The sequence below is a fragment of the Cupressus sempervirens genome, chromosome 10, assembly GCF_028749045.1.
Source record: "Cupressus sempervirens isolate cs-2001-9-10 chromosome 10, ASM2874904v1, whole genome shotgun sequence".
NCBI classification, from domain to species: domain Eukaryota; kingdom Viridiplantae; phylum Streptophyta; class Pinopsida; order Cupressales; family Cupressaceae; genus Cupressus; species Cupressus sempervirens.
The window spans coordinates 173,289,300-173,361,388 of NC_143127.1; the positions used below are offsets into that span (position 1 = coordinate 173,289,300).

General features: G+C 36.8%; 3 protein-coding genes across 5 annotated transcripts; 1 reads left to right on the top strand and 2 right to left on the bottom strand.

The window, feature by feature from the left end:
* The first annotated feature begins 6,489 nt into the window (after positions 1 to 6,489).
* On the top strand, positions 6,490 to 44,662 carry LOC149533184 (histone H3-like centromeric protein CENH3). Of its 3 annotated transcripts, none has more exons than XM_089803767.1 (7): positions 6,490 to 6,753; positions 13,815 to 13,987; positions 18,468 to 18,537; positions 43,059 to 43,097; positions 43,185 to 43,354; positions 43,752 to 44,070; positions 44,220 to 44,662. In XM_089803767.1, the coding sequence occupies exons 1-7, from the start codon at positions 6,685 to 6,687 to the stop codon at positions 44,298 to 44,300; spliced, it is 921 nt and encodes a 306-aa protein (XP_089659893.1). In that variant the 5' UTR covers positions 6,490 to 6,684; the 3' UTR covers positions 44,301 to 44,662. The 3 variants fall into 3 exon arrangements, with proteins under 3 accessions (XP_089659893.1, XP_089659892.1, XP_089659894.1); XM_089803766.1 differs by having other exon boundaries at positions 6,491 to 6,753; positions 43,182 to 43,354; XM_089803768.1 differs by lacking the exons at positions 43,059 to 43,097; positions 43,185 to 43,354; positions 43,752 to 44,070; positions 44,220 to 44,662 and adding an exon at positions 37,665 to 38,276 and having other exon boundaries at positions 6,605 to 6,753; positions 18,468 to 18,533.
* Positions 24,716 to 29,540, bottom strand: LOC149533185 (uncharacterized). Its single transcript, XM_089803239.1, has 4 exons — positions 29,503 to 29,540; positions 25,620 to 25,715; positions 25,403 to 25,564; positions 24,716 to 25,268 (listed from the first exon to the last, which is right to left on the bottom strand). The coding sequence occupies exons 1-4, from the start codon at positions 29,538 to 29,540 to the stop codon at positions 24,716 to 24,718; spliced, it is 849 nt and encodes a 282-aa protein (XP_089659365.1).
* Positions 29,804 to 36,864, bottom strand: LOC149533186 (uncharacterized). Its single transcript, XM_089803241.1, has 5 exons — positions 36,724 to 36,864; positions 35,498 to 35,556; positions 30,708 to 30,803; positions 30,491 to 30,652; positions 29,804 to 30,428 (listed from the first exon to the last, which is right to left on the bottom strand). The coding sequence occupies exons 1-5, from the start codon at positions 36,862 to 36,864 to the stop codon at positions 29,804 to 29,806; spliced, it is 1,083 nt and encodes a 360-aa protein (XP_089659367.1).
* Positions 44,663 to 72,089: the final 27,427 nt, after the last annotated feature.

Here is a 72,089-nt window from a genome sequence, read left to right on the forward strand (position 1 = left end):
AGATAAAGCAAAGATTAATAAAAAGTTAATATGGAGTTAAGGCTTGTGAGTAAGGAGTCCTCTCAGGTGAACGCACAATTAGTGCCCCGATTTGAGGAGAAAACTCTTTATCACAACTTTGGGGTTCATTTTTGAGGGACCGCGAATTTTGGAGACACGAATTTTGGGAGACGAATTTTGGAAGCGAATTTCAGAAGGAGAATTCTAAGAAAGATTTTCAGAGGAAAGTTATTGAAGAGTAGCGAATTCTCTCATAGTTTTTTGGGGATTTCATATTAGCATCAGGATTAGGTAGGGTCTTGTGCTTTGATTGTTGATTAATTTTGCAGTTATTCTTTCCTATCTTCTTCGTGACTGTGCATCTGATTGTTTGTATTTCATTGCAACGAATCTTTCAATCTTGTAAACTGGAATTCAGGCATGCATGTTATTTTCATCTGGTTCTGGGAGATTAAAATATCATTACAATCTTCCCTCAATAGAATCTAAATTTGGTAATTAAATCGAGAGTTGGGTTGAATTAAAATGGGATTGAGAAATTTAAATTTGGAAAAAGATTTGATTTTGGAAATGAAATCCTAGATCGAAAATTCGAATGGTTCAACTTATTTTTCCTATCAGATTAAAATTTCAATTATTTATAAAAATAAATAAAATAAATATATCTAAAATTATTGATAAGGGAGAAATTTTTTTTCTTTGTAATGAATTTTATAAAAAATTAAATTATGTATATATTATCATGTATTTGAAGGGGCTTTTGAAAAGGTTAAATAAAATATAATTGTAAAACAAATTGTAATAATAAAAAAAGTTTATACATTAAAAATAATAATAATAATAATAAAAAATATATACACACACACACACACACACACACACACACACACACACACACACACAAACCCACCCCACGTTACCTTTTTATTGCCGCCAATTTGCATGATTTGTATTGGCGCAGTGTACCCGCAACATAAAAAGAGGCCGCACGACCCATATAAGGCTGACGGCATTATAAATATATATCTAAACAATGTTCTTTATAAAAAGGGTTGTATAAATTTATATCTTTTATTAATATTTTGAATTAAAGCAAGATACGTTAAAGCTTCTTACAAACTTTTATTAATATTTTGAATTAAAGTAAGACACGTTAAAGTTTCTTATAAACCTTTATTAATATTTTAATTAAAGTAATTTGTTAATAGTTTTATATATTTTTAAATTATTATTTTAAAGTATAAAGTTTATTAATAATTAATTAATTTATTTATTGATACTTATTTAATAAATTTAATAATTATTAAATATGATTAATTAATGATTAACATATACTATTTAGTAAAGAATTTTGTTAATAAATATTGAATATTAATTAATTATTAATTATTAAATTATTAATAATTATTAATTTAGAAAGGAAAATGGATATTGGAACTAATTGGAATTAATGATAAAGTCATGAATATTATATTGATTATTTGAAAATTTGATTATTAATGAAATTGAGATTATTTTTATTTAATAATCAATTATTATTATTATTATTATTATTATTATTTAATAAATGATTATTAATAATTTTAAGTCATGATGCAATTTTTTTCATTATAAGAACGAGATAGGGTTTAATTGTACGGGTTAATTGAGGAACTCATAATGACACTGGGAACTTAAACTTTATTGTTCTACTCAACTTTGTATTTTCAAATCAAACCAACTGAGCGACTTTGATGTTTTCTACGTACTGTCTATGTTTTTGGATTTTTTTGGGGTTGATTAGATGTTGACTAGTTTAGGTTGTTACCAAAGGCTTGTGGGGGTTATGTGATTGTGATGATATGATGATTTGTTTTCGATCTTTCTAAACCAAACCATAGTGATGTGTGATATGCTCTATGATGGATGTATTTATTGGTTGCTATTGCTTTCCAATTTTCTTGTGTGAAACTGAAGTGTATGTATATGAGATACCTGACTTAACCATTTTTGAGTCATCGATCAGTTATATTTGATTTTCTTTCCAGTCGCTTTGAGAGGACTGAGGTGTTTTGAGTGATTTGTTCTTGATGATGTCATGTTTTGACATGTTTTAACTTGACCATTTTGGAGTCTTCGATCAGTATTGTGATTTATTAGTGGGATACTTTTTGGTTGCTCGTTGGAGAACCGTTGGATATTGTGATTTATCATTGATGCCTTCAGTTGTTGATAGAGAACTATTGTGATCATTATGACTATTATTTGATGCTTTCCAGTTGCTTGTGGAGAACTGATGTGATTATTGTGGCTTATCTTTTGATGCTTTCTAGTCACTTGTATAGGGCTGAGGTGATTTTGTGATTTGTGATTTCATGAGCCTAGGATAGGTTATCTATATGTAGTGTTTGTAAGTGGCTTGCAATGGGGGTCGAGGCCCTAAGTGGCTGCCAGGGCAACTCATTGTAAGTTGTTTTAATAAGTGATAACATTTACACTAAATGAGAATAAAATGAACCTAACAAGATTAATTGTATGTTCTTGCCCATGCCTCAAGTGCTAGTACATACTAGGATGGGAGTAGAGAGAATGCTTGGTTATGAGCTTGCAGTCCATAGTATGCCTCATCAGTATGAGAGGATACTAGTGGCTGCAGGGATTACTAGGGACCTGAGATTCCTAAGGGATTTCTTGGGTAACTCCAAACATGATTCGTGCGATGACACTTGCTCGCTTATATAATAGATTCCTACGTGTCTTTGTGGTGCCTCTAGGTCTAGATGTAGATCTATGTGTTGGAACCTTTGAGTTAGTATACCTTTAGGATTTCCTGGACTTAGAGAGTATTTGTGTTATATGATTTGATATCCTGTTTGGGACTTGAGACTATCTCCTCAGCGCGGTGGGAGTGGACCATTTAGGTTCCACGTGGTTGGGTGGTAGTGCTTTTTCACTCTTACCATTTGAGATCCGTTTGTTGCTATCATGGCTAGAGCTTCTTGGTATGCTTGTTTATCATGTATAGATGATGTTGTTTACTATGCTTTATTCTAGTATGTTAGATTTCTTTATGCATATGTTGTAGCATGTTTTAGGTGTGATATCCCTATTACTATAGTATCGACGATCTTATCGGTGACTTGGGATGTTACGCGTGGGGGATGGCTAGGGCCCACGATGGTCTAATGACATCGCTATTGACGGTTGAGAGGAACCACACATTTAGTTAGTTGTGTTTTATGATGTTATATCTTTATGATGGATAGATGTATCATGTATGTTATTAGTTTCATTTACTTTATTGCACTTGTATCATGGATTCAATGAGGGTAATGCATCTTTATTTTTACATATGTATATTCTTTTAAGCCTTTCATACCCTGTGACATGTACAGTGGATGATTGAGCATTCCAGATTTCATTTGCCAAGAGGCATTCAGAAAAAATGTATAATATGGACTTTGGACTTTTCCTTATTCTTTCATGTGGATGTGGTAGTTGATAGACTTAGAATTAATTAAATTTAAATGTGACTCAACGTCTTGGGATCCTTAAGGAATGTAACCTGTTATGTATGTTTGTTGATGATTACATGTTATTGCTTCCGCTACTATGTGTTTGATGTGTACGTTATAATTTCTTGTTTTAAAAATAAAATAAAATGTTTAGCAAACTTAGTAAAAACTTTAGGTTAATTCTTTTGGATCCCTTGGTGGGGTGTTACAATCCCAAGCCTGCGAATGTAGAATTCCTTTGCAGAAAACAAAGATAATGCTATGCAAGCAGAAAACAAAAGTGATTGTATGAAGCAGATGGTCACAAAGCTATAAAATATATTAGAGGTACTATGTATAAGGGTTTACCCAGTTAGTGTCTAGATTTGCTTTTCTTTTGAATTCTGAAAAATATAAAACATTGTTTTGTGTATTCTATTAATATACCTTTAAACACAAATAAATAGCTCTCAAAATCTATTCTAGTCATGATTCTTCTTTAATACTTGACATGAAATTTCATAGTTTTGTAGATTGAAAATATACTTGTGCCGTAATACACTAATGAACTTATTTTGCATAGACTTCTTCCTTTCTAATGCAACAACTGCTAGTTTTTTGCTCCCTTGATTAAAAATTCTCTGTCATTTTGTGAATGTCAAATTCTTATGGTTTTCTTTATTTTCCATAAAATTGCTTATTTAAACTTATCAATTTGAAGATCAGTTGTATAACTTAAAAGGAGGGATTTGTATTGGTACATGTCATACATGCAAGCTTCCAAAATAAATAAGGCATTTATAGGTAATAATGCATTATATGTTTCATTACTAATTTTCATATTGTAAGTTAATAATAAAATATCATGAGTATGTTAAGATTGGAGAATGTGTTATCCTGTACAAATTTATTTTTAAAATGCTTTTGCTACTTTACATTATTCATTTATTTTATGCCATTTCTATAGTTCCTAAATTATAGTTCTATCAATTTATTTATGGAAGATTTTTGGTGCTTTATTTCTTATTCTTTTTTTCCTAATCCATCTATATTTTGGTTTTTTGTATCAGAGACAATAGACTCTAATATTTTTCTTAGTTGACAACTGGAAAAAGGTCTCCTTTCTCCAGTGTTGAAAAGGCCATCTGTAGATCAACAACAATCCTCTTTCCCTTGGTGCTGAATTTAGGCGCTCTCTTCTTTCTTTTCCCTATCATGGTTCACCCAGGTCATCTTCAAAATCACATGTATATACCATAATGTAGTTTCATCTTTCTTTATTAGTTTATGATTTTTATTTATTTATTCATACTTTAATATCAATTCCAGTATGTTTGTCAAGGAAATGCATTGATTTCAGACAGAAAATGCATTTAATCATGTCTACATCTTTTTAATGTTCATTGCCTCATTGAAAGGCATAAACTATAGGAACATTGTTCTGTGTATAGTTTAATCAAACATAGAAAACAATGTACATGCATTTTCTATGTTTCTATATTTCACACATGTTACATGGTATTCTAAAGTTTTGATAGTAGTAGGCCATACACCTTGGAATGTGGAGCTTCCCATCATGTAACGAGCTTGGTCTTTTTTTTTTTTAGTTTGGTCCTTGTAATTTCAAAGATCTTGGATACACGTACAATTTTCCGCATTTAGCATATATAGATACAAATGAATTCACTACTGAAACAATCACATATTCATGAATTAGCTCACCTTGTTCGAAATCTTCTACAATAGCAAAAGTTGAGTTAAGACTGGCAATAGTAATTGCATTGGATTTGAAATGTGTAAGAAGCATTCAAGTGCAAAAACTAAGAAAATGTAATAATAAATAATTATAGTACTAATTGTAATTGACCAAAAAATACAATTGCATGTACATTGTTTTCTATGTCTGATTAAAGATTCTATTTATGTTTATAAATAATTTCTTTTTAAATATAATTACATTTTTTTTTGCATTATTAGACAATTAATTATTGATTTAATAGGCTTTGTCAAATTCAACAAATTCTTAATTTAATCTTTGACATCAAATTCAGACTTACATGATGGGGGATGGTTTCAAGAATAAGTTCAAGCTTTCATTCTTAATTGTTTTCAAGCATGATAGGTAATTGATTTCAAACTACAACTTCTCAATTCAGACATTTATCCCTACCCTTTGCCAAATCAATTTTAAAGCTTTGATCCTAACTAGAATCAATATTAAAAAAAGTGTCTTAGTTATATATTGTTAATGATAAAATATTAAATAAAAAATTACCTTGTTAATTTTGACAAATTAATTTTTTAACAAGAATGTAAAACCAACACCTCTCATAGAATTTGGTGATTTCTCTTTGGTTTATGTACATGTGTGCCAACATGATACGTTAAAAAATTATATACATGAAAAATCCTTTAAGAAGAATGAAAAAGTGAACATGCTTATGTTGTAAGAAGAGGTAGTAAGCATTGAAAGCCAAATTGTAGATTGTCAAATCTATACTGACATCAGATTCTTAGAACTTATAAAAGTAGATTTGATATAGTACATCATCACAAACATTTGACATTCTATTTCAAGTTTGCAATCAAATGTACAACTTCACTCAACTCTTACCTCAAATCCATGACACTAAAGGCAAGAACTTTGACGCTTGCGCCCCTTGTTAAAAACAAAATCAACTTCGACATTTCCCATTATTCCATCCAAATATCCCTACAATGAAGATCCTCCATATAGATCTTATGAAAGCTTAGATTTATGAAAATGATAGCTAGACCTCTGTGTTTGGTAGTGGTAGATTCTCATGTAACTAAGATTTTCATTTTTGAAAAATAATTTAAAAGTCATTTAGTAAAAACATAAAAACCACAAAATGTTTTGGGCAAATGATCTGCAAAGACTTGTTAGACTTTTGAGCAGGGCCACAATATGGTAGTTGGTGTTTGGGCAGAAAAAAACACCCCAAAACCCACTATAGTCGATGAGCTTTTTTCACAACACAAAGAACGCGAAAATGTCGGAGACAGCAAAGCGGAAAATCTCCGATGGCCGTGAATATGATTTGAAATGCCACCTTCCCGGACGTCACATGGCCGTGAATATGATTTGAAATGCCACCTTCCCGGACGTCACATGGCCGTCAAAATTGACGAGGCAAACGCGTCCCTTTAAACGGTAAGTACCAGAGCTTTTAAAAGTTTCGTTCGATATATGCCTGTCTGGTGTGCGTTGGATTGTTACTGTACGGCGTTTGCCGCACCTTTGGAGGACGACAACAAGGTATGTGTTAGAGTGCTAAGATGGGACTGTTGATGATGTCTCTTCTGATCTTTGTTGCGTTTGATTTCATGGGTTCTTGAAGTTTTAGGAGCAGTGATGATGTTTGCAGAATTTTGAGGGTGTCTGAATGTTATTTTGCAGGAAATTTGTTCACCTGAATTTATATCAATATAATCTTAACTGTTTCCCTGTTCTCCATGCTCGAATTAGAATTTTCGACGAAGAATAGTCGGGTTTGGGTTTTAGGGCTTCTGTTATGTATTCGTTTTGTGGTTATGTGATTTGTAGTAAGAAGTTTGAGTTTTGTCAAGTAAAACTGTACACTGTAACTGTTGAATAGTGAAGGCCAACATACACATGTTTTTTTTTACCCTCCATTATATTTTGTCTCTTCAGCTGATCATTAGTGATCTATATATGCTGATGACATGTATTGTAAACATATTCATTTTCTCATTAATATAATTCCTCTGCTCTCTATATATGCTGATGACATGTATTGTAAACATATTCATTTTCTCATTAATATAATTCCTCTGCTCTCAGTGTGGACGTAGCCACGATTTGTGGTGAACCACGATAAATTTTGTGTTTGTGTTTTTGCTGTTCTGTATTTTCTTTTCGCATTCTTAGTTAATTGACAATTGGTATTAGAGCTGTAATTGATTTCGGTGACCAAATTCCGAAGTCATGGAAGAAACAAGAGTGCAAAAATTCTCGGGGAAGAATTTCAGTTTGTGGAAGGTACAGATGCGATCACTTTTGATCAAGCATGATCTTGCAATAGCAATTGAAGGCAAAGCAAAGAAGCCTACCGCCATGTCAGATGAAGACTGGACTAAAACTGATAAGAAGGCAATGGCAGAGATTTTTCTTTCATTATCTGCGTATGTGTTGTTCAACGTGAACAATGAAACATCAACAAAAACTGTATGGGACAAACTTCATAGTATGTATCAGACGACATCTGCTGCAAATAAATTTTTATCATGAAGAAGCTTTACAAGTTAAAGATGAAGGACGGTACAGCGATGTCGAATCACATAAATGAGTTGAATACTCTTTTATGTCAAGCACACTCCATCGGTATGCCTCAAGATGACGAAAATAAGGCGTTCATCTTATTATGTTCGTTACCAGATAGTTGGGATGGTGTGGTCATAGCGATTAGCACTTCCGTAATCGGCAAAAACAAGCTGGTCTACGATGAGGTAGCCTCTACATTGCTTAGTGAAGACATGAGGAGAACTAATAAAGAGTCTTCATCCAGCGAAGCGCTAACAATGGTTAGTACGGAAAATAGAGGAAGAACTCAACATAGAGGCAGAAATAATAACAACAACCAAAGGTCACAATCAGCTAGAAGGTCGCAGTCCCGAGGTAGACAAAACGGTTGTTGGTTTTGTGGAAAGGCTGGTCATGTTAAAAAGGACTGCAGAAAATATAAAAGAACTCAAGAAAAAGTTTTGGATAGCGGAGCAAACATCATTCATGATCCTGGTGATGGTGTTTTGGTTCTTACAACAAGTGACACAACTTCGAATTCATGGGTAATTGACTCCGGGGCTTCATTTCATGCATCTTCTTGCAGCGAAGCCTTCACAAACTACAAGGAAGGTAAATTTGGGAATGTTTATTTGGGTGATAACAAGGCTTGTGAAATCGTAGGAAAGGGGGATATTTTGTTATCAATTAAAGGAGGCGCTCAATTATTGCTTCAAGATGTTAGGTATGTTCCCAATTTAAAAAGAAATTTGATTTCCGTTAGTCAGTTATATGCTCAAGGTTTTCTTACACTCCTTACGGACACATGGAAAATTACCAAGGGTTCCATGATTATTGCTAAAAGGGATAAAGTTGGCAATCTGTATGTTGTAGAGACTAATGATGAGGTGGGAGCTGTGATGACTGTTGTGGACAGCGATGCCGCACTTTGGCATCAAAGATTAGGCCACATGAGCAAGAAGGGGTTAGAGGTTATGCTTAATAGTGAGTAACTTCTGGGTCTCCAATCAGTAGATTTAGAATTCTGTGAACATTGTCTTCATGGGAAAAAAAAACGTGTTAGTTTTTTGAAGCATGGTCATGACAAGAAGACGACACCATTTTATTTGGTGCACTCGGATGTCTTCGGTCCAACAGAGGTAACCTCTCATGGAGGCGCAAATTTCTTTGTTTCCTTTCTTGATGATTGTACTAGAAACGTTTGGGTTTATATGATGTCTAGAAAGTCTGAAGTTTTCTCCAAATTAAAAATTTTTAAAGCTCTTGTTGAAAATCAGAGCGGGCACAAAATTAAATGTTTAAAATTAGATAATGGAGGTGAATTTTGTTCCTTGGAGTTTGATAACTTTTGTGCAGATCATGGTATTCGACGGGTGAAAGTTGTGCCATTCACCCCTCAAGAAAATGGGACAGTGGAAAGACTAAATCGAACTATACTTGAGAAAGTTCGATGTATGCAATCTAATGCCGGTTTAGGCAAAGAATTCTGGGCGAAGGCTTGCAATACAGTAGTATACTTGATTAATTGAAGTCCTTCATCTCGTTTGGACTTTGGAATTCCGGAGGAGGAATGGTTGGGTAGAAGGATTTCCTACTCACATCTTCAAGTGTATGGGTGTCAAGCATTTGTTCATGTTTCTAAAGAAAAAAGGAGCAAGTTGGATTCAAAATCACAAGAATGTATCTTCTTGGGCTATGGTGAAGATCAGTATGGTTTTCGATTATGGGATCCTATTGCAAAGAAGATTCTACGGAGTTGAGATGTGGTATTTAATGAGATGAAGTTTCCGGCTCTTCAATCAGCGCCATAGGAAAGAGTAGTTGAAGATTTTATTCCTATGCCTTTATTTAATGAGAATACTTCTTCATTGAACTCACAGTCACAGTCTCAGCCCATCATTTCCACTCCTAACTCTGTTCTGGCACCAAATCTTGCTCTATCCTCATTCTCTGCTTTGAGCATGGATTTTTATCATGGGCAGCCTAATGAAGAGCTATTTGAACATACCTCACAAACCAGAGATTCCAATGCACAGGATGTTCAGGTATACCCAAACAATGAACACTTTGATAGCTCTGTTGGTCGGCTCAATCAAAGGCAGCATTTAGAGACAAGTCATGGAGTCTGTGGTGGTTTTAAAGCTTTAGCTCACGGCAGGGATAAAGAGGGTGCCGTTCAAAGGGTCGACGACCCTAGTTTTGGTTATGACGACCACCAGGGACATGGTAACATAGACTCACGGCCCCCTCGGCCCCCTCCATGCAATCTTCAATCAGCGCTTTCTCCTCCGCCAGTTTCAACTCACGATATTGACCCAGGCCACGGTAGTGAGCAGAATGTCTGCGGGTTTGGGGGTCTCTCACCCACGCAACAGTTGAAACAAAATCCTACAGGTAAAGAACAAGGAGTCGACAGGGAATGTAGCATTGGCTTCAATGGTCAGCATAAAGCACGGGCTCCTCCACACGTCTCAGGTTCCGGTCCATTTAGTCTTCACCAATCTGTGACAGAGCACCAAATAGTCACAGAGCATGAGGGAAGGGGAATCTCTGCACACGATGGCCAAGCTCGGGCAATAGAGCCTGTTGAATATGCAGGCCACCAATGTCTGCTTTCTTCTAGGCAGCCTCCCTCTTACATACCTGATGAATCCCATCGTATTGCGAGTTCCATTTCTTGCAACAGACTTCATCAGTCTGAGGGTCACGACATGTAGAATAATCATAATTTGTTTGAAGGTGTTGATGGACTGTTGCCAAGCGCTCCAGTCAACTCTACTTCACCATTGGGAATGGGAAGTCAAAATAACCACACCTCTGGGGATGGAAAGATGGTTTCAAAAGCTTCTGTAGCTATGCTTTTGCCGCCTCACACCTCTGGTTTTTCTGCTCACATCCTAGATCGTGATATTGGGAATTCCTCTCCCTTGGCAGTAGCAAATAAGAGAAGAATCTCAGTCATAGGCTCCCCATTTGAACTGGTCCATCCTGCAAATAACTCTAGTCAAGATAAAATAAAGGATTCTATGATTGAATTGAGGAGGTCTACAAGGCAGAGAAAAATGCCTGCAAAGTATTCGGATTATGAGCTATATTCCGAGGAGGCAGAGCCTGAGATATTAATCTCTGATCAAGTAGAGCCGGCTAATTTTCAAGATGCTTGTAGAAGTACTGATAAAAATTAGTGGATGATTGCGATGGAAGAAGAGATGAACTCTCTTAAAACAAATAAAACATGGGACTTAGTTCCACTTCCACCCAACCGGAAAGCTCTGAAAAACCGTTGGGTATATAAGGTGAAAGAAGATGGCGGACGAAAGAGGTACTGTGCTCGACTTGTTGTCAAAGGATATGCTCAGAAAAAGGGCTTAGATTTTGAAGAGATTTTCTCACCTATTGTTCGAATGACTACAATTCGGGCAGTTTTGGGATTGGTAGCCATTTGGGATCTTGAGCTCGAACAGCTTGATGTTAAGACCGCTTTTCTACATGGCGACATTAATGAAGAATTGTACATGGAACAGCCTGAATCTATTGTTGGCTGAAGCGGAGTTTGTATGGGCTCAAGCAAGCTCCAAGACAATGGTATATTAAATTTGATCGGTTCATGGCTGAACATAACTTCACTCGATGCAAATCAGATCCTTGTGTCTACTATAAAAGACTTCCTAGTGGTGAGTTTGTTATTCTTTTACTTTATGTTGATGACATGCTAGTTGCTAGTACTTCTCCTCAAATAATCAGCAAGCTAAAGAAAGAGTTAGCTTCTCGGTTTGCCATGAAAGATTTAGGGGCGGCCAAAAAGATTCTTGGGATGACTATGACTAGAGATAGACAGAAAAAGGTGTTGACTTTGTCACAAAAATCAGACATTGACAAAGTTGTAGAGCTGTTTGGCATGGCTGAAGCTAAACACGTTCCTATTCCTCTTGCTCCTCATTTCTGTCTAAGTTCTGAATTGTGTCCCAAAACACAAGATGAGAAGGATTTTATGAATAATGTTCCTTATAAATCAGCGGTTGGTAGCTTAATGTACGCTATGGTTTCTACACGTCCGACATTGCTCATGTGGTGGGAGTAGTTAGTAGATACATGAGCAATCTCGGGAAACTTCATTGGGAAGCAATGAAATGGATATTGCGGTATCTCAAGGGTACTTCTGATTATGCATTGTGTTTTGGTAGAAATCATGCTCAGCTGCAAGGATTCGGTGACTTAGATCTTGCCAGAGATCGAGAAAAGTGCAGGTCTACTACTGGTTATGCTTTCACATTTTTCGGGGCTGCCATTAGTTGGGCCTCAAGACTGCAACATTGTGTTCCACTTTCTTTTGCTGAAGCTGAATACTTGGCTCTTTCCGAAGGGGCTATAGAGATGATTTGGTTGCAACACTTATGCAGTGATTTACATTGGCAACAAGATGATTATGTTTTATTTTTAGATAGTCAGAGTGCAATTTTTATGGTTCACAATCATTCCTCTCAGCGACGCTCCAAACATATTGACAAGCATGCTCACTATGTTCGCTATGTGGTGGCAGAAGGAAAACTAAAGGTTGCCAAAATTGATACCAAGATCAATCCGGAGGACATGTTGACGAAGGTTGTTGCCAAGGAGAAGTTCGAATGTGTCAGGACTTCTCTTGGCCTTGTTAAAAAGAAGTAAGTCAGCATGTAGAGCAGGGGAATGGATGATCAACTAGTGTATTTGTTGTCTTCAGATGGGAGATTTTTGAATAGTGAAGGCCAACAAACACATGTTTTATTTTTCCCTCCATTATATTTTGTCTCTTCAGCTGATCATTAGTGATCTATATATGCTGATGACATGTATTGTAAACATATTTGTTTTCTCATTAATATAATTCCTCTGCTCTCAGTGTGGACGTAGCCACGATTTGTGGTGAACCACGATAAACTCTGTGTTTGTGTTTTTGCTGTTCTGTAATTTCTTTTCGCATTCTTAGTTAATTTACAGTAACGAGCTCCAGGGACGCCTTTTTGTTGTGTTAAGCATTTTTATTGCTTTAGAGTAACTACTGTCAAAATTGGAGTTTTTAATGACAGTCGATTTCAACTATTACGTACAAGCTCAGCATAGAGACTAAGCCGTAGAGAGAGGGACCTATTTTTTGGACATTGAAATGATTTGGAGTTAACTTTATGGGGTATTGTGAAGACTCTATATTGGAAAAATCGAGAGAAGAAGAAAGTTTTATGACTGATAACAAGATGCCTGTGACTAAATTGATAAGTGATGTCCTGCAAAACCATGATGTGGGTTTATCTGTGGGCTATATTGATTTTTTAAAGTATGGCAATAGCTTTAATGTATTTCATTGTGATTTTTACTCGCAACTAAAATGATTGTCAGAGTTACTTCCTGCAAATGCTTTTATTCTTTTTCATTAGAATTTTTGTCTGCAAGGAAAATGACTGAAGTTTTAAAGGCATTAGATCCACGGAAGTTACTTCCTCAATGGTCTCGTTTAGAGCTTTATGCCTGCTTTTTGGGCTCCCGTTTTAAGATAATTTCCAATGTAAATGCTAAACAAATCACAAGAGTTTCTTAACAAAGTGGCATATCCTTGTTCAGGGCTTCGTTTTGCCATACTAGCTTACTATTTCTATTTCTTAAGACTGAATCAACAAATCAGATAATCAATGATTTTAACTGAATGCCAATACCTTTATACTGAGTATAGAGGTTTGCATCTGAACATATACTGTATTGGACAAAGCAGTTGGCAGTTTCCTTGATATAGATTTACATGGGTTCTATTGAAGGAATTTTATAGATTCAAACCTCTTTGACTCTTATTTATGATAGTTCAGGTCAAATAGAGTTATTTCAAGTCATATTGAGAGTCGTTTTCCTGGCAGCTGCTCTCCTTAACATAATAAATGCATTTTGGATTGCTTCTGGTAGACTCATATTTACTCAAAAATTCCATGAAACTTGTTCCATTTGGCGAATAAGCAAAATTTTAAGCCATCTAAAATTTATATATCAAATAATCAGTTGACAAGATATTTATATTTTTCCTCGATGAACAGGGAAATCAGATACAATCCTTCATCATCTTCACCTACATCAGGAGTTTGTCTCTGGTGGCTTACGGCTTAATGCTTCATCTGCCTGCATCTCAGCTTACTAGGTTTCTGATTCTGTTTAGCAGTCACAATAAAGATGCCAGGTGCACAGAATTCAAACTGCTGATCTCTAGCTGGTGAGAATTTAGCTGCTGCTGATTGGTGTACCGGCTGCAACTTTGTTAGTATGTTATTTTAACTAAAGTGACATTTTCTCCTTTTGTTGACTCAAAACTTTGATGGCACTTATTGTTAAGTTTTATGGATCTCTGATAAATAAAACAATTACAATAAATATGAGAACAGTAGATACTCTTATTTGAATAACAGTAGTGCTGAGTATTCCTTCAATTAACGGTGATTTGTATATTGCTTGAGATCAGTATTTTCTTTCTTGCAGATCGTTGATAATATGGATTGTATGCCAAATATTCTCATGCTCCTGCAGATTAGACTTGATAAGAAATATCCTGAACAAATATTGATAATACTTTACTAGCAGATCGCTGGGTCTGAGATGCCATAGATAGATGTCTTCCCTCAGTGATCTGCTCTCCCTAAGTATGTAGACGGAGGGTCATGACCCCCGTAGAGTCATGACTATGTGGCCTTTGGCCATGTAGAGTCATGCCTCTACGGTGGCATGACTTAACAAACTGTTAGTTAAGGTAACCTCAATATAAGCAGTGCTCCGATAACAAATGCAGTAAGAACATGCCGATTCAAATAGGGACTGCCGATAGGCATTGTTAGCCTCCTGATAATTGCATTGTGACTGAGTTAATCCAAACACACACACACACACACATAAAATAAATGTTACAGCAATTTATCTGAGAAACCAAAAACACAGATTTATATATGAATCAGATGTGCATCATTACTTCTACTGATGCTATACATTAACACTCCCTCTTAGCAAGGGAGAAGTAATACACAAATGAAAAATCTGATCACATTGTTTGAACTTAACACTCAAAAACAGTGACTAGTCAGATAAAGATTTTCAAGTTATAAATACTATCATAAAGCATGTTATGATCTCTAATTGTCCGAAACAATATCTAGAATAATAATGAAAATGTTATCTATGATCTCTAATTGCCCAAAGCAATATCTAGAGATGTCCATAGTAATGACATGAAAATTTGTTACTCATGATCTCTAATTGCCCCAAGCAATGTCTAGAGATGTCCATGATAATAACATGAAAATTTGTTACTCATGATCTCTAATTGCCCAAAGCAATGTCTAGAGATGTCCATGATAACAGGCCTATCATTTACAAGATCGTCATCTTGTAAATAATTGCCTTTGGAATAAATATGTCCATGAAAGATCGTCACCTTTCATTACATATCTGATGCAACTAAACAACAATAGAAGCATAAACTCACATGAATTAAAATTTTAATTAAATATTCAATATTACAAGTTATTCATACCAAGTTTTTCTCTGAAGTATTTCAACTTCACTTTAGCAAGAGGTTTGGTAAAGATATCAGCTGTTTGCTCATTAGTACATATATACTCTAGTTGAATGATTCCTCAATTCAGCATATCTCGAATGTAGTGGTAAGGAATTTCAATATGTTTGGAGCGATTGTGGAAAATTGGATTGGTTGAAAGCTTGATGCAACTTTGATTATCATAGTGAATCACAATGGGCTTTAAGGGTCTTTTGAACAAATTTGTTAACAATTTCCGTAACCATACCGCTTCTCTAGCACCCAAAGAAGATGCATGTATTCTACTTCGGTGGAACTTAATGCAACTGAAGTCTGTTTTCTGCTGGACCAAGAAACCATGCCAAATCCTAGGCTGAAGCAATAACCAGAAGTACTCTTGCATTCAATAGGACTGCTTATCGAATTAGAATCTGAATATCCATGAAGTTCGATGTTGATTTTATCATATTTGATACCTATTCCAATAGTACCCTTTAGATATCTCAAAATGTATTTAGTTGCATGTAGATTTATCTTCTTTGGTGCACACATAAACTGACTCAAGGTGTTAGTGGCATACCATATATCAGGACGAGTATTAACCAAATACATTAAAGATCCTATAATCTGCCTGTAGTAGGTAGAATTTGTAGGTTCTGATTTGATCATATCATCCTTTAACTTGTGTAGATTTACTTCCATAGGAGGAGCCGCTGGTTTACATTCCATCATTCCAAATTTTGTTAAAATGTCAACTTTATATTTTCCTTGATTCAAAAGAACGTAGTTATCCTATTGCCAGATTTCTAATCCAAGAAAATAGTGAAGTAGACCTAAGTCTTTCATTTCAAACTCTGCCTTGAGTTTTTGTTTGCATTTTTTTATGAGATGTTCCTCACCTATTAGCAACAAATCATCAACATATAGCACAAGAATAATCATGTCATCACCACTATTTTGAAGTATAAGTTGGGATCTGCTTCATTTTTGGAGTATCCTAACTTCATTAGATAGTTGTCTATCCTTTCATACCACACTCTAGGAGCTTGTTTGAGACTATAAAGTGCTTTCTTTAATTTACAAACACGAGTTTTGCTGTCATGAGTATTGAATCCTTCTAGTTGCTCGATATAGATGACTTCTTCAATCTTGCCATTAAGGAATGCTATTTTGACATCCATTTGGTGAACCTTCCATCCCTTGGATGCTGCAATAGCCAAGATGGTTCTAATTGAAGTATATCTAGGAATTGAAGCAAATGTTTCTTCATAATCAATGCCTTCTTTTTGTGAGAAACTCTGTGCTACAAACTTGGCTTTGTATTTTTCAATGCTGCCATCAGATGCATATTTAATTTTAAACAACCATTTGGAAGAAACAACTGATTTGTTCTTAGGTCATGGTACAACATCCCATACATCATTTTTTAATATAGAGTTATATTATTCAATTATTGCTTCTTTCCAAGACTGATTTGAAAGTGCTTCTTTAACACTAGAAGGTTCTGTTTTTATAAGTTCAGTTAACAATGCAACATAACATGATTGACTTCTTGTTCTTTTGCTCTCTCGCATCACTTCATTAGGTTCAACTTGATTTTCTTCTATCATTTTCCTAGCCCAAAGTGGCCTCTTTTTATTATTGACATTTTCAAAATCTTCATGATTAGACATAGTGGAAGAAGATGGTGCAATATCATTCTCCCTCTCAATTTCTGCTTGTTGATTTTCATCTACTTCGGGAATTAATTCTGTAATGGATTCATCACTGTTTCTAGAAATATTAAAGGCAATATCTTCTTCAAATTTAACATCTCTGCTAATCTCAATTGTTCTTTGACCTGGAATGAAGACCTCGTATACTTTTGTAGTCTCACTATATCCAATAAATATCCCCTTTTTCTCGGAAGGTTCTAGTTTAGTTCTTTTCTATTTAGGAATGTGGATATAAACTGGACATTCAAATATTCTTAGATGGCTTAGATCAGGTTTAATGCTAGTGAATACTTCTTCTAGGGTGGTCTCTAATACTGAGTGTGGACATCTGTTTTGAATGTAAACTGCAGTATTAGATGCTTCAACCCAAAAGAAAGTATAAAGGTTTTGATCGTGCATCATTGCTATGGCAGATTCCACAATTGATCTATTTTTACGTTCAACAATTCCATTCTTTTGAGGATTATAAGGTACATAAAACTCCCTCTTAATCTCAACAGCAATGCACATTTTTTTAAAAATATCAGAGATGTATTCACCTCCATTGTCTGACCTTAGTGTTTTAATTTTCTGTCCTGATTGATTTTCAACTAAGGCTTTGAACTCTTTGAATTTTGATAAAACTTCAGTTGATTCTTTCTGTTTCAGAAAATAGATCCAAGTTCTTCTAGAGTAATCATCTATGAAAATTATATAGAAGAAGCACCAATTAAGAGAAGGTACAGACTTAGGACCGCAAAGATCAGTATGGATTAGTTCAAGAATGGATTTAGATTTGTAAATACTTTTAGGAAATTATTGTTTAGAATTTTTACCTAAAGCACATCCTTTGCAAATACTTAAATGAGTAGTTTTAAGGCTAGGTAAACCTTTACAATTTTTCCTATAGATGACAATGAACGATAGTGAAGGTGACCTAGCCTCCTATGCCAAATTTCGGTGGAATTTGAACTTTCATGACTAAGAGCTAGATTTTGATTATTACAAAGTTTATAAAGACTTCCATCTCTAAATCCGATGGAAATGGCTGTCTTAATATTAGAGTTCTTGGGCCGAGATAGAACTTTGTCCTCTTGAAATGTGATTCTAAATCCTTGATCAACAACACTAGAAATAGAGACTAGGTTTTTTTTTATTCTTGGTACATATAAAACATTTTTGAGTTGTAGTGTAATTCCTGAATTTAGTTGTATTGAACAGGAACCAATTCCTTTAATAGGATGAGTAGAGTTATCTCCAATTGTGACTTCTTCTGAAGCTTGTTCAGAGAAAGTTTCATTTGTCTTTAAAACCGGTGATGTGCCGAGATGCTCCACTGTTTATGATCCAAGTGTTGTGGTTAGAGTTTAATTCACTCGAAAGAGCTAAGTAAAAAGCGTAGTTTTCTCTTTCTTCTTTCTCTACACCCTCTCCTTTGATTTTAGCTAAGGCTACTTGAATTTTCTTCTTTTCAGGGCAGAAGCTATGGGAGTGACCAATTTTGTCACATTTAAAACATTCAACTTTGGACTAATCACGTTGTATGTATGATTTGTTAGATTCCCTTTTGTTGTATTTGAATTTTCTTTTCTTGTTTGATTTCACATGGAGTGCTTGAATTTGTCCCTCTTGATTTTTACTTAGTCCTCTTGAGACTAATCTAGATTGTTCTTGTGTGCATTCATTCTTTAATAAATCAAATTTTGGGAGTTCGGGTCGAGAACTTAAACCTCGGATAAATGTTTCCCATGATAAAGGAAGACCTCTTAGAGCGATCATGCCGAGTTCTTTGTCATCAACTCGATTTTCCATAGTTGCAAGTTGATATTTTAGTTCAGAAATCCTTAGAAAATATGAAGTTATATATTCTCCATTTTTTATCTTTATATATAGTAGATCTTGCTTTAGAGTTAATAATCTACTAATATTGTTGATTTCAAATGTTTCTTGAATACTAGAGAACATCTCAAAGACAGACTAGATACGGATGGTAGAATATGATCTTTTACAGAATTTATTATGATTTTCATTGCTTTATTATTATATCTTTTCCATGTTACCTTTTCTGACTCATTTTTAGGCATGGATATGTTTGATTCAATATATTCCTCTAACTCCATTTCTCTTAGTATTACCATTACTCTAATTTTCCATGAAGAGAAATTAGATGCACCCTCAAGCCTATCTTCTAGTCTCACATGATTCACCATTTTAATGATTAAAATTTAGCCCCTTTTCTTTTAAAATTTGAGATTTTAGATTTTATTCTGAGTAATGGTTTTTCTTATCAGAATGACTCTGATACCATGTTAAGTTTTATGGATCTTTGATAGATAAAACAATTACAATAAATATGAGAACAGTAGATACTCTTACTTGAATAACAGTAGTGCTGACTGCTGAGTATTCCTTCAATTAATGGTGATTTGCATATTGCTTGAGATCAGTATTTTCTTTCTTGCAGATCGCTGATAATATGGATTGTATGCCAAATCTTCTAATGCTCCTGCAGATTAGACTTGATAAGAAATATCCTGAACAAATATTAATAATACTTTACTAGCAGATCGCTGGGTCTGAGATGCCGTAGATAGATGTCTTCCCTCGGCGATCTGCTCTCCCATAAGTATATAGATGGAGGGTCATGACCCCTGTAGAGTTATGACTCTAGGGTGGCATGACTTAACTGTTAGTTAAGGTAACCTCAATATAAGCAGTGCTCTGATAACAAATCCAGTAAGAACATGCTGATTCAAATAGGGACTGCCGATAGGCATTGTTAGTCTCCCGATAATTGCATTGTGATTGAGTTAATCCAAACACACACACACATATATAAAATAAATGTTAACAGCAATTTATCCGAGAAACCAAAAACACAGATTTATATATGAATCAGATGTGCATCATTAGTTCTACTGATGCTATACATTAACACTTATTATAATTGTGGCACAACTTGGTAATTAAAGTGACACTTTCACTCTCTGTGGAATCAAACTTTGATGGCGCCTATTATAATTGTGGTAAAACACGGTCTTTAAGTCAAGAAAATTGCAATGGTATGTGGAGTTGCGTCCCCTGCCCTGGAAGCAGGCAACCCCATCCCCAAGTCATTTCGGGGATGATGGGATGTCAATGGGACATCACCTTGTTGACCCATTGACTGGGAACTCACAGGAAATGGGGGAGATGTCCCTATGCTGTTCAAGGATACCTAATTGTCCTGATGCGTCCCTGTGGCTGGGAGTACTGTAATTGTTGTGCCATTTTTTATATTATTGATTTATAAGTTGTCTGATTTTGGACTGTTGTTATCAATTATATATAGTCACAGGTTTAAGATATTTGCCTTGTATCATGTTGTTTGTAAAGGATTTAGCCATTAGAACTACTAAAAATGATTTCACCAGCTGCCATACTACTGTTTTGAATGAGGTTTTACATGATTTATGACTGCTGCAACTTCATATCTGCTTGCATACAATTTGATTTGCGCAAGTTGAGTAAGGGTTTCCGCCTACAGTAGAGTTGTACAATCATTTGGAACTCAAGGAAGTTATTATATTTCTCGATTAGAAGTTTTATGTTCTTTTGCTCATATGGTATGGTGTACTATAAACATGGTGGTAGGTTCATAAGATAGCCTTTAGCATTGCAAGAGGTTGTGTATTTCCTCAAGTCTTGGAGAGAGAACAGAATTTGCTTACAAGTCAATAAGAAGCATAATATGATTTGGTTGAATTCCTTTATTAATCTAATTCAATTGTTGAAGGGTAAAATCATAGTTCTCCTCACTTGCCTCCATAAGGTTTGTATTCATTTTGTTGATAAGCTAATTAATCCTACACACTTATTTGTTATTTCCCCAGAATCAGTCAATTTTTTTTTTCAAATAGATGATTATCATTAAGTTTCAACCACTGCATAAAAATTAAAAAATGTTGCGGAAAATGCTCTAATATTTATTTACATATTGATATTGTTGTTATCAAGTTATTGGCATCTCTTTCGCCCCCCCCCCCCTCTCATTAATTAATATATTTCAAAAAAAAAAAAAAAAAAAAAAAAAAATATATATATATATATATCTGTTCCCTGCTATCCCCTACAAATGGCCCTCAGACTGTCTTTCTCGGTATACATCCCCTGCTGCCCCCTTGTCCGCATCCCCAAAACACTGTGGACCATTGGTATAGTGAGATTGCTTTCCTGGCAATAGCCATTCTCACTATAATAACTCTATTTGGGTTGCCTCTCAAGGATTCAAAGTTTCAAGAAAATTCCATAAATAGATTCAGATATGTCAAATAAGTGATGAGAGAATTCTGGAAGCATCTTTATAGTGAGGAAATTTAACCTTAAGTTAACTGAAAAGACAATCCCACACCTCTAAGACAACTTTATTGTGGCTACTGTTTGTTAAAATTTTGAGTAGAATCATATATGTAATAGGCATTAAATAAGGTATTCTATTCAACCTAACCAACTCTGGGTAATAACCTCCACCTGACATAAATTTCTCAAAATAATTACTTGAATGTAGTTGCACATCTGTTTTCGAATGTTTAAAATTCCTTAAATCTGAAACACATACTCACCTTAAGCACCAATCTAAACACCCAGATATGAAAACAGTTTAGAATGATAGATAAGGTACTTACTAGGAAAGAATGTAGCACGACACTTGGTATATTAACAATTGAATATTCTTTAAAATTCAGTCTTGTACCTAGCAACATCTTCATCCCTATATAATAATATGGACAAAACAAATGTTAGGAGGTGCATGGGGTTGAATGAGGAATTGGTTCACCATTAGTTTGGGCTTTTGGTTGAATAGTTGCCTTGCTTGATAAGGCTAAGAAAGAATGCATGTTTATGTCAAGCATCTTGTAAAAAATATTATAAGAGATAGGCTAACCATTGTTCTAGACTTTTGGTGTAGTGGCTTGCTTTTTAAGGCTAGAAACAATGTATGTTTGTGTCGACCATCTCAGAAAAAAATATTATAAGGAGTTCATGCATGAGTCATTTCCTATTGTGATTCATGTTGAGCACTTTGTCCATGATCAACCTTGTTAAAAATTGCTCGAGGAAAAGTAATCTTGAGAAGGGTGGATTGGCCCGCCATTAATACATGTTTGCAGCTAATAGATCAAATCTACTATAAAGGTGGCTTGCAAAAGGAGGTTCAATTGATTCTATAAATTTTTTTAATTAGAATTAAATTCAAACTTATCATGATTGGCAGCGAGTATGTGAAGGGTTGCAACTCTTTCAAACGGTACCAGTGGTGATGAAGAGTTATGACCCCTTCACATGTGAGATATAAAAGGAAGCTCATTTTATTTTGAAGAGAAACACCAATCAATAATTAATCATCAATTTAGAAAATATAAAGTGGATTACAAGAGAACACTACGGTCAAAGAGAACAAAACCCCTTAAGGTTAATTTTGGGAGATTCAAGGGTGAAAACTATTATTTCTCATTATCAAGTTTTGGATGAAAACTTGACTCCAAGGAGAAATTATGAGCTTTAAAGATGAAAGATGTTATTGAGTTGTTTTGACCCTCCTGGCACTTGTGTTTGTTCCTTTATTGGTTCCCCTTTGGGTTCTCCCAGGGTCCCCTCTTGGGCAGCTTGGGTTTACCATGAGCTTTCTATGAAGGAACCATAGGGAACTCTGGGTGCTTGGGAGGGATCTTGGGCAAACTAGGGATGTGTTGGTTCCCAAAACCGCAGATTGGAAATCCAAGAGCCTACCACTTCTCCGATAGGACTTCTCAATCAGTTCTGGCCAAGGAACGGGAATACTTCTCGATTCTTTTGCACTTCAAGCTCCGCTACACCTAGGTGGGCAAACCTTCACCTCAAATGTTGACTATGTGGTTTAAGGCTTTTCCTATAGCGAATTTAAACTTTGGGAGTTCTTCGGTTGACAAAGTCCTCAAACTCAATCAAAATGAAAATGGATGCTAGATAATAGTTGAATGTTTTGTATAAGGTTTTAAATAATTGATTTGATGATTGTAGGAAGGAAATTATAGATTTTCTGACTTCAATAAAAAGACCAGTGCCTCTGCTCATTTGGGCAATAGAGTCAACTTCAATGAATTATCACGTACAACTTCATAATGTTTTACACCCTTTATTGCCAACAATTAAATAATCAAGATGCGACAAATCAATTATTACACAATCTTTAAATTAGTCCAGATTGAATTTTAACTCCTCTGGGAGACAAATTGGACACAGATACAAAACAATTAAATATTTCATAGTATTTGTGATGATTGAATTTAAATGCTAAATGACCTTGTCCACTTATCCGATATTTAAATTTTATACAGAATTCCAAAAAATAATTACAAAGGATGATTGCCTACAGTTTAAATCTCCACACCATTTAAAAATAAACAAGAGACATTTTATTTTATTTTAAAAATAAAATAATGGAATTTATATTACAAAGCCATATTGAGCCCTTATTCCTCACAAAAATATATAAAATATAAAATTCTTCTTATCAATATTTGAATGAATGTTCGTATGTTCTTTTCAAATATATTTCTCACTCCTATTTGTATTTCATAGAGTGACTTTTCAAAGGGTCACTTTTCTTCATAACAAATTTATTCAAATGTTTTTGATTACTGACATAGAAGGATTCCTTTGATACTTTTACATCATAGTGGATATTATTTTAATTTACTTTTAATTGAAATGTTTATAGCATTTCTATGTTGACATGTTAATTTGTTATTAATGGCAAGACTTATCAATTTATCTCTGACCTGCGAGGATATGATTTTCTCGATATTATATGGCTCTGTTCTGCATTCCCATCTTTGATGGTATATGGCGTCCTACTTTCTACTGCATAAATGCTCCTGACGGCTTCCGACTTTTCTTTGTTGAAGATCATCGCTATGGAACTTTACGTAATAATATTAACATTTCCCAGTTGTCGTGTTTCGTTTTTCCTTCTCTCTGCACGCTTCATTATCATTGTTAGGGGTATCTTTGGATTTCTTCTTCATATCCGTCATTTAAAGAAGTATTGCGTGTTCCTCCTTTGTCGTCACATATAGATCCCTTGTTTCCATGTTGCTTATCCTCCCAACATTTTAAACTAATCTTCCATTCTTCTTCGTTCTGCTGGACCGGGTGCATATACCATGATTCACTACACTACTTTTTGACTCCCCATGGGTTATCCAGTGAACTCAACAAGTGTTTCATTTTGCTCAATGCTCTTATTCTTTCACTTTGACAACTTTGAAGTTTATTTAGAAGACCTTGATGTTCTCACAAACAACTGTAGCAACGTCCACAAACACATAGCCCCAAATGATAGCAGGATAGCAAGATTTGCTCTAATGTTGATCAAGGAGGTATTTTCCAGAATTTTGTTGTCTTCATCATTATCCAACAAATAACAAACAGACTCAACTTCTTTTCCAATAATGAGACTTGAATACGAAGCCACAATTTGACAATATCTTTGTAATATCCCCGACCAAAATACTAAACTTCATGGGTTTGACATTTCGTCAAACAGTATGCATAGGAGGGTATCTCAAATAATAGATGTACAAGCAGTAGATAATAATGCCAATGGTGTCCAGAAAACAAATCAATGTTTCATAATCCAATAATCAACAATGAACCAGACTATATAGGAATAAAAACCTGAGGTTGCCGGCTCCATCAATGATTATGAAGGGCTGTTGTTAGAATATGGTGTCGGCTGAACAGCATATGCAGATAGACCTGGAGGATATGTCGAGTAACCAATTGATAGGGGTGCAGAAGCTGGTGCCTGTGGTACTGACCTATGATATGACATCATACTTGGATACTCAGCTGCATAACCTGTCTGAATTTGTGGAAGTTGATGTGCTTGTGGAGATGCTGTAGGTTGTGGTGTCGGTTTCTCCTTCTGACCCTCGGCTGCAAGTTTTGCATTAACCCCTCTACCATCAATGGTTTTGTTTGGTTCCTTCAGAGCCCGCCTTGCAGCTTCCACAGTCTTAAAAGTCACAAATGCAAATCCCCTGGATTTGTTTGTACTCTTATCATATGCAACTGAACCTTCCTCAATCTCTCCATACTTTGAAAATACTTTCAGCAGTTTGTCAGTAGTTGTGTCATATGAAAGACCACCAATATAAAGCTTCCTCTGTGAGAGATCACCAGTTTGACCAGGACTTGAATTTGCTGCAGCCGCTAAATTGGATATAGTATTCCGACCCTCACATTTCTCAATACTGAGATACCGATCACAGTGAATGCACCCCCAGCGTTTGTGGAACCAAGGTTGCCCTGAATCTGACTGTTGACTGTCTTAACCACTAGTCCAAGGTGAATCGCTTTTGTTTGTAATCCGCAGAATGGCGCTCGCCTAATATCCGGGTCATGGCAAATCGCGCAGTCGTCTTGAACTCCCTTCCTGATCGGGATCTTGTTATTGTCATTAAATTGCTGCCGAAGACAGAGGGTTTCCGGACTGCCAATCTTCTTGCGGTACCACGCTGGTCTTAATGTTATAATGAGGGAGGCCGCCCTGCCGGATGTCAAAGCTCTCACATGCTTTGCAACTGTATTGGATTATTAATCACCTTCGAATCTTCCTCCACGTATACGGAAATGCTGGCTGGGAGGATTGTCTAGGAAACTTGCCTTCTTCCCTATTCTGTCCAATACTGCCACTGATCCTGTGAACCTTGTAAATAGATTATATCTTCGAATCTCAATACTCAAAGTGATCCCCAAAACTCAATCTTCCAAATTTGGCCCTAAGCCACAAATAGTCGCCCTGATGAAATGACTGAATGTCACCTCCAATCTGCAATAATTCAGATGATATTTCACACCCTCAAAATTGCGTACCAATTGAGAGTTATCGTTCTCAATGGCCAACTGTGACAATTGTAGAAACCCTAGGTTCCACAAATGCACCTGTGATTGAATCACAATCTGAAACACAAAGAGAGATAATCAACTACCTTATTCGAATGGAGCCCCGGGGTGCCTATTTATTCTTTTTTCTCCATCCTCTCCAGAGACTTCTAGAACTTTTTTGATCTTATCCCTCAAGTGACTTTATTAAATATTTCCCAAGTCACTTTATTAAATACAAGGTTATCTTTTAATATTATTTATTTAATTAAAATAATTAATTAGTCGTCCTTGGACAACCAGATTAATTAAATTAATTAAATCGAACTGTCACCAAAAAATTGGGGACATGACAGTCCGCCCTTCCTGAAATTGCTTGTCCCCAAGCAATGGCTGAACTATGAACCAATCAGTCTTCCTAGATCCCAAATGTAAATCTGTGTATCATCCCAATCCACATCATACTCCCGTGGAGAAATCATCAATACCAGTAGCTGAGAAACTGTACTCAACATCCAAACAACTGACACTTCTGATGAAATCATCTGAAAACCAACTGTAGATGTCAGTAGAAGAAACCATTCTGCGGAACTCAAGCCAACTGAAACATCAACTCTATCAAAACTCAAGCCCCCGTCAGAATGACACTTGCACCCAATTGCTCTGTAGATATGACAACAGCTATAGGTACCTGAATTACTGCCATCAAATTCAATCTCTGAAAAACTGCTCCGGGTGTATCGATGCTGCAGGCTGAGTAACTTGCAACTACCAATTTTATTTTCAAAATATGGTGCCAATCTATCCCCTAATGGATGATAAGAAACTGGAGCCAATCTACATCTGCGTGAAATAAAATCTTCTATCTCTGTGTCAAAAGAAAAATGATGAGCGTACCCTACCGTATAATGCCGGTAAGAACCTCCAAACTCTGCTGCTGGCTCATCATCACTGAACTGGGAATCAACAGATGGCTCCATTTTCTGACTCCAAGTGACTGTAGGCTGGCTAGGATCCCGTGCATTCTGCTCAACAAACCCTTCCTCGAGATCCTTGTGAGGTAGCATAGTAGAAAGGACCCCTATAATCTTCTCAACCAATCTGCAAATAACACTAGTATCTTGGATGAGAACACCTTCTGTCACCTTATGCGAGTCCAAATGAACACATGCACTATCCAGCAAATACTCCATGAACGGTTTAGTGCAGTAAAAATTATATGAGGAAACATTTACATACTCCCCTTTACACCACATCGGGTCCTCCTGTAAGGGTGGCGTACTCAACTGTACCACACTATCAACTATTTGAGTAGAATCAATCTGGAGACTTGACTCTACTGGTATCCCGAACTCATTAGAACCAGCTACTACCAAATCCTGAATATGTGTGTCAGCCTCAACAATATGCTCCTTAGTAGTAACTGCGGAAGTGTACTTACCATCATCCACCTCAGTAGTCAAATGAACTAGGTCTGGGGCTGGTTTTGACCGCAAATGCTCCAACTCCATGGTCACCTCCTTCAACTGAAACTGCGACTTTTGTAGATCCTGCCGAGTGTCCTCTAAAGCCTCAGTAGTCGCTATGAGCTCTTGGGAAAGCTCACTCACCTCCTCTTCACGATCCAAGAGTGCCTCATATGCTGTACTTCCCCACTCAACCAAGTGATCACGGTCGGCTACCAATCGTAAATAATCCTGCTTCAAAATCCGAACAGCTTCACGCAAGGCATGAATCTCTGCCAAAGAAAAGTAACCACCGCTGGACTCATCTGTCATAGAAGAACCCCAACCAGTAACAGCCAACAACTGACGAGCAGTATCAAAATGCTCACAAGCGATAGCAATGTCTCGCTCACTAACTTTCAACTGGCTAACCACATGATGGCTCTGGCTAGACTGTTTTCTAAAAACTCCTTCTGACACATTGTCTGGAGGAATGTCTCCAAAGATACTGGTCTCTGGATTATTACCATCTATATTTTTCGAATCAACTTTAAAACTCATATCAACATCCAGAGTGTCAAAATCTGTAGTCCTGCTATCAAGCTCTTCTGTTCCTAAAGAAACTGTCAAGGAAGCTGAATCTTCAAAACTGTTCACTTCATTCTCCCGGATGTCATCAAGGTCAAAACGATCCTGGGACTCATCTGTACATGCTTCCAAATATGAAAAACCTTCAACACCTTTCAGCAAGGATGGTCGACTGGAAATATGAACCAAACCCAACAACGGTGCATAAAAACTAATACCAACATCGGATGTTCTGTTGGCACAAGGAAAAACAACACCGTATATTCTGCTAATCAAATCCATGATAGTACTCAAACAATCATGGCTATCATAAAGTGCTAAAGATCTTCGGTTGACTGAATCCCAAATGCTGCTGAAACATTCCCGAATCCATATGCAAGAAACAACTGGTAACTCAAGCAAACTACTTACCTGAGTAATGTGACCAATACCAGCTAACTTCACATACCTGTCTGCCATTGTCCTTGTATCCTGGATGTGAATGCAAGATGAACTCGTAACATTATCAGCTACCACATATGAACATCCTACTGCAGGAAACTGAGTGTCAGACGTACCAGATGAAATTAAGCTTAGCTCCATGCCATGCTCATTCCCATGTTTCTCCCAGTCTAGTAATGCCAAAGTTGCTCGAGTGTCCTCAAGCTCGCAAGAAAGCTTGACAACTTCCTCCTCCTTCCTCCTCAAGGCATCTGAATAATCTTTGGTAAGGCTAAGAAGATAGTCACGGTCTGATAGAAGATGCAAATAGCTCAACTTCGTCATTCCCATTCCTTTACCAATTGCATGTAAGTCACAACAAGAAGAATTTGCCTGAACTCCCTTATGTCTTCCTTGTAACTGAATCATCTGGATGTGCTCTTCTAACATCTCCCGCATCTTGTCATGATGAGATAAAGAAGCCACAATACTATCTTCGCTCACCTTCAGCTGGCTGGACAAATCATGTGAAGTACCACCAATTTCATCCTCATGTGACGAAGCATCTAACTGAGCCTGGTATTCTCTGTCAGCAAAATCATAAATGCTCGATGTCTGCTCATTTCCACCAGGTATCTCATTATCATGAACAATGACATCTTCATCATCATCTGAACTCACTTCGCTGTAATCATTGCTTGTCGGAACCAAACTACCTTGAGTATCTGAGACATCACCCTTGGAAAGCTCGTATTCAACTGTCTCAACTTGAGTGTCAGGTTGACAGTTACTATCCATCAGAGTAATGTCCTTCACCGCTTCTTCCTGTGACCGAACTGAAGCCTCTGACTGGTTGCACACTTGTTTCTCGAACTCCTCATTAAGGTTCCTCGTAACATCTCTCATTGTATCTGTCAACTCTTCGTGAGAAGATTTGCCAAAACGAAATCCAGTTGATTTACTCACCTTAGCTGGGACGGACAGCCTGTCAAGCATACGGCGGTGTTTAACCAACAGTTCAGACATGTTATGTTTGATCTTTCTGAGCTCATCCTGAATACCTGAATAGTCCTCCTTTCCACATTTCCGACTCTGAATACTCTGTCTATTACTTGTCCGAGATTGTGTCCTTGGAGACTTTGTGCTGTACCTGTCCATCTTGTTTGAAGTAAAGCGCTGATCACCCATGTAATTCGGTTCTCACCCCACAGGATGGCAAGAAAACCGCTCTGATACCACTGTAATATCCCCGACCAAAATACTAAACTTCATGGGTTTGACATTTCATCAAACAGTATGCACAGGAGGGTATCTCAAATAATAGATGTACAAGCAGTAGATAATAATGCCAATGGTGTCCAGAAAACAAATCAATGTTTCATAATCCAATAATCAACAATGAACCAGACTATATAGGAATAAAAACCTGAGGTTGCCGGCTCCATCAATGATTATGAAGGGCTGTTGTTAGAATATGGTGTCGGCTGAACAGCATATGCAAATAGACCTGGAGGATATGTCGAGTAACCAATTGATAGGGGTGCAGAAGCTGGTGCCTGTGGTACTGACCTATGATATGACATCATACTTGGATACTCAGCTGCATAACCTGTCTGAATTTGTGGAAGTGGTTGTGCTTGTGGAGATGCTGTAGGTTGTGGTGCCGGTTTCTCCTTCTGACCCTCGGCTGCAAGTTTTGCATTAACCCCTCTACCATCAATGGTTTTGTTTGGTTCCTTCAGAGCCCGCTTTGCAGCTTCCACAGTCTTAAAAGTCACAAATGCAAATCCCCTGGATTTGTTTGTACTCTTATCATATGCAACTGAACCTTCCTCAATCTCTCCATACTTTGAAAATACTTTCAGCAGTTTGTCAGTAGTTGTGTCATATGAAAGACCACCAATATAAAGCTTCCTCTGTGAGAGATCACCAGTTTGACCAGGACTTGAATTTGCTGCTGCCGCTAAATTGGATATAGTATTCCGACCCTCACATTTCTCAATACTGAGATACCGATCACAGTGAATGCACCCCCAGCGTTTGCGGAACCAAGGTTGCCCTGAATCCGACTGTTGACTGTCTTAACCACTAGTCCAAGGTGAATCGCTTTTGTTTGTAATCCGCAGAATGGCGCTCGCCTAATATCCGGGTCATGGCAAATCGCGCAGTCGTCTTGAACTCCCTTCCTGATCGGGATCTTGTTATTGTCATTAAATTGCTGCCGAAGACAGAGGGTTTCCGGACTGCCAATCTTCTTGCGGTACCACGCTGGTCTTAATGTTATAATGAGGGAGGCCGCCCTGCCGGATGTCAAAGCTCTCACATGCTTTGCAACTGTATTGGATTATTAATCACCTTCGAATCTTCCTCCACGTATACGGAAATGCTGGCTGGGAGGATTGTCTAGGAAACTTGCCTTCTTCCCTATTCTGTCCAATACTGCCACTGATCCTGTGAACCTTGTAAATAGATTATATCTTCGAATCTCAATACTCAAAGTGATCCCCAAAACTCAATCTTCCAAATTTGGCCCTAAGCCACAAATAGTCGCCCTGATGAAATGACTGAATGTCACCTCCAATCTGCAATAATTCAGATGATATTTCACACCCTCAAAATTGCGTACCAATTGAGAGTTATCGTTCTCAATGGCCAACTGTGACAATTGTAGAAACCCTAGGTTCCACAAATGCACCTGTGATTGAATCACAATCTGAAACACAAAGAGAGATAATCAACTACCTTATTCGAATGGAGCCCCGGGGTGCCTATTTATTCTTTTTTCTCCATCCTCTCCAGAGACTTCTAGAACTTTTTTGATCTTATCCCTCAAGTGACTTTATTAAATATTTCCCAAGTCACTTTATTAAATACAAGGTTATCTTTTAATATTATTTATTTAATTAAAATAATTAATTAGTCGTCCTTGGACAACCAGATTAATTAAATTAATTAAATCAAACTGTCACCAGAAAATTGGGGACATGACAATCTTTGAAAGTTGCATTATGGAAGTAGGCATTTTGGATCGATCTATTATATTGACTCCACAGGTTTTGCTATAAAACTCAAGGAACGATGTGTTGGTTTGTTACAAGCCAGAGCTTTCCATACATTACATAGTACTTGTACAAAAAAATTATTGTATATATGTTACAAATTGGCAACAAAATCTTCAACACATCATCCCCCATATTGTATTCTTTCCACCATTCATACAAAAAACTTATTTGGCATAGGATTTGGGACTCTAAATTTTGTCAAATTTTAGAGTTCCATTAGGATGAACACAAGTGAACCTAGGAGTACCAAAGGCTGCCTAAAAAGAAACAATTTTTTTAAAGAACTTTTTAATAAACAAATAATAGTTGTATACATAATTTTTCACTCAAGCAATAAAACATGAAACTGTCATGGGTTATGAAGGCTTATCGTATAAGAAACTTTATTACAATGAGGGAGTGATGAGGAAATGGGATCTAACTCGTGTGTGTTGACTTAGACATTGTTGCATAACTTTGTAGAAAATATCTTTAGATGTCATCTTCTACAATAATGGCTAGTGGAATTGGCATTGTAGCTCATGGCTCAAATTAAATTGAACCTAATGTTTTACGTTGATGCTTTTGAAGAAGAGCAATGAAAATCGTTAAATATTGATTGTAATATTCATTTTGTGTTGACATTTACAAATTACTGAATTATGAATTTAGGAGTATTTTCATTTCTACAAATTATGGGGTATTCAAATAATTTTAATTCAGAATTACTAGTTTCACAATTTTATAGTATATAATTTTTAGTTTTAAATTCATATATTATACACACAGATATGTGCATCTGTGTTTATGCATGTTTTAAAATTTTATATATGAGTGTGTACGTGTACACACACACACACACACACACACACTTATATGCGCGCACACACACATACACATATTTGTGTGTGTATGTGGAGAAGAGAATTCACCACTTTCAAGATTGACAAAATCTCAAGTTACAAATCAATCCGTGCGCCACCTCACTTAGCTAGTGCTCTAGTGAGCTAGGGAGATCAATGAATCAAACCAAGACTAAACATCAGTGTCATTGCAAAGTACTTAACCTGAAATACCTTTATGCCATGAACTGGTTAAAATATTTAAGATATTGATAACAAGAGAGCTAATTGATCAAGAGTGTTTATTGAATTTCACTAACTCACTGCCTTGGACGCTTGCACAAGTCTAGGAAGCCAACAGAGATTCCATACAGCGGTGCAGTGTGTGCATCCTTTACGAACAAGGTATGACAATCCAGGCCAAAAAATTTAAGACCTATAACTAAAGCAACACACTTAAAAGACTATTGAATTTAAATAACAAAAAGTAATGTTTAGAGCAAAACAATTTTAAAGCAAGGAAAACGAAAAGAAGGATCTTACAACCTCCAGGTAGAAGAATGTTAAGAAATCATACCATTTCCTCCTTCAATCCTCCACACATAGCAAAAAGGATAAGTGCTGGGCTATTTGCTTTAGAGGCCTGCCAAAGTCAAATCCTCATTTTGGTGTTTACACCTCATGGGCAACCAATATTGATAGATATGATAGTAGATAGATCAATAAAACAATAAGTGATAAACTTTAAAGATAGAAAGTGCTCAATAAACTATGATATACCAATTGAATGGATGTGAATGAGTGTGATATAACTCCCTTTTGAAGCCAAGAAACTAGATTTTGGTTGATCGAAGGGACGAGCTGGTGTGTGTTGGAGAAGTGATGTGAGATGACTAGAAAGTTGTGGAAACTGTCCAACAATGTCAAAAAATGTTCGACAATGTCCAACAATGGTGAATAAAGCTCAAGATTCATTTAAATTGCCTAGGCAGTGAGAGTAACCAAGAGAGAGGAAACAAAGTAAAAAATGGAGTTTAGATGAGGCAAGAGGATTCCGAACGCTAGTGGACAGTCTAGGGAGTGTTGGATACAATCATTTAATTGTATGTTGTCTTTGATGTTACACAAAATGACATACATTTACCAGTCAGTGTTTGCCGAGCTCACTCGGACAATGAAGACAATTTTCTGTGGTTGCCGAGCATTCCTGTGTATGCCAAGTTCATATGACAGTGTCTATCGAGTTCACTTGGGAGACAAAGGAAAGTTGGAAGGTAACGAGTGTTAATTGAGCTCACTTGGTTATAAAAGAGAATTCGCAGAAGACAGTGATCACTGAGTTCATTTGGGAGACAAAGAGAGTTGGCATGGAAACCAGTGTTAACCGAATTCGCTTGGCTGACGAAGGAAAATCTATTATGGTTAGTGTCTACCGAGCAGGGCCGGCTAACAAAGGATTTTCTTGTTTTGGCCTATTGAGTTAAATGATTATGTTTGATGGTTTTAGCTGATTAAGAAGATGAATATTATTTATTGTAAGTTGTATTCAAGCCGACTTGATAGTGTATAAGATATAAATGCAAGGTCAAGTTGTGGGATTTGAATGTGAATGAGTGTGTGAAGAAGAAGGATGCTTGGAGGAAGCGAATTTGAAGGATAAGCATAATATCCTTGTGGAGCTGCAAAGATACATTTGATCAAGAAGGATCAAATATCAAAGCCAGAATGGAGATCTGTAATCAGCAATTCAGTTGCATCAGAAATCAGGTCATGTCATTGTTACTCTCTAACCATTGTAGCAGTGATCAAAATCTCTTAACAGAGTTAACTTAATAGTTATTTGTAAATCTTCTAACAAGGTGACATTTCTAGAGTGAAGTGTTTAAAGACCTCTTAACAAGGCCACTCCTAACATGCTAATTAAATCCTCTAACAGGGTCACACCTAACAATGTGTTTTGTAACCTTTAACAAGGTTAGCTCCTAACAAGACTCACTTCAAGAAAAGGAAAATCAGCAACTAGTTGCAATTGGTGGCTTTTCCCAAATTGGGTTTCCACGTTAAATCTTGGTGTCACTTGTGTTCATGCTATTTACTTTCATGTGTATGCAACTAAGTTTAATTAAGTTTAATCATAATTAACATCTTAAAGATCAGTTATTGCCAAGTAACAATTGATTTTTAGTATTTGCCGAGTTACAACATTTGCCTATGTTAACCAAGTGCCTGTGTGTTTGCCGAGTTACAACAGAATACAGTTTATCAGAGTTTATGTTTTAAGTTGTGTTGACATCTAAGGGATCTAGGATTTATTTTTGTAGTAACTGATTCACCTCCTCCTCTCTTAGTTACTCCTCTTGTGTTTCCAACAGGGAGGTGTTACACTACCAGAAAAAGTAGGTGTAACCTCCCAATGGCTACCTTTGGTCTGTAGATTCACGATATGGGTTCACAATGCACGTGTCTTGAATCAAATAGGTCATGTGGTCGAGGATTTGGATGAGGGAGATGATGAGGCAAGCTAGATGAGATGGAGACTTAGGAAGAAATTTGATTTCCAGCCAAAGCAAAGACACTGTGCAATGAAGAATTACAAGGGTTATAGTTTACAACATTACTATCTATTTTGTGTTTGATATCTGCCCAGAAATAAGATAAACAACAATAAAAAAAAGAACTAAAACATATACAAAATGCACCAGAACTTATCCTAGAAAAATCCCTCTAAATAAAGGGAAAAGCCCAGCCACACCAACAAAACATCTTCTTTATTGATCATAAAATATTTAAGTGTACAATGCCTTTCGCTTGATGTGATATATATGATACATAGAGAGACTCTTCACATTACAACCTAAGGTCTCTTCAAAATCCTAAAACATGACTTAATTTTTAAATACAACTCGTCGTATTTCCATGCCTCAACACATGTTGTATGGCATGTCTTTATATTTAATATTACAATTGATCATAAATGTCCTTTTCAATTGAAGGTGACCATAACGATAATAATTTCCATATTTCTAGAGATAAAGATCTCTATTGCAGCTACAATCTCCAACACTCTTTCTTAGCGAGAGAGATATTTAGCTAAGCAGTCACATAAAGCTGCAACCAAAAATGTCGATAAATTCTGATCGTATAGATCCAAAACATACTTCATGGAATCACTCAACATGAAACAATTGCAAGAATCATAGTCAGCTTTCATCTTGGACTCGCTCAATGTGATACTGTAATGGAATCTCTCAACATGGCAAACCTGCAAGAATCACAATCAGATTTCATCACAGACTTGCTCAACGTGATGGAATGACAAACCTGCAAGAATGACAATCAGATTTCATCACGGACTTGCTCAACATGATGCTGTCATGGAATCTCTCAGTATGACAAGTTAGCAAGGTTTACAACCAGCATTTTATCACGGACTCTCTTAACGTCATACAGTCATGGACTCTCTCAACATGACTTCCAACTTCCAATCACAAAATCTGTCAACATGATGACATCATGGATCTCTCTATATGATGTTCACTATGAATCTCTCATAAGTGGAAGAGTTGTCAGGTTGTCCTTAGAACTTCTAATTAATTTTAAGTCAATAATAACTCATAAAATCACAGTTGAAACTCTTTAAGAAATTTACAATAAAATAAATCACTATGAATCTCTCATAGGTGGAAGAGTTATCAGGTTGTCCTTAGAACTTCTAATTAATTAAGTCAATAATAACTCATAAAATCACAGTTGAAACTCTTTAAGAAATTTACAATAAAATAAATCACAGCTGAATTTTTTTTCGAGCAGCATTCTTAATTTCTACAACACTTAATTTGTCACAAAAACTTATAATCAGCATGAATAATAATGACTGAGATTCTCTCTCATCAGAGTCTCCCTCTCAGCAGGGATGGCTCCACGATAAAATAGATGATGTAACCTCCCTGAGGTGGAGCACATCTCCCTTTGAATCTTCTTGTTGCATCTTGCAACCAATAGATATTAAATTGACATCAACTTATTATATAGATCAATCAAGGACTACTTTGATCAATGCAATAAGATCGTGATAGTGTCATCCCTCTGATGGAAGAATATATCCTCATGATCGCAATCAACATTCTCATGTACATTAATCCCTCATCATTCAGTATGCACCCTGCAACCAAGAGAAATAAATTAATAACTCATAAAATCAACTTATTATATAGATATAAATTCTGAAACAAAACACTATCCTAGTGTTATAATAATATCTCAGAATAGATAACTCCTTACATAATTTCCACAGTCGTTTGGTCATGGTGGATAATGCATCTAAACTCCTTAGCAGTTATGATATAGCATGAGCTCCAAACACGATCAGATATCAATTCTCCGTTATATGCTAGGTCTGGCATGGTATCTTTGTTCACATGTGTTGGGAAGAGGGTGGCTGCCATTAAACATGATATGCATTCCAGAGGCACATTGGCAATACAATACCAAGAACAGAACATCAGTCTCGACACGACAGTTCTCACTTCCTCTGCGACCCAAAATTTGACTGGACATTTCAAACATAGTTTTCGAGATAGTGGAGCCTGCCTTGGCAAACATCTGCAAAGCGTCACTTCCAACAACCATTGATTCTTCAGGGAATATGTGCGAGTTCTCTTGAAGAGAGAGGGAAACTGTGACAAGGTATCTTCAGTGCCACTTGCAAGCTTTAATGCTCCAGAACTTGATGCTTCCGCCTCAGCCTTCCAAGAACCTCATATAGAAATCTCCTTCCTTTTAACACCTCGATGAACGTTATGATAAAAAGCTAGTCATTGATGTCAGAGTTCCCCAAATTGAGATTGCCATATTTTCCCATTGATGTCATAAGTTAGATCACAAGTGAAAGTTATCAGCATTATAATTAGCGATAAGAAAGATATTTAAACTATGAAGCAATTGAAGGAATGATGTAGCATTGTAAATGTCAAGCTTCATTTTATGCAGCAATCATTGACTCAGCAGAAATAAGATACAACAAGAAACTATGAACAGATGGTGAACTCAATGGATAAAATATTTGATGCATATCTTGCTATAGGTATCGAATAAATACCATAACTGTAATAATGAGTCTATCAAAGAAACATAGAAGTTAGTTACATTTGAAAGTATAGCATAGAAATTCTATGGATGCTGTAATGTGTCTGAAGAAGTGGCAGACAACAATAATTAATTAGTGGTGAGAAAAATATGATTATATTGAGTAACAGGTGCATACAGAGTCACTGATAAAACAGTGAATATAAAAGATGGTTGGTACAAATAGCTATAATTCATTTATTCCAAAGTTATCCCCTAGCGTTGGTTATATTATCATATATAAATAGCTTAGTTTTTTAAAATTTGTTTATCAGCAAGATTATTAATTATATGATTCCTCTCAGATATCTGAAGATGGCTAGGCGGAAGTCAACAGTCCCCAGGAAGAAAAGTGGTAATCCTCCTGATTCCACTCCCACTGCTTCCAATCCTGTTCGTCCTGCAGAATCTTCCAGTGCTGGTGCTGCAAGGGCCAGACGTAGTGCTGAGGCTCCACGTGCAACAACACCAAAGAGTGTGAGGAAGCCTCACAGATTTAAGCCTGGAACTGTTGCTCTTAGAGAAATAAGAAGATACCAAAAGAGCTTTGAACTGTTGATTCCAACGTTCCCGTTTGTGAGAGTTGTAAGGGAGGTGACAACACATTATTCACTAGAGGTGGATCGATGGACTGCTGAAGCTTTAATAGCTTTGCAAGAGGCTGCTGAGGACTACATTGTAAATTTGTTCGAGGATACAAACCTGTGCGCAATTCATGCTAAACGAGTAACAATAATGCCCAAAGATTTACATTTAGCTAGACGCCTTCGTGGTGTACATGTTGATAGGCCATGGTGAAATTTCTGTATCGTACCTGCATTTACTATTTTGTACTTCTACTTTGGTCTCTACATGTCTGTACCATTGGTAAAACTAAATGTATAATATGGAAGCCCTACTTCTCATTTTTTGGAACATGCTTTGAAGTTTGATGACGGGTCATTCTTTTCTTGGGTTATTTCAGTTTGATAACAATCTAATACTATCCTCATGTTTATTGCTTTGATCATAATTAGTAGTATCCTCTTGAGTTTAGAAGTAAAACGCCTCTTAATGTTTTAGAGACTAAATCATTAGCATCATGGTTGAAACAAGGTTGCTATATGATTTGCTGATGAATATGATGATCTTTCCATAGATAGCATGTTCTTATTCGAAGTCCAGTTTTTGATAATTGAATTTAATGTGTTAAAATGCCTAATTTTATTACAGAGTTTAGAATATTTAATGATGCATGGTTATTCCAAAAATTTGTGAACTAGAGATTTTTTTGGATAGTTCATGTTTTGAAGACACTTAATTGGCATAGGTGAAACCAGGTTGCTATAAGCCTACTTTATTTGCTGGGTGCACAGGGTGACTTGTCCATATAAAGCACAGGCTTGTTTAAAGCTCAGTTTCTGATATCGCTGAATTTAATGTGTTACAATGCCTAATTTATTGCCAAGTTTAGAATATCTAATGTTGCATAAGTATACCAAAAATTGTGATTTGTTTGTATAGGTATGCCTCTCATGTTTTAAAGATGAAATCTTTATTAGCATGGGTGAAATCACATTGCTACAAGCCTATATAATTTGCTGGATGCAAGGACAGTTTCTTCATAAAAATCATGTTCCTGCCTAAAGCCCAGTTTATGTTATTGCCTAATTTATTACGCTGAAGGCATTTGATATCCCAAAAAACAACCTCGAGTCAGAGATCAATGGCTGAGACTCCAGTAGCAACATGGATGACCATGTAATTATTCACAGAGGTACATTAATTTTCTGCTGTATGTTGAGGAGGGAGAAGCAGAAAACTCAAAGAATGGAAAATCAGCAATGGCCTAAATTGATCATAGAAGAAAGACTTGACAGAAGAAAAAACATGTGGATGAAACAAAATGGTAAATGGATGGTAAGTGGAATATTAGTAGGCAAGAATGTCCAGATAACAATGAGGATATTAAAAAGTATGTGGAAGAAAAGTCCAAGAGTCTAATATGGTCAAAACAAAAAGGATGCAAAGAAGATTATTATATCAAAGAATTTAATCTGAAGAGGGAGCATGCGGAGAAAGCATACATAGGAGCAAATATCAATTGGAAAGCCAAAATGCTCATAGCTCAATTTAGAATGAGTTCCCATTACTTGAGGTGTGAAATGGTTAGGTGGACACTACCAAAGAAAGAATGGGAGGAAAGAATATGTTTACTTTGCAATATGGGAGTGCTGGAGATAGAACGACATTTTATCATGGATTCCTCAGCGTACATTGACATCTGCTCACAGTGCACACGTAGTGGAAATTGCATTGAGACATGGCAGTCACTACTGGTTTCAAGAAAGCATAGTTTGACATGTAAATAGCTCAAAGCTCTTGAGATTAGTGCTCCATCTAATAATTTCTCTAAAATAATATTTCTTTTAATATATGTTTTATGGATAATTTCAAACAAATACCAATCAATATAATGTATACTAAGAGTATTAGGATTATAAATTATTTATTCAAGTAAACTGATGGAATCTAAGAGATTCAAAATTGATTTTCCTCCATTTTTGTAAAAGCAAACTGGTATAAAAGTAACTGTCATTGCAAGCTCCAAGCCAAGAATAACAATTAAGTAGACCAGATCTCTAATGGAACATGGTATAAAAACTATAAATTACACGTTGACCTATGTTTGATACTCATGTTGATGCAGTGTACTCAGCATTACAAGTGCTGGGTTATACAGACATGCAAGTGGGCGTGGAAAGAAAGGGGTGGACATCTAAAGGAGACCGTATAATAAAGCAGGGGTGAATGTGCACACTGCCAAAAGAGCTTCAACTTTGTTTTTGGGAAAGACGTTGAGTGCAGACCTTTTCAACATGGGGGTCCTTCCCTTACACTTAATGTCGTGGTAACCCATAACACCATAGATCGAAGCATGCATACATACCCAATTTGGTCTTTAGTTTATTCAGAAAGATCCTATGCAAAAAAAGTCCTATACATGACGTGTTTGTAGCTTTGTGTTTGTAGTTTGCTCGATATTGGAAAGTAAAGGAACTCCCATGCTCCATATCCGCATGAACTCCTCTTCTTTTTTAATGGCGCTTTGCATATCTTTCGTTTATTGTCAATTGCAACAGATCATTACAAAGTTGTCAGGCATGCAGGGAGTTGTGAAATTTGTTGGTGATGCGTATCCTATGCTCATGAAAAGCCTTGAGGTGAAGGTCCTTTTCATACCGCATGCATCTAATACACCTGCCACAAACATAAAGTATTGTCAGACGTGAATCATTAGGCAGCATTTGGGGAAAAACAATACTCCAGCGGCTTCTACAAAGTACGAAGCTTCTTGGGCAATCATTCTTCAGCAACCGAAATTCATGCTCTCCATCAATATTTATTTCCAATAATCGAACCTATCATACTTGCTTACTTGTGCTCTGATTAATAACATGAAATTTACTTTTCATTGCAACAGAAATCGTTAAAAGCTGTGTCTTTCGATGTCAATATGTGTAAACAATATGGTCACGATCGGTTTGATTGCAATATTATTAATAAATCCATCCTTCATGTCACCGTTGCTGCATTTGATATGCTTCATAATTGACATGAACGTGTTTGTAGCTTTGGGTATGTTTTCTATTTTATGAGAGCTTTGTTCAGAAATACCTTCCAATATTGTAGCTGTACGACTACCATGGATTGCACTACTCAGAGTACTAGTTCAATAAGATTTATGTAATGAAGTTAATTCTTTTGAAATATTATAATTAGAATTGGCTTGAATATTTAAATTTCTTTCATTCTCATGATTTATCATTACGTCATGAAATGATGGACCATTTAAACCTTATGTCTATTGTTTTGAATTTGTTACCTATCAGATCTTCATTCTATTAATCAACTGAAAACTTATCCATTTTTAAGAAATTCAAAAAATGTTACATAAACTGATATCTTATGTGATCTTATGAATATAAAATCAAACTGATGAAGAAACATTACATTGACTATGTATCTTTTGCCATCTTATGAATATATAATCAAACTAAACTGACCAACATTTCAATCTTTTTGATATTTTGACTATTATAATAAATGTTTATTGATATATGTTTTTATTAATGATATCAGATTTCCACAATTTGTAATTCTAATAAATGTAATTTTAGAATTAAATTGTGTAAAATCTTCTTACATCAAATCCAAAAATAAAAATCCACAAACTACAGTTAAAACCAAAGTAACTGTTTTAAGTACAAATATGTAAAATTTAATTTCTATAACCATAAATCATACCGAAATGACAATAAACTACAGTAAAAACCAAACTAATTATTCGAGTACAAATCTGTAAATTCAAATTTCTATAACCATAAATCCTACTCAAATGGCACACACTAGCAACATTTTAAGAAGTTGGCACACACCTTAGCCATCAGAGAAGGGAAGGAAGGACATAATAAGAAAGAAATTTGAAGACTGTGAAAGAGAAAAGCGCATAATCAAAGATGTAGAAAAGAGAACATATATAATTCAGGATTGTATGTTGTCTATAGATAACAACTCTTATACCAAAGAAACTAAGGACAACTTGAAAATATATAGACAACTGATACATGAGAAGCTACTTCTAGAAAGTGACTTAGAAGATCTGGTGACACTATGGGAAGAAGCTCACATTGATATCAAAAGCTAAGAATAGAAGGAAGTAATCTAACCACTATGAATAGCTTAATAAATGAAGGGGAAACTGAAGAAAGGCAAATTGAAGACAACGAAGAAAATGAGACTTCAGAAATAAAATCACTAGTAGATAAAACTATACCTTAACCTTTGAATATAGAAAGGAAGGAACCAGTTAGAGGTGATAGCCCCAATATAAGCACAAGAAAAGAACCAAAAGAAGGCAGAGACAAAAACGAAAAACAACCAAAGAGTTCGGAAAAACAAAATGAAACAATGGAAGAAATCATAACAGAAGGTAATGACAACAATACCTCCAAAGTTGGTAATTTGCTAAATTCATGGCTTTATTTATCTATGGTGTTATTCTTTTGCTCATGTTGGGATTTCATATCAAGTTAGTATCCAGTGATATCGGTATAAATAATAATTCTGTCCATTTTTTCAGGGACTATATATTGTTGATTTTTTTTTCCAGTGGAAAGCCTTTGAAGCAAGCTCTTTTGATTGAGTTCTATCTTGTCTGTCCAATCTGTCTTGGACTTGTAACTAGTCTTGACAATTGTACCACACCTGTCAAGGTTGTTGGGGATTTTAGCGTACCAACTGAAATCAACTAATTTGACAACCACACAACACGAAGACTACATTACTGACTACATATATTTCGGCCCGAGCATTACTGACTACATTCCTTCAAAATTTTTTTAATCCATTTTTATAACATATTATCAAAAATTAAGAATTTTTCAAGACAAATGGTTACAGTAGTTTATCTGATTGCAAGGTAGCGTTTCTTCTAGAAAACACCTGAAAATTTTAATATATAAACATTAAAAAATGATTTCTGAATGTCAGCTCTAAAATTCTCTATCCTTGAGTAACTACTTGAGAACTTTGATAGCGAATGGTTGCTGGTGAAATTGGCAGTCCCAGGTTTTGCAGCTGGTATTTATATTTGTGCAGTGTTTTTAAAAAAACTTTACGTATTCTAATGATTGATAATGCTCTTATTCTCTTGGCAGGGATCTTTGCGAACTATGTGGAAGTCACCTGTCAATAAGGTAAGGCATTGACTTTTCTGTGAGCTTGTGTCGTTATCATTTGATGATATCACTTATTGAGGGAATGTATCTCACACCTCTCAGCAGGTCGCAGTTGATGGATCATCTAATGCCGCTGCAGTTTCTGCCCCAAGTCTGGAAGTGCCATCATCAGAAGAGAAAGAAGTCAAACCTGCAGCAGAGGCTCCTCCAGTAGCTTCAAAAATGACAGAAGAATCTATTACCACATTCATGGAGGAAGTGGCTAATCTTGTAAAGTGAGGCTTTATCTATGCTCATGGGATATTTCGAATAGTTCCTTTATAATGTATGAATTTCCAGGCTTTGTGGAACTGAGTGCGCATATATTTCCCGCTGACTTCAAAAGAAAAAATGGAAATGATTCATGTCATTCTGTTTGTGTAGTTTCTTATAGCAGATTGTTTCTAGTGTTGGCCAAGGTGCAAAACGTGTTTCTTTATTCACTATTATAACGCTTAAGCCATAACAAATAATCATATTATGTGGCCAGTATTGGTAAATTACTTTGGACTATGGAATTTGTCCATAACAGCAAGTGAAAGCTGTGCTAGGTGCATTGGAAGTTACTAGGATTCTTCCTTGATGGTTATATATATTAAAATAGTTTTCTGCTGTTTGATCTTTTTGATGCAGGCTTGTGGACTCTAGGGATATTATGGAGTTGCATCTAAAACAACAAGATTGTGAACTCTTGATTAGGAAAAAGGAGGCATTGCCTCAGCCTCCTCCTCCTCCACCTCAGCAAGTAATGGTACATGCTCCTTATCCAACAGCTCCAGCCCCCCCACCACCAGCACCTGCTGCACCTGCACCATCAACTGCTATTGTACCTGCTGCACCATCAGCCCCTAAAGAATCCGCTCCTGCTAAATCTGGACATCCACCTTTGGAAAGTCCTATGGCTGGAACTTTTTACAAGAGTCCTGCACTTGGCGAGCCACCTTTTGTAAAGGTTGTTTTTCCTTATTGTAATTATTTGAAGTCCAAGAGAATTTATTTAAAATTTGTTTTGCTGCTGTATGCCATATGAATATTTAGCAGGCTTACTAAGATAATGGAATTGTAGGTATTTAGTGAATTGAATTTGATGTTTTATCACAGGTTGGAGATCAAGTAAGGAAAGGTCAGGTGCTTTGCATTATTGAAGCCATGAAGCTGATGAATGAAATTGAGGTGAGATAAGTTTCTTTGAGTGCCATGTATTTGTTGTATGGCATGAGCAACAAAGAGACTTTTATCTATCAGAAAGAAGAATATGAACTTAATATCATGATTAGTGGAAACAATATAGAGTATAAGATTAGAGTAGAAAACAACTGCTTTATCTTTGAGGCCATGCACTTAGAAGCCCATATGAAACAAATGATGGAACAAATGATGGTAGAACTGGAGAAGGGAAGCTATAATCTCAAAGACAAATAAACAGGACATTGAGGCCATATGGTTCTCTAGAAATAGTAATTATGAGGCGATGAACATTAAAAAGATGTAGACATGATTAAACACATTTTTTGTGTGAAATTAGTGCATTTCCTTGACAGGCATATTAGGATTGATATTTAAGTATGAATAAATAAATAAAAATCATAAACTAATAGAGAAAGATGAAACTACATTATGGTATATACATGTGATTTTGAAGATGACCTGGGTGAACCATGATAGGGAAAAGAAAGAAGAGAGTGCCTAAATTCAGCACCAAGGGAAAGAGGACTATTGCTGACCTATAGATGGCTTTTTCAACACTGGAGAAAGGAGCCTTTTTTCCAGTTGTCAACTAAGACAAATATTAGAGTCTATTGTTTGTGATGTAGAACAAAAATATAGATGGATCAGGAGAAAAAGAATAAGAAATAAAACACCAAAAATCTTCCAGAAATAAATTAACTGAACTGTAATTTAGGAACTACAGAAATGACATAAAATAAATGAATAATGTAAAGTAGCAAAAGCATTTTAAAAATAAATTTGTACATGATAACACACTCTCCAATCTTAACAATTTTATAATATTTTATTATTAACTTACAATATGAAAATTAGTAATGAAACATATAATGCATTGTTACCTGTAAATGCCTTGTTTGTTTTGGAACCCTACATGTATGACATGTACCAGTACAAATCCCTCCTTTTAAGTTGTACAACTAATCTTCAAATTGACAAGTTTGAACAAGCAATGTTATGGAAAATGAAGAAAACCATAAGAATTTGACATTCACAAAATGACAGAGAATTTTTAATTAGGGGAGCAAAAAACCAGCAGTTGTTGCATTGGAAAGGAAGAAGTCTATGCAAAATAAGTTCATTAGTATATTAAGACACAAGTATATTTTTAGTCTACAAAACTATGAAATTTCATGTCAAGCATTAAAGAAGAATCATGACTTGAATAGATTTTGAGATCTATTTATTTGTGTTTAAAGGTATATTAATAGAATACGCAGAACAATGTTTTATATTTTTTAGAATTCAAAAGAAAAGCAAATGTAGACACTAACTGGGTAAACCCTTGTACATAGTTGCTCGCAGTAGGAAAGATAGCTGTAAATGAAGTTTTTGTTGAGTGGAATTTGAACAGAACTTTCACTATGATCGATTTTAAATAAAATTCATTATTTAAAAGATGGAGGCCTATGAAAGCTCCAGCCAAAGAATAGTGTCCTGAACAATTTGGAACTGTTATCTTGAACAATATATTTTAGAATGAATGCACAAAACTCATCAAAAGTCGTGAAACTATGAATATTTGAATTCTCAATTTGGGTGGGATCCCCCTGCAATAATAGGCTACAACCCTATTATTAGCTCTCAATCATGCTGTTAGACAGATTACTTATTTTCCCCAATATCCAATGAAACAAAACAATCATGTTGCCCCAAGAACATAAGGCCTAGCAAAAATAAAACAAATTTAAACTAAGTTGGCTAAGACTGACACTCGAAGCATTATTTAATTATTATATTATTTATTTGAGTTATTGAGTGCTTAGGAGCACTGCATGTGCCCCAGGCCCTCCTCTAATTTGAGCTCATTAAAGTCAAGCCATCAGTTCTAAAATAATATAATACCAATATTCATATAGTGAACTTAAAAGGTCGTATATAAACAAAATAATTAGTAGCAATGTAATGATATAGCTGCAAAAAGACTTTGGACAATGAATGCACAAAACTTCAGAATGAAATATGATATCTTCATTCTAAAATATATTGTACGAATGGATGAATTATAGACATGGAAAAATGAAATACCTTCAATTGAAAACCAGGTTCAGTTGTATAGTTTCAGTGGCTCCAAAAGCTTCTGATGTTTTTTCTACTGTGCAACGTTCCCTCTGCTTTGTTATTAGTATTGTCTATGGCTTTTCACCTGCACCATACAGAACATGTTGGTTAATATAAAGCTTCAAAATTACAGACGAGAAACAAAAACTCTGGAACTTGACGAATTTCAAATATGACATTTTAACTTTTTGAAATATAATATTACACAAGCCAAAAATGAAACAGAACATTGCTCAAATGATCATGTCAAGTTTAAGTGAAATACATGAAGAAGACAATAGACATGTTGGATAGTTCGGTATGAAGCAAGAATAATACTTCGCAACACATGTATAATAATGAATTTGTAACAATTATCAAAATGACTAAAAGTTATATGAATTCATTCCCTTGAGACATGCAGAGAGCCAAGGTATTTGCATGTTGGTCTTGACTATGGTTCTGCTTGTTCCTCCTTACATTTCTCTAAAGTTAGCCTTTGGCCATGCCACTAAGACTAAAAACGTTTCTCTTGGCAAGCTTAGATTTTTGTCTACACTATTTTGTTTATTTTTGTGGAGGAACAATGGGTTTCATATACATTATTATAGCTAGAGAGCAATACACAAAATGTATTCATTACCTAATAACACTAAAATGCAATTAACCTTGCTGTTGAGGCATAGGATAAAAACAAAACTTGCACCTGGCAGATGTGATATTAGATATACCTATGATTCTTGGAAATTTACAATATCATTATTAGAATTCACCTGCTTCGAAAGATCTAAACAAAAGAAGGCCATTTTAGCAGACTTGGCTTAAGGCCAACTTCTTATTTTAGCCCTACTTCCACTGGGGCTGATCCACCATTGCTTTTTTGGTTGGTTGGGCTGAGAACAAAGTTGACTTAGGACACACACAATGATACGCATCACTCAGACAAGTTTTCTGGCATTTCACCTTGATGAAGGGCCACACCACCCTTACCAACTCATAACCAAGAATGCAACAATATGGAGGCAAGAGAGATAAAATGCTTCTCAAGAAATTTTATTATACTTGAAAATCCTTACAATACCCACAAGATGATATCATAGATATGACTTCTTCAAAAAGAAGTTTACAAATTCTTCAACATAAGAAAAATCCCAAATAAGAGTTTTCACACCAAGAGCTTCACCAACAACTTCTACTTGAAGAGCTACCCCTTTAGAGCTTTCACACCTTGAAGTCTTCACACCTTCCAGCTTGATTAGAAATGCTCATACGCATTGCTTAAATAGGCACTTACCACCTAATGCATGATTTATCCACAACCTCCTAGAATTCCTCTACACAATATCCACAACCTTCTAGAATTACAACTAAGCATCAACATGTGGCCCAATTAGAAAATTACATTTTTTTTGTGGATCACAACAAATATTAAATGCATGACTTAAGGAACTTTCCACAAACTTCTAAGATGCCACCTACACACTTCGATAAATGAAATGACAACCATTTTTATTTTATTTTTCTATTTACACCACCTATGCACCTCAAAAATAGAAATTCCTCTTTTCTCCTTTTTTCCATTTTTAAATTTTTTTAATTATTTCTCCTCTAATTTTCGTCACTTTCTCTCTCCTCCACAATTTTATTTATATATTTATTTTTAAATTTTTTTTTCCCATGCAAGATGCTCTTGCATCACACCTAGGGGTTTCGACTGAAAATAAGAGTGCCAGCAAATTGGACTTTTTCATAACAACAGTGAGGTTGGGTAGTGGATTTTTTCATAATGCATAAAATAGACACAACTATCCCAAGCCTACCGATGTAGAATTCCTTTGCAGAAAACAAAGAAATTGCTGTGCAAGCAAAAAACAAAAAGTGAGTGTGAAGTAGATGGTCACAAAGCTGTAAAATGCCTTAGAGGGTTTCGACAATTGGGCACCTCCCAATTTGTTTGGACTCGAGAAAAGTTTCTAGCAAAAATGCAACTGGAAAACAAATAGCTTAACAAATATTCCAAATTTGTCAACATTGTACGTTTTGAATGGATAAGCATTCAATGATTAGCAAAAACCAAAGAAAAGTCTCTCAAAATAGGCGTCAAGCACATAATGAAAAACAATATGGTTCACCTCGACAGAAATCAAAGCAATCAAAGGAAATATTGAAGGGGAAACAAATGATTTTTGGAAATAGAGGGGTAAAATTCAAAGATATTCATCCCAAAAACATGGAAACCCAAGAAACCTTACTACACTAAAACAATGTGAGCAAATTTTCTAGTTGATTTGGTAAATTTTTAAAAATAAATTGTAATACCTTCTATAGAGGCCACCATAGATCAACACTCGTCACCAAGAATACTTGACTATAGCAAAAAAATCAAACCCTGCTTCCATAGATGTTCCGTAAACAGTCCATGTCGAGTAATAGATGAAGAAAGCTAGATGAAAGTATCTGCCGTCATGGAAGGTTACAAAGTCTAAACTCATTAACAAGGAAGCGGACTTGATGAACAATTATGTCAAGCTTAGTCTGTTGGACTCTGAAGTAATGGAGATTTAATTGAACAACTGTCAATAGTACTATTCAATTTTATTGTTTATTTAATGATATTGATATAACAATTTTAGCAGTGAGTAAAATTAATTTCCATCACACAAAAATACAAAAAAATCTTGCCTATCTTTTCTCCTTTCTCTCGTGTCAAATATGTCAGCACAATTGTATCAAATTTGTCAGCCAAAAAATAGATAGTTGTACGGTGTGTACATTTAAGCCCCTGAACAATTATGAAGTCAGAATATATTAAAGTAATGAACAAAACATTTTTTAACCACCCAAATATTTAGAGCTAATAACTCATGAGTAGCCGACATTAATTATCTACTTACTAAAGTACAATTAGTTTTCTTTTCGAAGGGCTGGTTCTAATGTATATATATATTTTTAAAGATGTTAATTGTAAATATGAATTTATTCATTTATGTTATGTCATTCATAAAAAAATTGATTTTTATTAGTTACTACTATTAAAGATTTTATGATAATAACAAAGTATCATCATTCTTTAACAATCAATCAACAACATTTTTATATTTGATTTATATTATAAATATAATCAATTATTTTAGTTTTATCTCTAGTTATTGGTGTTCTGTGTAAGATTTATGGGTATGTGAAGGATCATGGTTTGCCAAAAAAAGGTGATGTGAAAAACATGTAGTTTTGAAACGCCTAAAAGCGTTTCAAAATGCGCTTTGAATTTTTCCCACCCATTCTGGTACCAAACCAAAAATGTAATACCTTGCTTGATCGGGTATCCAATTTGAGAACGGGTACCCGATGTATGTTCCCAAATTATGGTGCCAAATTCAAATGTAAAGGGAGTGTGGACCAAATTTTAAGATAAATGTTGATTTTTATTTACCAAACTCAAAGGGGGGACCAATTTTTAAGTTATATCAAGTTTTAGTGTAATATAGTTATAGCATAATTGGGGGAAGGGGACCAATTATTATATATAGTTACTAAAATTGATTATATAGTATTAAATAATAAAAATTATTTATTATATAATTATTTTATATATAGCTATTACTTATTATATATAAAAATATTATTTATTAAATAATTATTTTATATATAGTTATTACTTATTATATATTATATATATTACTAACCTAAGTTAATAAACTATATGATGATGTATGTTCCTAGGGGTCCCCCTAGGGACATACATGTGTTCCAGTGAGTCCAAATGGGTCATAAGATACCCTAATTATATATCATATATATTATTATAATAATATATTGTATATATTAGTAACCTAAGTTAATAAAATATATGATGATATATGTTCCTATGAGTCTCACTAGGGACATACATGTCTTCCAATAAGTCCAAATGGGTTATGGGGTACCCTATGATTCATTTTGACTCAATATATGACAACATATCTTCCTAAGGGTCAAAGGATGCCTAAGGACATATATCTTGTGTTTCAATGGGTAGAAAGGGGTTATGGAGTATTCTATGACCCCTTCGACCTAATACACAATAACATATGTTCCTAGGGGTCCTGAGACCCTTATAGACATATATGTTGTGTTCCAATGGGTCAAAAGGGTTCATAGAGTATCCTATGACCCTTTTGCCCCATTACATGACAACATATGTTCCTAGGGATCATAGGACCCCTAGGAACATATGTTGTCATGTAATGGGCTGAAAGGGGTCATAGGGTATCTAATGACCCCTTTTGACCCATTGGAATACATGTACAACCCTAGGGTATTAGGACCCCTAAGAACATATGTTATCATGTAATGGGTCAAAATTTGACCCATTGGAGCACAACACACATGATAAGGGTCCTAGGACCCCTAACAACATATGTTCTCGTGTAATGTGTCAAAAGGGGTCATCAAATATCCTATGACCCCTTTCTACCTATTGGAATATAAGATGTATGTCCCTAGGGGTCATGGGATACACTATTACACCTTTCTATCCATTGGAACACAACATATATGTCTCTAAGGGCCCTAGGATCCCTAGGAACATAAGTTGTCATTTATTTTATTGAAATGGGTCATAAGTTATCTTATGACCCCTTTCAACCCATTTCAACACAACATGCTTGTCCCTAGAGGTCTTAGGACCCACAAAAACATATTTTGTCATGTAAAGGGTCGAAAGGGGTCATAGGATATCATTTAACCCAATTTGACCCATTGGAACACAACATATATGTCCCTAGGGGTCCTACAAACCCTATGAACATATTTTGTCATGTAATAAGTCAAAATGTGTCATGGCATGCTCTATGGCCCATTTATACCCATTACAACACATCATGTATGTCCTTAGGGGTCCTAGGTCCCCTAGGAACATACATCATGTGTTTGAATGGGCCAAAAGGGGTCATATGGTTCCCTATGACCCCTTTTGACCCATTAAATGATAACATATGTTGATAGGGGTTCTAGAACCCCTAGGAAAATATATCATGTGTTCAAATGTGTCAAAAGGGGTCATAGAGTACCCAGTGACCCCTTTCAATATATTATATGACAATATCTTAGGACCCCTAGGGACATAAATCATGTGTTTAAATGGGTTGAAAGAGCTATTTTGACCCATTAAATGATAACATATGTTCTTAAGGGTCATAAGACCACTAAGAAAATATATCATGTATTCAAATTAGTCAAAAGGGGTCATAGAGTACCCTATGACCATTTTCGACATATTTCATAGCAACATATGTCTTTCAGGGTTCTAGGACTCCTAGGGATATATTATAATCATTTATATGGGTCGAAAGGGCTCATAGTATAACCTATATATGAGAAATATGTTAGCAAGAAATACTAATATATTAAAAGACCAAAGCATTAACTAGCATAAAAATCATAACATATGAGATAGACAAAGTGAAAACCCTCAAATGAGAATATGAGCCATGGAATAACTCTCCCAATGAGGATGGTCACTTGATTTAGGGATGAGTCTATTATGTGGATGTGGGATGTATGCTCAAGATACTCAAACTATGCTTCAATGGAGATGGAAAATGGCAAATTGGTAGCTTTGTGAGCTCTCAATTTGGCATTATAAGGGTATGGTTAAGGGCTTTGGCTTTTCAAACTAGCATTATAACTTTAACTCAAGGATTCTGATGACATGGCTTGGGAGGGGATTCAATTTATAGGCCAAGGGCTTGAGGGTTTGAAGGCTAAGATGCAAGGATGGGGAAAAGCTCATGGAGGGCTCAGATTGCATGAGAGGAGAGCACATGGATTGTGCTTCCTTACAACCAATCAGGGAGTGACACATGTCACAGGGTGAGAAGATGGAGGAAAGGGCAAGGATGAGTCAACAAAGGAGGCTCAAGGGATAATATCTTCATAAAGACCCTTCATAAATGGCTTGTAAGAGCAATGAATGAGTTTGTAAGAGTCTTTATGGCCTTGTAAGAGCATTCATGGCTTAGTGGTTGGGATATTTTGGAGGGAGTTGAGATTGTTGACTTTGCTTGGTTTAGGAAAGTCTTAAGCTTGCTTAGGGAATGTGACAAGGTTAGGGGGGGGGATTAGAGGTGATTTAGGATTAGACTAAGCTTGTTAGAGATATGCAAGTGAATGGCATTTAATGAGGGTGGGTGAGTTAGTGGCTAAGCTTGGATAGTATGGGTGGATGGGGTGGATTAGGCTAAAAAGGGGGTTTAGGGATAGGCTTAGGATAAATAAAGTTTATTTATCTCATAGGTTTGGTTTGAAGAGATATTTATTAAAACATTTTTAATAAATATGAGAATTAATATTTAACCTTAGTTAAATATTTTGAGTTGGGATTAGGGGTAGAAAATGATGAGATTAGCCTTTAATCGAAATTAAAGAAGGATTAGAAGATTTTGGAAGAGGTTAGTGGTCTTAAGGAAATTGGCCAAATTTTGGGCAAAAAATAAATTAAATATTTATTTTAGAATTTTTTGGTCAATTTATTAATTAAATAATTAATAAATAAAGAAATAATGTTTAAATAAGATTTAAACATTTTTGGGAGGGATTCCTTAATTAAATATCTTTAATTAAGACAAGGGGACTTAATGGCATAAAAATAAATAAATAAAATAAATAAATAATTAATTAATAAATGATGATGTCATCAAGGACTTTTTTAGAAAATAAAAATACTTTATTTTCTAAAGAATTTTTAGGTGTCTACATTTTTCCCCTCTTTGATGTGATGTTGCAAGTGGCATGGCATCAAAGATAAGAAAATAAGATGCCCAAGGCTAGAGCAGAAGAGGAGAGAATGGACTGTGAGATGCCCCCTCAAGAAGGTGGTGAGGAGAGAAAACGAGGTGCGACAGCTTCTTGAAAAATACAAGAATCTGGGATGAGCAAGGAGACTCAGATTGGCTAAGAGAAGGGGCTGAATTAGCTCAAACTCTCACTACGGGAGAATGATAAAGGAAGAATTAGAGGCACAAGAGGAAGCAAGCTTAAGACTTTAGGGAAGGTGGAGGATGAAGGAGGGGAGCGCTATAAAAAGGAATCCAGGATAGGGAGATGGATGATGGGATGATAAAGCTGATGCAACAGGATTTCAAAGAGTTAGATTGGCGGAAGATGGGTTTCAGAGATCCCTAGGACTAGGATTGTGGATCTCGAAAGATGAGGCTTGGTGGATTGATTTGATTGGTGGATCCCTAAGACTAGGATTGTGGATCCCTAAGGCTAAAAATAAAGATTGATTCAAAGAGATACTGATGCATAAGTTGGGGTAGGAGAGACGGATGCTGGATATGGATGGAGAATAATGGAGATGAAGGGAATCCATTGAAGCTTTTTGAGCGGGGGAATAGTTCAAAGAGAAGTACCACCATGTAGTTGAGCACTAGATTTGCTATAGGACTGTTCGTTAATTGCCAAGGTTACCAAGAACATCAAGACCGTGTCACCAATCGTCCAGAGGACTAACAGATTGACTCGAAACAAACACGCAAGGATTGCCCCAGCATCACACATGAAACTCAGAGGAAACAGCGTGGAACCAACACTGGGTAACCCACAAGCAAAAAAGAAACAAACAAAAGACTTTATCAAAACCGTATGCTCAGAGTGCCCCATTCGCAGCATACCATGATATGGAAGATCGTGGCAACCTTGAGGAGGGAACAAAAAGATTGCTTGGAAAAGATACTTCAAGACCCAAAAGGGAAGATTCCAAATCAAAAGAAAGCGAAAATACAAAAGAGAACCATTTGCCAACGAGATGGGTAGGATGAGGTACTAACGGACCAAGATCAGACATGAGGAAAGCTATATCCTACAAGGATCTATCGGAGAGCACCTAAGCTGATGGATCTGGATGAGTGATGCGTCTGGCAAGCTGAACTAAGAGGATAACACTTTGGTGACATGAGATCTAGCTAAAGGATGCATTGGAATAGCTAACCAAGGGTTGTATGATGTGTGCAAGATGCTGATCAAGGAGGAACTGACACAAAAGCTGGATAGATACAATGGTACTAAGCTAAAGAGGATGTACAAGCTGACAGACCAAGATATGTTACAAATGTACAAGGTTGTTCATGTTTTGGTTTTGTGAGATGGTAATGTTTGTGAAGGGTGGGATGTCTGTAATAGTTGATAGGCGGATAGGTAGATGGTTTGCAAAAAGCGTAACCGAAAATGGGGTTCTTTGTGTGCATGTGATAGGATACAAGCTAGGATACAAGATTATTTACAAGTTGGAATATGGTACAAGCTTTGGACAGGATTTGGATATACAAGCTATGCTACAAGGGGGGATAAAAGATTTACAAGCTTTGGTACAAAATTTACAAGCTGAGGTACAAGATTTACAAGCTGTACAGGAGGTATTTACAAGCTGAGGTACAAGATTTACAAGATGTACAGGAGGTATTTACAAGCTCCATTAGATTTTGGATATTTGGTTGGAACACCAAAGGAACAAGCAGGTGTTTTATGGGATGGTGGGTGAATGGATGAGGGATAGGATAGTGATAGATAATGGATTAGTCTTAGTACACAAGTCGCCTGAATTACCAGGTTTTCACCAAGGTACCTATCCAAGGCACTTGAATTGCCAAGTTTTCACCATTGGACGCTGATTTCTCTTTACTATTTTTTTGTATTTTTCAAAAGCTAGGTATAGCAAGGATCTTCAAGCATAGAACTTATTGAGATGAATGATGTTAGTAGGATCGTTCAAGAGTTCTCCTTCTGGTGTAGATAGCTGATAGGCTCTGGAGCCAAAGAATGCAGTGACAACATAAGGACCAAGCCAGGTAGGTTCAAACTTGCCTTTCTTTTCTTGATTTGCTTGGACTTTCATGTTTTCTTTGAGGACCATGTCGCTTGGCTGAAAGTATCGTGGAAGCACCTTCTTATTGAAATTCCTTTTGAGATGAGTTTGATAGACTGTGAGATGATCATAGGCTTGATGTCGCTTCTCATCTAAGAGATCTAGTTGGGTAAGCCGAGCTACTCTGTATTCTTCATCTGATATTTGCCCTTGCAAAGATATGCACAAGGAGGAAAGTTCAACCTCTATGGATAGTACTGCTTCGGCACCATAGACTAAGGAGTATGGAGTTGTGCCTGTGGATGTACGAAAGGAAGTTCGATAGGCCCATAGGGCTGGATTTATTTGTAGGTGCCAATCGCGGCCGGAATCATTAACAACTTTCTTTAGGATTTTGAGGAGGGTTTTGTTAGTTTCCTCTTCCTGGCCGTTACCTTGTGGAAAATATGGGCTAGAAAAGCGGTGATGGATGTAGAAGGAAGTGCATAATTCTTCCATGTTGAGATTTTCAAAGTTACCTCCGTGGTCGGTGAAGATGGTGGATGGGATGCTGAAGCGGCAAACAATGTGGTACAAGATGAACTTGGAGACCTAAACTCCTATAGATGAGACTAGGGGGACTGCTTCCACCCACTTAGTGAAATAGTCTGTAGCTATTATTATCCATTTATGTCCATCAGATGAGAGGGGTGTGATAGTTCCAACTAGATCAAGGCCCCAACAAGCGAAAGGCCAAGGTGGTGCAATAGGCTGTAGATCCTGTGCTAGAGCGTGCACAAGATTTGAGTGCTACTGACATGGGAGACATTTTCTGACAAGGTCATAAGAGTCTTCTTCGATGGTAGGCCAATAGTAGCTTGCTCTATGGATTTGTCACGCTAGGACAATACCACTCATGTGGGCACCGCAAAGTCTGAAGTGTACTTCTTTTAACGCCATCGTGGCCTCATTTTCATCTAAACATCGAGAGAGAGTATCATGATAACCTCGACGATATAGGGTATTGGCTATGATAACATAGCGGGATGATTTTTGGATGAGGTTTTGGCGTTGGGTTTGTGTGAAGTGAGGGGATATGATACCATCTTTAAGGTAAGCGTGAATCTCATGGTACCAAGGGGATTGGGGACCAACTAAGATATAAACATGGTTTGAATGCTCATTCGCATAGGTGGGTGTGAGGAGCTGCTCGACCAAAAACTCATACTGTGTAGCTGCTTGGGGAATTTCCAAGAGCGAGCCAATAGTAGCCATAGCGTCTGCTGCTTTGTTCTGCATTTGAGGCACTTGTGTAAACTGAAGCTTTGTAAAATGCTGGGTTAGCTGATCAACTAGCTCTTTGTAGGGTAATAGCTTTTCATCTTTGGTTTGATATTCATTTAGGGCTTGCTTGATGATGAGCTGAGAATCACCAAAGATTTGTAACTCAGTGATGTTCCATTCTGCAGCTATCTTTAATCTTGCTATGAGAGCCTCATATTCCGCTATATTGTTGGTGCTAGGGAATTGTAGCTTGAAGGCTTTTGGAATGTAATCTCCTTGAGGTGTGACCAACAATATTCCTGCCCCTGATTCGTGAGATGTGTATGAGCCATCAAAATAAAGTTTCCATGGGGGCTGTTCTTCAATTAGACAGATATGCTCATCTAGAAATTCTGTGATCAAAGGATATGCATCTACTAGAGGCGCATCAGCTAGGTTATCTGCTATAGCTTGCCCTTTGATTGCCTTTCTGTCCACATACTGGATGTCAAATTTGCTAAGGAGCATAACCCATTTGGCCAAACGGCCTGTAAGTGCTATTCTGGAGAGCATAAACTTGAGAGGGTCAATCTTGGAGACTAGTTGGATGGTATGACTTAGCATGTTGTGGCGAAGCTTTTGAGTTGAGAAAACAACTGCCAAACAAGCTTTTTCCATAGGAGTGTAATTGAGTTCATAACCAACTAGGGTTCTACTGATGTAGTAGATGGCTCTTTCTCTGCCATAGTCATCGAGCTGTGCTAGAAGTGCCCCTAGAGTAGTAGGTGTTGCTGATATGTACAAGATCAAGGGACAACCAAGAACTGGTGGAACCAAGATAGGGGGATTGGTGAGATACTGCTTGAGCTGATTGAAGTTGTGTTGACATAAAGGATCCCACTTGAAGTTTTCATCCTTCTTCAGTAAATGTGCAAATGGCGTACACTTATCTTCAAGTTGGGAGATGAAGCGTCAGATGGATTGAAGCTTTCCCTGAAGAGAGCGAAGCTGTTGCAGTGTCTGGGGAGGAGGCATGTCTAAGATATCCTTGACCTTCTTGGGGTCGATCTCTATACCTCGTTTAGAAACTATAAAGCCTAGAAGCTTGCCAGATGTGACCCGAAAGACACATTTCTTGGGATTCAGCATGAGATGATATTTGGCTAACCTATCAAAGACTTTCTCCAGGTCAGCAAGATGATCCATGAAGGTATGAAATTTGACCAAGATATCATCCACATAATCCTCCAAAATGTTATGGATAAGATCATGGAAAATGGCTGTCATAGCTCTTTGATAGGTAGCCCCTACATTCTTTAGGCCAAAAGGCATCATGTTGTAGCAAAAGGTTCCCCAAGGGGTAGTGAATGTTGTCTTATGCTAATCCTCTTCTGCAATCTTGATTTGATTATACCTGAAAAATTCATCCATGAGGGACAAAATTTCATGTCCAACTGTAAGATCTACAATCATATCTATGTTGGGCAAGGGAAAATCATCTTTTGGACAAGCTTTGTTAAGATCTCTGAAATCAGTGCAGATTCTGATGTCACCGGAAGGTTTAGTGATGGGGACCATGTTGGAGATCCACTCTGAGTAGTTGATAGGTCGGATAACCTTAGCAGCTAACATTCTTTCTAATTCAGCTTTGACCAGTAATGCCACCTTGGGGTGCATTTTTCTAAGCTTTTGTCTGATGGGCTTGATCTTTGGATCGACTGCAAGATGATGAACTACAAGCTTTGGATCAAGTCCTGGCATGTCCTGATATGACCATGCAAATTGGCCAATGTTCTCTCTTAAGACCTCAAAGAGGAGGTCAACTTGGTCTTGTGATAGGGATGCAACAATATGAACAAGTCTAGGGATCTCTAAAGAACCAATGTTGACTTCTCTAGTATCCTCAATTAGAATAGAAGACACCTCTGGTCAATTATCTTGAGGAGGCAATGCTAAATCCTCATGTTCTGCTTGTGACTCTGGATTTTCTTGCTGAGGGGTTCTCTTCGCTGCCTTAGCTAGTCCCGGATTCACCTTAGTTCCAGTTTTGGGTGTATCGAAACTAGGTTGGGGATTTTTTCCAAAATATGCTTTGGGATCTAGCTTATAGATATAGGCAGAATCTGGCTTTGTTTGCTTGTGAGGAGTTTCGGCTCCCATGAATCTCAGAAGTGCTTCCTCTGATGTGAACTCAAATGTGTATGACGTTTGGTTGGTCCCAATGTATGAGTTGTGGATGGGCGAGTGGTAGGTCAATGAAATGGATGGATAGTTCTTGGAAAATAGAGTCTCCGAGGAAGATTTGGTCTGGGATATTGTCGTAGGCTCTCTTTTCAACTTCCTCAGGAATGTCTTCAATTTCGACAAGGTCGCGGTGAATGTTCGAAAAAGTGTGACTGTCCGTATTGGTGCCCCCAGTTGTGGGTATGCCAAAGCCAAGACCTGAGTTCGATTCCCACTTGTGTGCGTCGATGGGGCACTGCATGCCTCTTTCTTCTAGTCCTAGACCACCACTTTGATAGTTCCATTTGTTAGTGATGAGCTTATGTTCTTGGGGATACTTCTAGCTGAAGTGATCAAGACGTGCTTGATTTCTTGGAGGTGCATCCTTATGTAACCAATTGTTGATATCTAGAGTGAGCTCCTCATGAAGAGGGATTTTCGAGGATACAAAGGTTGTTGGGCCAAACTGTTTGTATCGAGGAGGTGGAATTTCCTTAGCTTTGTGATATGTCAGTTGTCCATGGGCGTGTGGATCAAGTGGGAGTGCCCCGACAACAAATGCATCTGACAGACTATATTCTCCACAGCCTTTGTTATTGATCTTCACGATAGATAGGGTGGAGGCGAGGATGGTTTCTGGGTCATTACAAGTGTGGGATGAGCTGGCGATGGCTGTGCCTATATCAATTCCAGGGCAATGGTTTGTATATGAAGCTTCAGCCGCACTGCAGTAAGCAAAGGGTTCTGGATCGTCATGGATGGTTACCTCAGTGCCTTGATGTAGAAATTTGACACACTAATGGTAAGTGGATGGAACGGCTTTCATGGCATGAATCCATGGGCGACCGAGGAGGATGTGAAATGGTAGGTTTAGATCAATAACATGTCAGAGTGTTTCTTGGATGACTGGCCCAACCTTGATTAAAGCAAAATAGTTCCTTCTGTGGTTCTTTCCAAGTTGTCATAAGCTTTGATGGTGATAACCTCACTAATGATATCTGCCTCAATATACCCAGCTTTTTTTATGAATTTTAGGGTGCAAATATTCAAGGCTGATCCATTATCTATCATTACTCTTTTTACGGCAAAATTGGATACCATAATGGCTATGCGAAGCGGAAGGGTGTGATCTGGCTCGACCATGGGTATGTCGATGGGTTTGAATGATAGGGCACATGAGGAGGATAGGTGTCCAACAAGATTACAAAAATCAGTAGCATTGATATCTAAAGGGACACGGGATTATATGAGAGCACTGTCAAGGATGTTCTTGTACATAGGACTGGTGCAGAGAAGGTCTAAGATGGAGATTTGGGCTGACATGTTCCCAAGGTGTTCCAAGATATTGTATTGGCTTTTTGATGGAGCTGACGGTGCTGGTGAAATGGGTGGGCCTACAATGTTAAATTGCGCTCTTCGAGTGGTGACTGCACACTCATTGTTTGGTCCTTGGATATTGATAACATTGACAGAAGGCTTTTTTTCAGATATACAACCGATGAGGCTACCATAGTCTATGTAGGATGAAGTGTGGTCACTATTCTTCCCATGCTGTTGGTTTGGTTGGAAGTTGTTGGTATTGTTGTTGTTGGTTTGGATAGGTGCTTTTCTAGGATTTTGGTTGTTGTGAGGAGGAAAAGCATTTTGATAGATCTGTAAGCCTGCATTGGGAGAGGTTTGGGCACCAACGGTGATTTCTTTCCGATCAATGAGGTCCTGCACATAATCTTTCAGTTTCATGCATCTTAGGGTAGTGTGACCTTTTACCCTATGAAATTTGCAGTACTCATTATCTTTGTACCATGTAGCTTTGGATTGGCTTGGGTCGATTTGCTGGGTAGGAGAAAATTTGATGAGGTTTTCCTTGACTAATTTCTCAAAAATGACATCCAATGGCTCACCAAGGGGTGTATAGTTTCTAGGTGCAGGTTGGAATCTGGGGTTTTGCCCTGCAACTACATTGATGGCGTTAACTTGATTGCTAGACCCTTGAAAGTTGGGTCTTGGATTGTGGTTTTGATAGCTTTGGTGATTCTGCTGTTGGTAGTTGATAGCTTGTTGATTGTTTGGTTGATATGGTGGGTTGGGCTGGTTTTGAGAAGGACCAATAATATTCACATGTCTCATATCAGTAACCCCATCTGTTGCAATGTGTTTGTTTTTGTTCCAATACCTAGACTTGTCATTGGAATGTGATTTATTTTGGTTGGCCTCTTTGTAAATCTTGACCGCACCATCCTTAATGAGTCCTTGCTCAAGGATCATTCCTTTTTCTTTGATATCTTTGTAGGTCTGCAAACAATTCATGGTCATGTGGTGAGCCAAGCTAGGATGGGCATTATCAATAAACATTTTTACCAAATGGTGCTATGGCAAGGTGCAAGATATGCGGGTGGTAAGGGTTTGCCATCTTTGTAGATATTCGAGAAGGCTTTCTCCACCTTTTTGCTTAGTGTGGACAAGATCAACTACTGATAGCTCTGTTTCAACAAGATAGGCATATTGGGCTACAAATGCCTCAGATAATTCAGCAAAATTTTTAATTATGCCATAGGGGATTCTATAAAACCATTCAAGAGCTGGTCCAGCCAAGCTTTTGGGAAAGAGACGTAAGAGAAAGACGTCATCATATGCCACTTCTTGGCAGTGCATGTAAAATTCTTTGATATGTGTGACAGGGTCTCCTTTTCCTCCAAATTTGTCAAATTTGGGTGTCTCAAAATGCTTGGGAAATGGTTTCATGGTAATGGCTCTGTCAAATGGGTAAGGACACACATTCTCAAACTTGAAGGTTTTTGCATGGGTGATGGTTGGGGTGCCCCCAATATAGGAGTGCCCTGAGGAAGGTATGTGCTAGATGGGGCAATGGAATATGGATGGCTTTGAGGTATGGGCTGGTAGGGATTGTACATGGCTTGGGCAAGTGAATGGTGGATGATGGGTTGCTAAGGTGGAGGTGGCACATATTGCTGCATGTGTTGCGAGGCTTGCTGCTGGTATGAGATTTGGGATAGGGATTGAGGAACATAAGCTGGCTATGGGATAAATGGATTGCTTTGTGGAGGTAAGGTATAAGATGGTTGTGAAGCTTGGGGAAAGGATCGGGGAGCTTGTGGAACTTGACTTTGGATTTGAGGAGTTTGACCAATATATGTGGGTTGTACCCCCATCTGGGAAGGTGTCTGCATGGAAAAAGAGGCCAAGTAATTGGTGGTTGGTGGTGGTGGATTTCCTCCTAGAAGTGGCATAGAAAAATAGTTGGTGATAGGAGGTAATGGATTAGTTGGTGGTGGAGGTGGTGGGAATTGAAAGCTTGGGAATGGAATTGATGGGGTTTGATAGCTTGGTGGCTGGATTTGAAAGCTTGGTAGAGTGGTGGCAGGAGCTTGGGTCACTTGAGAGCTTGGCAAAACATTGGTAGTAGCTGGTGGGGTTTGATAGCTTTGTGGAGTGAGGGTAGTAGCTTGTGGATTTGTGGCTGATGGCACTGAGCTCCAAGGACCTCGTGGAAATGATGGAATTGTGTTCTGAGCTGAAGTAAACAAGCTGGGGGTGATGAAAGGTTGATTACTTGACCCCATGGGTGACATCCTGGTTGTATATTGCTAAGGTTGGCCAAAGATGCTAGCACTGATTTGGGAGATGGGTGGATTTGGAAGGCTAGGTTGGAGAGTAGCAGCATCAATAGTGAAGGGAGTGAATGATGAGGTGTTTTGGGTGAAGGGGGTTTGGGATGGAGTGGTATGGACCAATGGTGGAGTGGTGGTGGTTGGATTGGTTTACGGAAGGGAGATTTCAACTTGAGCGGAGGCTGGTATGTTTGGGTCTGTTGGATCATATGGGGTGGGTTAAGGCTCTTCTTTTGGCACATATTGAGGATAATATGAATCATAAGAGCCTATGGGTGGTGGGAGTTGTCCAAACAACGGGAGAGATGGCTCTGATAGGGGAGGAGGTCTTCCAAAGTCGAAGGCTCCAATGTTGTCCCTTCGAAAGTTAGCCATGATTGTTTCCTTGTTTTTGTCTATAATGGCGTTCACCAATACTACATTTCTTAGTTGGTTCATGAAAGCTTCAATATCAATAGGTGATGGTATGGTGTTCTCTGGGCTGAAGGATGGCTGACTACTCAAGGGGAGCGATGCTATTTGATCCAAATGATAGGGCTCCATTGTTTCCTTCTTCTTGGCTAAGCGAGTGACAGGTGGCATGAAAATGTAGAATGTTTCCTAGGGATGAGATGCAACAATGCTGATAGATGCAAAAGGGGAAGGCTTTGCTATGCAAATGATTTCCTAGGTTGAGGCAAAGCTATATGACAAAACCTAAGGAGGATTGGGTTGTGGATTCTAACTTCAAAGATATGTTGCCAAAGCCTGAAAGGTCTACTTTCCTATGTGCAAGCTTGGTGTTGATTGTGTCAACTTAAGGATAGACTGATGATCCTTTAAGAAGAACATGAGATTGACCACTTGTGGATCCCAACCTTTAGCTCAAGGTGATGAGGGAGAACAAGTGTCAAAGCTAGATTACCCTAGACAAAGCTCTGTCAAAGGGATAACCTTGGTGAGATTGGTGGATTTGGAAGATGTTAGGAATGGTAAACTTTTGGCAAGGTGACAACAATTTTGAAGGCTTGGATGTGAAGTTTTTGGATTGCTGGCTAGATGGTTTGGTTCTAAATGAGATGGATGAGCTAAAATTCTTAAGGGGAGGACTAAAGATGGCTGGCTTACCTACAAGGATGACTCTAAAGTGGAGCTTATGCAAGAAGATGTAGAGAAACAAGGGGGTTTAATCATAGAAATCATGCTTAGTTGGTAATGCATAAGCAGGGTTAACTCCTGGATGTTGGTTAAGTTGGATGGTGCGATCTAACCAGGCATCTTGAAGGACTATGTTAGCAGCTTTGTCCTCTGCTTTGTGGAGTTTGGCAATTCGAGGGCTTGGTGTTATTTCCTTTCTCTTGGCTGAAAGTTCTTGGTATGCCTGAGATGGCTTGAGTTTGGCTTTGTGAAACTTCTGTTTGGGTTTGGGTTGTTCTGACATGAATTCCTGAATCTGCTTGGCTTTGAGAGATCTCAGTTGTTTTTGCTTCAACTTGTTCGACTTCTGGAACAGGCAGTGACTACGGTAAGTATGCCCTAAGCTAGGATTGACCAAGTTTGGCAAACATTCATTCAACAAATAAAAAATCAAACAATAGATAGGAACAACTAGATAGAAGTTTTTGATTCTCAGAATGTGATACTTGCACCAAGGAGTGTGTATGTTCTACAAATGTTTTGATCAATCACTTCAAACACATGAACACCCTAGATGGTTGTCTGCAAGGTTGATAGTTGGTTTAGCTAGGGAGTCCTTGATATACCCAAGGTACTTGAGGCCCAAATCCGTAGATGAAACCAAAAAGATGTGACACAGCCGAGAGGAGCGGTAACCCACTTCTCCTCTTTCACTTCTCAAGGGTATAAAGTTCATTGAGGCTTAGCCCGAGGGACAAAATCTTAATTTCAAGAGAGGTGTCTTTAGATTCACCTCGCGATCTTTATACTCCGCCGAAAATTGGAGTTGAGGTCGTCCAAGGGGTGATGAAATCCCCAAGTAGGCCTCCTAAAATTTAAACAAGATTTTGGATCCTAATCTTATGCACCCAAGATGGCCTCGAAAGACGACAAGGGGAGAGAAGACTTGGATGATCTTGGGCTAAAAAACACGTTTGTTCTTTTACCAACTGACTCTTATGTGTGCTGATCTAGACTTTGCAAGCATTCATGTTTAAGAGACAATGTTCAATTCCAACTTGAAGCGTAAAAATAGATCGAAGAATGAATAAATCAAGAAGATTTAGGGTCAACAAAAGTAAACTCACGTGCTCGGAGGCCCTCCACATCAAGTGTCGATTGATTTCCTTTAAGGCATTCAAGATTGAGTGTTTGTTCGTTTTAAACCCAAAACAAAGATGTGTGAAACTTGATTGTCAAGCGCACGCCTAGAGGCCCTCCACGTCAAGAGTTGTCCAATTTTAATGCCCAAATGAAGTGTTAGCGAGACTAACTTTCATTCAAGAGATTTTCTAACTTAGAAAAACCACTAAAAACTCAAGTGAGTGGAGTTTGATTTTTTTGGAGCACTTAACACCCTCTTAGGTGGACCCATCCCCATAGATGGCGCTGAGATTGCAACCAATGGTTAAATTGATGGGTGACTAAAGAGGGTGAGTCCAACTACAAACTCACTCAAAGTGTATTTAATAGTTTTTATAACTTAGGAAATTTTTAAAATGTGGAGTTAGGTTCTTTTTATGCCCAAAAATTGAAGTGTGAGATATTGCAATGGTTAATTGATCTTTTGCATTCAAGATTGTGTTTGTTTGTTTTAAGCATGCATTCCAAAAAAGATTGATTTTAATCCATGGCATTCAAGATTATGTTTGAGCAACATTCATTCAAAGGAGCCATAGGATGACCTATGAACCCTTTCAACACATTTCACTACAACATATGTCTCTAGGGGTCCTAGGAACCCCTAGGGACATATTATAATTGTTTATATAGGTCAAAAGGGGTCATAGGATAATCTATGACCGCTTTCGACACATTTCATTACAACATATGTCTTTAGGGGTCCCAGGATGCCTAGGGGCATATTATAATTGTTTATATGGGTCGAAAGTCCTATGACCCCTTTGGACACATTTGATTACATCACATGTCTCTAGGAATTCTAGGACCCCTAGGGACATATTATAATCATTTATATAGGTCAAAAAGAGTCAAAGGATAACCTTATGACCCATTTCCACATGTTTTATGGCAACATATGTCCCTAAGGGTCCTAGGACAACTAGGAACATATTATAATCATTTATATGGGTCAAAAGGGGTCATGAGATAACCTATGACCCCTTTCGACACATTTCATTACAACATATGTCTCTAGGGGTTTTAGGACCCCTAAGGAAATATTATAATCATTTATATGGGTCGAATCCTATGACCGCTTTTGACACATTTCATGACAACATATGTCTCTACGAGTCCTAGAACCCCTAGGGACCTAATATAATCGTTTATATGGGTCAAAAGGGGTCATAGGATAACCTATGACCCCTTTTGACACATTTCATGACCATATGTCTCTACGGGTCCCAAGACCCCTAGGAACATATTAGAATCATTTATATGGGTCGAAAGGGGACATTACAACACATGTCTTTAGGACCCCTAAGGACATATTATAATTGTTTATATGGGTTGAAAGGGTTCATAGGGTGACCTATGACCCATTTCGACACATTTCATTACAACATATGTTTCTAGGGACATATTATAATAATTTCTATGGGTCGAAAGGGGCCATAGGATGACCTATGACCTCTTTCGACACATTTCATTACAACATATGCCTCTAGGGGTTCTAGGACCCCTAGGGACATATTATAATTGTTTATATGGGTCAGAAGGGGCCATAGGATAACCTATGACTGCTTTCGACACATTTCATTACAACATATGTCTCTAGGGGTCCTAGGATCCCTAGAGATACATTATAATTGTTTATATGAGTTTTGACACATTTCATTGCATCATCTGTTTTTAGGGGTCCTAGGACCCCTAGGGACATATTATAATCATTTATATAGGTTAAAAGGAGTCATAGGATAACCTTATGACCCCTTCTGACATACTTCATGACAACATATGTCTCTATGGGTCATAAGACTCCTAAGAAGATATTATAATCATTTATATGGGTTGAAAGGGGTCATGGGATAACCTATGACCCCTTTCAACACATTTCATTACAACATATGTCACTAGGGGTCCTAGGATCGCTAGGGACATATTATAATCATTTATATTGGTCGAAAGGGGTCATAGTCATAGGATAACCTAAGACCCCTTTCAACACATTTTATTACAACATATGTCTCTAGGGGTCAAAGGACCCTTAGGGACATATTATAATTATTTATATGGGTCAAAAGGGGTTATAGGATAACCTATGACCCGTTTTGACATATTTCATTACAAGATATGTCTCTAGGGGTCATAGGACCCCTAGGGACATATTATAATTATTTCTATGGTTTGAAAGGGGTCATAGTATAAGCTATGACCCCTTACGACACATTTCATGACAACATATGTCTGTATAGATCTTACAACCCCTAGGGACATATTATAATCATTTATATGGGTCGACTTTTGACATGTTTCATGAAAACATATGTCCATAGGGGTCCTAGGACTCATAGGAAAATATTATTATAATTTATATGGGTTGAAAGGGGTCATAGGATAACCTATGACTGCTTTCAACACATTTCATTATAACATATGTTGCTAGTGGTCTTATGACCCCTAGGGACATATTATAATCGTTTATATGGTTGAAATGGGTCCTAGTAAAACCTATGACCCTTTTTGACTCATTTCATTACAACATATGTCGTTAGGGGTCATAGGACATGTAGGGACATATTATAATCATTTATATGGGTCGAAAGGGGTCATAGGATAACCTATGACCCCTTTCGACAGATTTCATTAAAACATATTTCTCTAAGGGTCCTAGGACCCCTAGGGACATATTATAATTATTTATATGGGTTGAAAGGGATCATAGGATAACCTATGACCCCTTTCAACATAGACTCTTATGGACATATTATAATCATTTGTATGGTTTGAAAGGGGTCATAGTACAACCTATGATCCTATGACCTCTTTCGATACATTTCATGACAACATGTCTCTAGGGGTCCCAATACATTATAATCATTTATATGGGTCAAAAGGGGTCATAGGTTCGACACATTTTATGACAACATGTCTCTAGGGGTCCTGGGACCCCTAGGGATATATTAAAATTATTTATATGGGTGGAAAGGGGTCATAGGTCCCTTTCAACACATTTCATTACAACATATGTCTTTACAGGTCCCAAGACCCCTAGAGACATATTATAATCGTTTGTATGGGTCGAAAGCAGTCATAGGATAACCTATGACCTGTTTGACACATTTCATTACAAAATATGTGAGTCTTAGGGACATATTTTAATCATTTATATGAGTTGAAAGGGGTTATAGGGGGTCATAGGATAACCTATGACCCATTTCGACACATTTCATTACAACATATGTCCCTAGGGGTCCTAGAACCCCTAGGGACATATTATAATCATTTATATGGGTCGAAAGGGGCCATAGGATGACCTATGACCCCTTTCAACACATTTTATTACAACATATGTCTCTAGGGGTGCTAGGACACCTACGGACATATTATAATTGTTTATATGGGTCGAAAGGGGTCATAGGATAACCTATGACTGCTTTCGACACATTTCATTACAACATATGTCTCTAAAGGTCCTAGGACCCCTAAAGATATATTATAATTATTTATATGGGTTGAAAGGGGTCATAAGATTATGTATGACCCCTTTTGATACATTTCATTACAACATATGTCTGTAGGGGTCCTAGGACCCCTAGGGACATATTAGAATCATTTATATGGGTCAAAAGGAGTCATAGGATAACCTTATGACCCCTTTCAACATGTTTCATGACAACATATGTCTCTAAGGGTCCTAGGACTCTTAGGAACATATTATAATCATTTATATTGGTCAAAAGGGGTCATGGGATAGCCTATGACCCCTTTCAACACATTTCATTACAACATATGTTGCTCGGGGTCATGGGACCCCTAGGGACATATTATAATCATTTATATGGATCGAAAGGGGTCATAAGATAACCTATGACCTCTTTTGACACATTTCATTACAACATGTCTTTAGGGGTCCGAGGACCCCTAGGGACATATTATAATCATTTATATGGGTCGAAAGGGGTCATAGGATAACCTATGACCCCTTTCGACATATTTCATTACAAGATATGTCTCTAGGGGTCATTGGACCCCTAGGGACATATTATAATCGTTTATATGGGTTGACCCCCTTCGACACATTTCATTACAATATGTCTCTACGAGTCCTAAGAACTTTATGGACATATTATAATCATTTATATGGGTTGAAAGGGGCCATATAATGACCTATAACCCCTTTCAACACATTTTAATGCAACATATGTCTCTACCCCTAGGGACATATTATAATCGTTTATATGGGTCGAAAGGGGTCACGTGATAACCTATGACCACTTTTGACATATTTCATTATAACATATGTCTCTAAGGGTCCTAAGACCCTTAGGGATATATTATAATCATTTAAATGGGTCGAAAGGGGTCATAGGATAACCTATGACCCCTATCGACACATTTTATGACAACATATGTCTCTAGGTGTCTTATGACCCCTAGGGACATATTATAATTGTTTATATGGTTCCAAAGGGGTCATAGGTTCCTAGGGTCCTAGGACCACATATGTTCCTAGAGATCCTAGGACCCCTAGGGACATACATTATGTGTTTGAATGGGATCATAAAGTTTCCTATGACTCTCTCTAACTTAGTAAATAAGAAAATACATTTCTAGGGGTCCTAAGAATATATATTATGTATACAAATGAGTCAAAAGGGGTAATAAAGTATCTTATGACCCCTAAGCACACTTAATGTCATCAAATGGGTCAAAAAGGGTCATAGGGTATTCTAAGACCATTTTGAGTGATTAGATCACATCATTTATGTTGTTAGGGGTCCTAGGAACCATAAGCACACATATTGTGATTGAATGGGTTAAAGAGTGTCAAAGGGTACCCTATGACCCCTTTTGATCGTTTGGAACTGTTATATGTATGGTTAAGGGTCCTAAAGCCTTCAAAAAACATATTATCCTAAAAAAGGGTCATACTATTATAGAAAAACTTGAAAAAAAAGGGTATCCAATTTGGGAATGGATACCCAATTTGAGAACGGGTACTCGATTAGGCCTAGTTTTTTTTTGGATGCCAACCCTCCATGATCAATTCCAAAAACGTCGCAAAAACATGTTTTTGGCCTGTTGTTGTGTGTTTCTGACTTCAATGATGTAGCTGACAACTTTTTTTCATCCAAATTTGGTGAAATGAAAAGGGTTTCTTGAGAATGTTCTCAACTTTTCATTGATATAATGTCTGTCAAATTATGAGTTAAGTAAGTAATTATTACTTATTTTCTAATGGAGTTAGCTACAAAGTGTTGATTGACATACTGATTGAAAAATAGCTATAACATTCAAACCATATAAGATTTGTTAAATCCAAAAGATAAGTCACACTCTATGCTTCGACTAGTATAAGGAAAAAAAGAGAAAAAGTTAATTTTGATTTTTTTTGAACTAGTTAGGGTTGTCAGACACAGGATTTTTTTAATTTAAAAAATAATAGACTAGAAAATTCATAATTAATTATTTATTTGGAATAAAAGTTCTCAAAATATGCGTCACATCTAGGCATGAGTCTAATTTTTATATCTGTTATTATATTAAAAAATATTATCATGTGATTTTGATTAAGGTGGTCAAACATACACCTACTTTTTATTTTTGCCCTAAGAACTTTTTGTAGTGTTGCATTAAAATCCAAACTTTTCACCTATCAAATAATTTCTCTCTAGATAAGGCCTAGTAGTTTAGAAACTAGATTCAATTTCCTACATATTATTTTCTTATAACTTTTTGATATAAAGTCTAGAACCACTTAAAAATTATGTGTCAAGTTGACATAACCCTATTTTTGCCTGTTTTCATTGTCACTTAAGGCCATAGTTTGGTTGACCATGATCTTGCACATACCCTTACATTCACTAGAAAATGACTTAATCTCATTTCACTACTTTCCAAACATGATAAATTATTCAAAATCATATTAATGTATAACACTCATGAATCTCTTTTAACCACATAGAGGCACATAAGTAATTCATGATATGTAGACCTTACAATTCCTTTTTTTTTTAATAGGTTTTATGGTACAATCACTCAAGGAATGTGTAAAGAAAATGCGATTAAGATTGAAGAGTTAAAAATTAGTAAATTTATAGTTTGTAAGTCACTTGTTGACAATCGATACACTCTAATTTAGAAAATTATAATATCTTACTTCCCAAATAAATGAAATAACTTTTTTTTATAAATATTAAATTTCAAAGATCTACCTTTGAAATGACCAATCCAATAGTTTTATACTTTGAGAGAAATAATTGCATATTAACTTCACTAGATATTCAATCCTTTATATAGTTTAATAGTTTAATGGAAATGATTGAATATTTTTAGGACATTACCTTTAAATGCAAATAAATAGCTCTCATAATCTATTCAAGTCATGATTCTTCTTTAATACTTGACATGAAATTTCATAGTTTTTTAGACTAAAAATATACTTGTGTCTTAATATACTAATGAACTTATTCTGCATAGACTTCTTCCTTTCCAATGCAACAACTAGTGGTTTTTGGCTCCCCTGATTAAAAATTCTCTGTCATTTTGTGAATGTCAAATTCTTGTGGTTTTCTTCATTTTCCATAACATTGCTTGTTTAAACTTGTCAATTTGAAGATCAACTGTACAACTTAAAAGGAGGGATTTGTATTGGTAGATGTCATACATGCAGGCTTCCAAAACAAACAAGACATTTAGAGGTAACAATGCATTATATGTAAGAATTAATCTTGTAATATAATGAGAAATTAAATGCTTGATATGGCTCCCATTTGAAATTTTGAATCTCTCGCTCATGGCGCTCTTGCTGCTTCAGTGCTCGGTAATGCGAAGGTCTCTACTCTCGCTGGTCGTTCGGGTGGAGGAGCTAATTTTTGTGGGCGGTCTGCGGATCGGGTTAGGGCTTCGTTTTCCCTTCACTTGGATTCTTTTGCGGGTGGGGATAGGGCTTCTACCCTTTGTTTAGTTCCTGGGTCTCCTGCTCCTGATTCAGGGTTTCTTGGTTCCGGGGGAAGGACTTTCACAGATGTGGCTGCCTTTGAAGCCGATTTACATGGAGCTCTCCCTCATGCTATTTCATCTGAACCCTGTGATGCCTGTAAGTGCTTTAAAGCTTATTAAGGTTTCTCTTGACCCAGAATCAGTTGAAGATATTTTCCATACGGCAGAAGAGCTTTCTTCTTTTGCTGCCATTTTTTGCTTCCGAGGTTATTGGCCCTCTCTTGTTGATCTACATGACTGGATCTCCAAGAATTGGGTGCCACTTATAGACAATAATGTCCACATCTTTTCGTGTGCGAAAGGCTTCTTTATAGCTAAGTTTGAAAGTACTAATGACAGGAAGATTATTTTGTGTCAGTAGTTTTTCCTAGCAGGGTAGATTTTCACTTATGGCCAAACTGTGGCATATGGATTTTGATCCATTTTCGGAGTCCTTTAACAAGTTACCTATTTGGGTTCGGCTTTCGAATCTCCTGATACATCTTT

Excerpts from the sequence above, each read along its gene's own strand:
- LOC149533186 (XM_089803241.1), bottom strand. The coding sequence starts at position 36,864 with ATGGTTGTTGGAAGTGACGCTTTGCAGATGTTTGCCAAGGCAGGCTCC. Across the intron at positions 35,557-36,723 it reads AGACTGATGTTCTGTTCTTG|GTTTGTCATTCCATCACGTT; the intron begins GTATTGTATTGC and ends TCATTCTTGCAG. Across the intron at positions 30,653-30,707 it reads ACGTGGAGGAAGATTCGAAG|GGCGGCCTCCCTCATTATAA; the intron begins GTGATTAATAAT and ends GACATCCGGCAG.
- LOC149533185 (XM_089803239.1), bottom strand. The coding sequence starts at position 29,540 with ATGGGTGATCAGCGCTTTACTTCAAACAAGATGGACAG. Across the intron at positions 25,565-25,619 it reads ACGTGGAGGAAGATTCGAAG|GGCGGCCTCCCTCATTATAA; the intron begins GTGATTAATAAT and ends GACATCCGGCAG. Across the intron at positions 25,269-25,402 it reads TGCCATGACCCGGATATTAG|TATTGAGAAATGTGAGGGTC; the intron begins GCGAGCGCCATT and ends TCGGTATCTCAG.
- LOC149533184 (XM_089803766.1), top strand. The coding sequence starts at position 6,685 with ATGCCTGTCTGGTGTGCGTTGGATTGTTACTGTACGGCGTTTGCCGCA. Across the intron at positions 18,538-43,058 it reads TTGGACTAATCACGTTGTAT|GGATCTTTGCGAACTATGTG; the intron begins GTATGATTTGTT and ends TTCTCTTGGCAG. Across the intron at positions 43,098-43,181 it reads GGAAGTCACCTGTCAATAAG|CAGGTCGCAGTTGATGGATC; the intron begins GTAAGGCATTGA and ends CACACCTCTCAG.